This window comes from Passer montanus, unplaced genomic scaffold (genome assembly GCF_014805655.1).
Source record: "Passer montanus isolate IOZ18808 unplaced genomic scaffold, ASM1480565v1 scaffold19, whole genome shotgun sequence".
Lineage (NCBI taxonomy): Eukaryota > Metazoa > Chordata > Aves > Passeriformes > Passeridae > Passer > Passer montanus.
The window spans coordinates 4,298,646-4,370,480 of record NW_024366480.1 but is presented as its reverse complement, the minus strand read 5'-3'; the positions used below and the strand labels follow the sequence as shown (position 1 = coordinate 4,370,480).

The window sequence follows — 71,835 nt, the reverse complement described above, 5'->3', positions numbered from 1 at the left end:
ATACTACATGTGAAAATTCACATGTTGTTGGTGTTTCATTAAAACTTAATTTTCGTAATGGTTTTTAAGGGCTTTTCACATGTATTTGCTAGAGGTTGGTCAGGGTTTGGATAGGGTTTTCTCTCAGCTTGGGAGGCCACCTGTCCTGATGGGAGGGGTTGCGTGACAGGCGTGCTGCAGCCATGAGTGTGTCTGTCCCACAGGTACCAAACCTGGGGCAAGAGCCCAGGTTACCCAGAGGGGCAGTGGCCAGGCAGCTCAGCTCCCTCCTGGGAACACCAGGCTGCTAGTTGTCCTGAGAACTGCACTTGGAGAGCTTGGGCAGGGTTGTGATTCTGAGGGAGCCACACAACTGAACCGTGCGTGGGCCGGGAAGGGCTGGAGAGACACAACAGCAGAAATTGGGCTGCTGGGTTGTATAACCACATGTGGATCCTGTTCTGTTGGTGTGCCCAAATCCTGTCTGGTGTCTGCTCTGGGCATGGGGAAAAGAATGAATTGGGTGTCCTGGTGGCTGCGTGCAGGTGGAGTGCACTGCTGTGGAATGTGATGTCTGTGGAATTGATGCTCCCTGAATTGTGACACTCTTGTCTCGTTTTGTCTCCTGGTGGACCTTGTAATGGTACATGGCAATAGCATTTGCTTCCTTTGTGCTCCTGTGTTAGATGCAGTAATGGCTTCTGATGGGGGCAGTCTTTTTTTTTTTTTTCCCAAGAACTCATATGCACATAAATGTGGCTGAAAACAAAAACACAATAGCCACCAGTAAAAATCACTTTCCATAAAGAGGAGTGACCTATTGTTCTTGGTGTTCCCAACTTCAAAGTAGCTCACAGGCACCTAAAACAGAAGGCAATAATACATCTTGGGTAATACTTTGATTTGTCTTTCTTGAAACTTCTTTCAAGTTCCAGAGATAAAGATTGAATCTTAATCTTTAATTTAAAAAAATTGCAAGCAACAAAACTGAATTCTTCAATACCTTTTGAAAAAGTGAGTAAGTTTCTATTAACTGTAAAGGAAACTATTATTCTGACTATTGAAAACACTTTTCAGAAGTAGAGCTTGGATCTTAGTAGAGGAAGACACCTTAGAATGGCCTAGTAATTCTGGTGTTTATTTTAAGCATAGTATGGAACCCAGAGATTTTAAATAGCAAAGAGCTGGAACAGATGTCTGTTGTGTTTGAGTTATGGGAGTTGTAGGCCTTGTGGACCGAGCATACAACTGCATTGTGCTCGTGGTTACAGCTCCTCAGTCAGATAGCAGCAGTAGTTTCTCATGTTTGTAGACTAAATGTCTTCTTTTTGTTTGTAGATATGGCTCGTGGACAGCAGAAGATTCAGTCGCAGCAGAAAAATGCCAAAAAGCAAGCTGAGCAAAAAAAGAAACAAGGACATGATCAGAAGGCTGCAGCCAAGGCTGCCTTGATATATACCTGCACTGTCTGTAGGGTAAGAGGAACTGAAGTCAAAATGGTCTTGTAGGGAGAGGTCTGTCTTCCTGCCTAGAACAGGATTTTTAGAAGATTTTATAATGAAAATTAAAATACTTAAGTGGTTGTCTAGCTTGTTGCTGTCAGAAGAGTTTTCATCTGTTATGTGACTTGCTTACTGATTACTCAGCCATACTGGTAATTGAGATAGAAAATTTGAGAGGTCGTGTTCAGGTCTGGTTTGGGTAGTTATTTTGCCTTTTGTATTACAGTGATCTGCATATGCTCTTAGTATGAGATAGAACATGTAAAAAGTGTGCTGTCAGTTCTTGTTTAGTCTCTACATGGAAACATATTTTGTGATGGAATTGGCCTGGCTTGGAATCAGTGGTTATGGATGTTGCTGTAGAAAGGAGATGTGCCAGAAGCTTTAATGTAAGCTTAATACACAGTAACTTTTGCTAGAATAACTTGCTTGACAAGAAAAAAGAAATTTGAGTGCTGATCAGATTGTCCTTTTCCTCTTGGCTGGTTTTCCTAAATGCTTTTGGAGCTGAAGGAGGTACTTGCCATTTTCACTTCAATAGTCTCAGAATAGATCTGCCACTTCAAGTGTCTTAAATAGGATTCCAAATTGAGGGTTGCTTACTTAAGTACTTGTAACCAGCTCCTCTTGTTGTGAAATCAGGCTGTAGTATCAGTCACTTTGGGCAGTTGATGCCTGCAACTGTGTCGTAGCAAAGGTCTGAGATAGCTTGTGCCAAGTAGAGACTCAGTTCATGCCATATAACTTCTTGGCTTACTGGTAAAATAAAGAAATGGCTTTCATAAAGATTTGATTCTGTAAAGGATAAATGTTTATCTTTAAGGTGTTGAAAAAGAAAATTATGGGGAGGGAGGTTTTCCACCAAGCCAGCCTGTGAAGTGCAAAATGTGCAGGAAGATACCTAGCCAGAATAACACCATTGATGACCATGCCAAAGCAAGTGTGATAGCAGTGCTTAAAAGCACCTCTAAATAGGCAATTAAATACTCCATCTTACCCTGCAGCTAAATTAGTGGTGCTCTGTCACTATAGCAGTGTCATCAAGGAGGGAGTTGGCTTCTGGGGAAAGAAAATAAAATATACTGGGGATTAGGTTTTGTAGCATTACTTAACTCTTGTACTGTGCATAAAGTTTAATGTCTCTCTTTAATCAGACTCAAATGCCGGATCCCAAGACCTTCAAACAGCACTTTGAAAGCAAGCATCCTAAGACTCCACTTCCTCCAGAATTGGCTGATGTTCAGGCATAAAGTTGTCTACAGGTCATTACCTTAATTTTTAATTGATTGTCTGAGAAAGGTGTATTAAAATTGTTTTTTTTACCACCAACAACTGTGACTTAAGACTTGCTTCAGTTCTTTTAATATGAAAACTACTGTAAGTTATAGTTATACCCCTGAACTGTTAAAAATAGAAGAAAGAAGCAAGCTAGTTCTTACATGGGTGAAATGGCTGTGGCATTTCACTGTGCCCGGAGGTTGTTTGAAGAGGGATTAATGTTATTTCAAATGGTCATTCTTAGTGTTGTAGGAGTACTTCATTATTTAGTTCTTGCTTTGAAATGTTGGTTTTGCTTTGAACAAAATACATAAGTACAATCTGTCTGTTACTATAAAACATGGAATGTAAACAGTTGTTTAGTATATTTCCAACAATTGAGCCTTTTTGTTCCTGAAGCTATGCGAGTGAATGCAGAAAAATCTGAATTTCTGTGTTGACTGTAGAAGAGATTTCCCAGTAGGCAGTTGTTAGGCTGTAACTGAAGTGGTTACAATAAAAGGCTGAAATAAGGTAAAAAGCAGTACTATGGTATTTCATTCATCAGAGATAAGCAGCATTGTGTAATGGTTCAGCTTAACCAAGTTGTTCTTGTTTTTTATAGGTGAAGTCATGACACCTATTGACTCTTCTACTGTCAGACCTTACATAACAAACCTGCAGCTGCTTTTCTAAAACTGTTGATCAGCAAAAATGAAGGGGCTACAGAAACATTCATATTTTTATGCTGTTCCCTCTTGGGCTTCATGCAAAGACAATTCTGTGTAAATGTACAGTTGTGCCCTATTTGGAAATCCTAAAAAATCAGTCCATACTTGTTATAAAAAATTTTTTACAATTGTAATTATATTGATGTTCATATTGTGTAAAATAACTCACTTAATAAAGTAGTACTTTGATTTTACAATATCACAGATTAACTCCTTGTAGAAATTCTGTTTCACCTTTCTGCATTATCTGCCTTATAAAATAATAAAAAATACAAAAGTGGAATTTTCCCCATCCTGCCAAAACATGAGCAGTATCATTCCACTGCAAGTAATGTACATTACAGTAAATTAATCTTAAAGTGGAGAGGGAAGCTGCTCACATTTACTGTCCAGTGTGCTGCCTGCTTGAGCCCAGCCACTAGTGGTCAAGCTGATGGCTCAAGGTGCAACACACCCCTGAGCAGCTGCATGAGAATCATGAGACTTCCTTCTGCATTTTTGTCCTGTGTACTGGAGTCTTAAGTACTGCCAGCCATTTCAAATGGGATTCCTTTACTGTGAGGGATCATGTTCCTTGAAGTCATGCACTGGAGGAACTCTGGTTATGCTTGTTATCCTTTCTGTTTAGGTAGATGGCTGAGGAAGCTTGAGAGGTGGCAGGATTGAAATGCTGGCTTGAAAAATGCTTGCCAAATACTAGGTTAAAGCAACGCTGCTCTTAGTTGAAAACTGGATTTTAAAATATTTTTAATGATATTTTGAGCAGTCAACCACACATGTTCCCCCTCAAATGTGTCTGGTTATTTCTCTCTTGAAGGAATATGTAAAATAGCCAGCCATTAATAACCTTCCTTCACAAACAGCTTAAAATAAGCCTGTTGGAAAAGAGCCAAAGTAACTAAAATAATATGGCTACTTAAAGAAATCGGATGTGATTAAAGTTGCAATGACAAGAAAAAGCTGGATAATAACTCTGGCCAAGACCATTTGAGCAGATAAACATAATTACCCCTAAAGTGTTCTGGGCTGCATTCTAATCCCAGATGTACAGCACAAAAGTAGTGGAGAAATATCTGAATTGTGTTGGAAAGGTCTACTGTACAACATCCCATTTTAGGCGTTTTGGAGGGGGCTTAAGAGCTTTAGTTTTGACCCTGCAGTTAGAAGCAGTGATGTGCGGAGTTTACATGGATGTAAAAATTCCAGCAGTCCAAGCAACCCTTGCTATGCAGCAGGACTACACATCTGACCTTCAAATGGCTTCCTAAAATCTAGGACCATAGTCTCAAAGACTCATTCACTTAAAAGAATGCACTTGGTATTTTATTATATAAAGTCAAAACCTTTGTCTTTGTCCACTCATTTGCTCTTTATTGAACTACTTCTGTGAGACTAGCTTCCTGTCCTCTTTGCTGTGACAGTATCTCTGTAAATACTTACTTTGGCATAAAGTTTCTCTGTATTATAGTCACTCTGGGATAACCTGTATACCACTTAACTTTTATAGATAATGTTATTCTCCTCAGCGTAATCCACTACTGCACTTGTACACCTGACATCAGAATGTAACAAAATTCATTTACTTTCCTTTAATGTTATCAATACATACATCCTAACAGACTGGCTCCACAAGGCAAGAAATCTGCTTTCAACCTATGTGCTGTATGGGGGAGAGGTTCTTCAATGTTCTAATGCTGTAGTTTGTCTAAAAATATGCTGAGTAGAAATGGAAAAGATGTTTCTTGCACTGATTGGTATTTGATAATCTGGTTTTACTCTGGAAAATGTTTGGGGATGCATCCCTAAAGCTTGGGCCTGAGGTGAAGTAAATGTTCTATTCCTTCAATTCAGATTGTGTAGCATTAAATAAAAGACTTGTTTCATAAACAATCTTTGTTAATGAGCACTGAAGAGCTGGAAAGCTGCATCATTAGTGGGATGGTTACCTTCAGTTAGAATGGTATTTTCAAAATTCTTAGGATGTTCAAGTTGAAAATGCCCTCTGAAATTATGGGATTTACATGTTGGAAGCAAGGATGATCCTCAGTTCAGTAAGATCCCCAGCTACAATAACTGTCATCTTAATTACAGAAGTAAATGAAAGCTGTGACTGAATTGTTACAAAGGCTGTACTAAATGTGGCAATAACCCTCAGTCAGAATACCTGCAGTACCTGTACCTGAAAGATCAGAGGAAGGACTAGATCTCCATCATCTCTTCCTGATCTAAAAGACAGCACACCCTAGTACCTGGCTGAAGACACAGTTGTGCATTGTAATGTGTCTGATTAAAGAGAATTAAAAATATAAACCATAAAATGTCATATTTCCTGCCTGCTTTTGCTGTACCTAGAAAATTAATTTCCTGGCTGTGGACAGTCATGTAACTTTAAGCTATCTAACTGCAAGAAAGAAAAATAGACATGGAACGTTTCCTGTATTCCCTTGAGAAAGATTAATTTCTGTGCAGGGTCAGTTGAATGGTGAAGGGCTCTTACTGTGTCAGGGTGGACATCAGCTGTCGTGGATGCTTGTGGAGCAACTTTAAGAGGTGTTTTGGATTTTCAGAAGCCTTCATCTTCTGGGAATCTCTTTAAGCAGCATCTGAAATTGCATTTTCAATGAGGCTTAAAATGTTCTGAAAAAAGTCTCACCTTCGAGAGTAAAAAGTTAGCAGGTATGGTTATGGTGAAGCCATCATCATGGAGACTACTGAGTAATCAAGAACAGTTTTGCAGTTTTTGTTACTCAGGTTTATTTCTGTGCCTCTGCTTTACCTATCTCAGGGCTTCTAGTTTCTTACTGTCAAAAAGCTGTGTGAAAAAGCCAAGATAGAAGTTGAAGACAGTTGCCGTGTAGCCTTAAGAAAGCAGTTTATGCAGTGCTCTTGAAACATCCCTGGACACCATCCCCTGTGGTTATTTGCTGAAAACACTTCTGCTCAAGTAAGTGAAGTTAATGACCACGGGCTGTTTGCAATCCACATAGCAATGAAGGAATTCGTGGCATTTCTATAAACTATACTGATTTATTTTCCCATCTTGGTAAGAAGAGCTAATAGGTGGGATGTCTTTTATCATCAGGTACTGATAGGCTTTCCCACTTTCACAGAAACAAGTTTGGAATTGGTGGGCTTTACTAGGAGCATGATTTTCCAGGGTCTGACAAGTAAATTTGATTAGTCCTATAGGAGCCACAAGCAAAGTAAAGGTCAGTTTGTGTTTCTGTCTACCCAGTCACCTGCTGCTCTGTGTAATTTGGGGGCCTTTGATTTGCCTGTTTAGAACCTCATAGATTTTGGAATGGCCTTTGAATTCAGCTCCAAATCTCACTTTGTGCTGGTGTTCAGTGTGTGCTTTTGCTCTAGTCCAGACAGTGGGAGGGTGTCAAGTGCTGTCTGGAATTTTTCTGTATGTTTTTAAAATTATTTTGAAATCTTTTAATACATTTTCTATTGTGTTATAGGTGTTGTATAGATAAGGCACAACAGAGGCTCACTGAGGGAGTTATCTTGGGAGTTTTTAAAGTAGATTAGGTTATATGTGTGTTTTATAATTCTCTTACGTAGTGTTTCACGCTGGGGTTCCTGGGAAAGGAGGAATCTATAGTTGTCCCAACATAGTTATCTAACTGTTCAAGCTGTGTCTCAGCTTTTTTAGGAAATATGGCACAGCTTTCCCCTGAGAACTACTGTCCATTAAATATATAAAGCCAAGGTCCATGCAGCACTTTGATGCTATGGCACGCATATTTTTGTGTTCCTTCTTTGTAGCTGTGACAGTCAGCGTGCAGAGCATAACTGAAAGCTGGAGCTCCTTCAGAGGACTACAGATTAAGGGAAATCTCAGGAATATATCTAGTCCATCTCCCTACTCTGAGATTGGATAAAATCTGCCCAGACAAACTACCAAGTGCTCCTCTAACCCGTGAAAGCTTCCCATGAAAGGGATCCCACAATCCCAGACCTTGTAAGCAGCATGTGTCACTGCTGTAACCACTGCTGAAGTGGACAGTTACCACAGCAATTTATCCCTGCCAGTTAAGTCAATTGCTTACTGTTCTTATTGGCAGTAGATGTGATGAATAGTGCCTTTATTTGAACATTGCTACTGTGTTCTCCTAGTCTTCAGAGTAAACCCAGTTAATTGAATCACTCTTCATAGGTCACATTTTCTAAGTCTGGCAATTGTTGATGCTCTGGATCCTCTGCAGTTTGTGCTCTTGAATCATATGGTCCAAGATATGACCCAAAGTGCTGGCTGAGGCTAGTGCAAAGTAGCTGGAACAACTAAGGTCGGCACTTGCATACCCTGGAATTATTTTAGGCTTTCTGCAACAACATCACAGATTCATTTTGGTACACTAATAATTTCCACTTTGTACCTCTGTTTAGTGTCCACATACCTGCCTCGCAGGGATCTCAGACCAAATTGTTTACCAAGTTCATCCAGGTGTGGTATCATGGAGGATATTGCAGATGTCCTCTTTTACTCTTTAGTCTGTATTGTTCATGAACACACTGATGGATACATTGCAGGCAAAGCCTTGCAGGACCTCGCTTGAGTATCTTGCTAGACTCCAGTAAGCCTTTGGTAATTCTTGAGAGCACTTTGTACTGCTGTGATTCTCTTTGTGGTCAGTATGGACTGGAGCCCCTTACCTGTGAGGATTTTGCAAACTGACTGTGTTAAAGGCATTTACAAGAACAGGGAGATTTGGATCTTGTGTGCCTGTGGCCACCAGGCCAGTTTTCACAAAGAAATGAAAGATACTGAGGTATGCCATAGTTTGTTCCTGAAAAATCCGTATTGTCTGGCTGTTGCTTGGTTACTTCTTCATATGCATTTACAAAGGGAATTCTATAAAAATTATCCTAGCCCTTTCCCAGGTTTAGATTGACTGACAAGAGTCCCTTTATTTTTAAATTACTTGTGCTTGTCTCACTACTTTCTTGAGCTCTTTCCTGTGCGCTGTGAGTTCTCAGAGAGCAACACTCGTGGTCCCTAGTGACATGGCTGATTGCTGGAGCATCCTAGGATAAGAGTTATTAGCTGTTGTCAACTTGAATTCCATCAAAGTCCTCTGACTACTTTAGCTTACTCTTTCAACTTCTTCACATGGTTTGTTACTTTTGAGTGAAGTCAAAGATGGTCTTGATTACTTATTTGTAAATCTTGTCTTTCATTTTCTTTCCTTCTTCATCAGGTAATGGACCTATACTTAACTTTATCCCTTCTTAGATACTTGTTGTCTTTGTTTCTGCCTTTAGAACCTCAGCTGTACTTTGGATTTTGCTAATGAAGGTGTTACTGTGTTGACTTCAGAGTCTTCTAAATCCCAGTCATTTGTCTGTCTCTCAGGATCCACTCTCTTATATTTGCAACCACTGTGGTGAACTCTCTGGAATGATTTTTTTTATGGTTTGCCCACTGTTGAACTGTCAGAAGCTTTATATACTCCATCCTGATCTGTTCATGGCCCCAACCATGCAAGAGCATTCTCATTAAAGTTTGAGTTCTGCCTCATTAAAGTTTGAGTTCTGCTTGAGTGTTTACTTATCTACAGGCTAGCAATGAGAAGGATCAGGCTGGCCTGATAAATCTGAATGTGCCATAGTAGTTAATGCTGGATATAAAACTGCAGAGCACTAATTAGACTAAATGCTTGAGTGGCTTTTCATTAGACATTATTCTGGCCATTTCTTCCTCTGGTTTTCAAGACCGTCCCTGTACTTTAATTATTTCTGCCTATCTTTTCCATATGGATGCCAATGTAATCCAACCCCTCACAAGAGGACATCATATCTGTCTCCTTATCCTTAGTTTACCAAGAGAAGAGTAATACCCAAGCTGCCTCTGTGCCTTTTTCAATGCTTTGCAAAATTAAATTATGCCTGGACAACAAATCCATGTTAATTGTCCAGCATACTTGTAGACTGTCAGGATAGGCCTTAATTTTTAATTTCTTATTCCTGATATGCCTTCAAATTTCAGTGGCCATCACCTACTGATAGTTTTTACTTTCTTTTGGTACATTTTTTTTTTCTGTTGATAATCACTGCATATTTTTCTATAAATGATTGCTTTATTTATTTCCTGTGAACATTTGTAGATCCTTTGAAGAGGGAAAACTTAAGTATTTCCAACTAGAAGAATAATAAAATAATAACGTTTTCTTAAAAAAACCACAAAAATCTAAAATGTTTGATTGTGTCCTCATGGAATTCAGAATTATTTTTATGTCATTACTCACTTTTTGTTACAGTAATGCCTAATGCAGTTGTATTTTCTGTTGTTGGCGGCACAACTCAGATTTTATATCACTATGGGCTGTGTGCAGTAAGAGAACTGATCAGGATGTCAATGAAGCTCTTTTTTCTTTCCACACAAACGGAGGGAAAAAGAATTTTTATTTCTGACGGGTTTTCTCTTGCTGCATTTTTTATTTAGAAAGTAAATTTAGATTCGTTATGACTTTACAAAAAATTGCTTAACCCTAAGAGATTTTCTAAGGGACATCTGCTGCTGTGAGCTCTTACCAGATCAGTGCTAGAAGAGAATATTCTTCTTATTGAGGTCTAATAAATAGTGTTTATTGAAGACCATGTTAAGTAAGGTTAAGAAATAGTAAACAGCTGCTTTTTGCTGCTGCAGTAAATCATTCAAAGAATTTGCTGTTATGCATCTGAAAACAAGAGCTGTTAGCAGCTGAAAGAATGTGACACTGTCTGCACCATAACCACCAATAGAAGGGGGACAACTTCTCAGCTTCTGGGCTGACTTCTAAATGGACAAAGCCTGTCTGTTTTTTCTCAAACAATAATTGAATTCTACATCACTGAAGTCAGTAGGAACTTAATTTTCTCATGTGCTAAATACTTGCATGTGCAGAAAGCCGCTAGCTTGAACGCCTTTGTAAAAACTATGTCACATGTTACTAAAATCAGTGTAACTGATGTCTGTATATCAGAAGACAATTTATATGTGGCTGGAAAATGCAGTAGTCTGTCTAGAAAACATATACAGTGTTGTACCAAGACACACTACAAATTCTAATTTATAAAGTCAAAATATGTTTTTGGGCCATAATCACTGTCAGTCCTCACAATTTCTCCTTTTATCATAAACCTTTTGACTGGAAACTGTGTGGGTAATATGACTCTGGACCTGAGAGGTTAGTACCCTATGGACAGAGATTTGGATACCACTCTCTTTGACACTTCGGAAATTATTTACCTCTCTTGCTTGCTCTGTGACTTCAGCCATTTTTTCAGGACCCAGCTCTCTGTGTTGTGCCCCGTTTCCTCACTTTTGGTGGGTGAATGAGTAGGAACACAATAATATAACAGTAAAATTGTCCAGTGCTGATACTGCCTTGACTGTGCTATTTTTTGTCAGTGGTCAGGCTTCACCTTTCACTCCCTACAAAGGGACAGAAGCAACCTGGCATCTGCAGAGGTGCTTGCTGAGACTGCACTCCTGACCTGCCACTGTCTGGAGATGAGGCTCATGGAGCCACACAAGCAGTGAAACTGGTCATGTCTAACTGGCCCTAGGCCTTACTGTTATAACCCTTGGCTAAGGACAGCCAGATTTGTAGAAAGGGAGGTATCTTAAAGACAATTCTGTTGTTCCTCTTTGTGAAAATGGCTGGGTAGAGGAAAGGCTTTCTGTCATTATGAGGAATGGTGGGGGATTAGGGCTGCAAAATACCTTCCTGTGGTGCTGGACGTAGAGAATTACTTGGAAAATGCCCAAACTACAAGACAAATTTTCTTTGGTGCTTGCATTTTTTTAGTCAGGTGAACTCACGCTGAAGCACCTGGTATGGAATCCCTTTCCCAAGTTCAGGCAAGTGAGCAGTCAGCCCATGCAAGAGTCTGCCAAACTGGGGTGCCTGTGTGGGGAAGCTTGTGCTTGGGAGCAGGGAAACAGCAGGGAGTCTGCATTTCTGGGGGAGCTCAGCAAAGACAAACACCTTTCCTTCACAGCTGCCCTGCATGAGGAAAGGAGAGGCAGTGGAAGGATCCCAATTAGACTGTAAGAGAGTTCACTCTGCTTTGCTTACTGAAAGGGTTGCTTTTGAGCACTTGAGGCTGGCTCAGGATTGATTGATTGCTAATGATGGTTAGGGTCCATTTAAAGGCAATAAACTAACAATGTCTTGATGAAAATGTGCTTTATATGGCACCCATGACAGGTACATTGCAAGTATTGACACACCATCCCTCTAACTAATGTGGTAATGACTGTGCTAAGTGCTTGAGTGTTTGGGGATTTTTTCTCCTCCATCCTTCCTTGTTGTGGGTATGTCTATATCAGACCTCCTTGTGCTGCACTCCTTGCCCAGATATTCATCTCTTCAAGTACAATTGAATGGGCTTGTATATAATTGGTGTCTCAGGAAGAGAAAATCTGTATGGGAACTTTAACAAAACTGATGCTGACTTCATTGTCAGCAGTGAAGTTTATGAGCTGCTTTTGACCAGAATTTGACTCCCACAGATAACGTGCTGTAGAGCTGGCAGGGAGAGAACAGAAGTCCTTCCATTTCCAGGAAGTTCTGTGGGAGAAAATGAACAGGAAACCCCAATGAAAGCAGTCTCCATTCAGGAGAAGACTAGAACAGAAAAATGGGAACATTGAAAAGTTCCACCAAAAAAACAGTGTTGTCACCTATGAACTTCACAGCCAAAAAGTGCTGCTTTCTAGAGTTTTCTTTGCAAGAGGTCCTGGCTCTTGGACAGATGTAAGCTCTACAAAGAGCTTGTTGCCATTGTTGCTAAAACTGATTATAAGAGAAAGTGTTGAAATGTTATTCCTCCTGAAGGTTAGTTGTCCAGTTTCTTAAAACAAGTAAAGCTGTCACTATCCCCTTGGAAAGTGAATGGAAGCAGATTATAATGAAACAGATGGTGCAGATTTTAATTTAAAATCAAGATTCTTTGAGATGATTGAGACTGGTCTGTCTCAAGCCACTCTTCGGGCAAATTGATATGCAGAGACATTAAACAAATAATCTCAGTGGTCACCCTTGGGTCAGTTTCTTAGTTAAAGATTTCAGAGTGCATGACACATTGTTTATTTTTTGAGGAAGGCATCTCTTGTTTTTCTTAAGCTATAGTAAATACCACCTATTTTTAAAGGTGGATCCTAATCTCTGGATTCATATTGTGTAGAAACAGTCCTTCTTTTAATTTAGCAAGACCTATCAAAACCAACATTACTTGTAAACATTTTTTGTCTTCTGACCACTGCCATTTTCTAGTTTCTCTGTTCTTACAGCAGTCTTTTCTTTATCCCCATTTCCAGCCAGCTTTCTATGAGAGCTGTTTAAGTCTTTCCTCTACAAAAACATAAACGAGCTACCATTTAGACTCCCAACAACTTCTCAGTCTTCTTCTTTACTGTGGAATGAATCACCTCTACAAAAACATAAACGAGCTACCATTTAGACTCCCAACAACTTCTCAGTCTTCTTTACTGTGAAATGAATCATAGCCACTCTCTCTGACATTTCCAAATGGATGTCTAACCAAAAGCTGTAGCTCTGTACTCCTGAAAGAAAACTCTTAACCTCTTGCCCACAATGCTTGTACCCCTTAATCTTTTTTGCATTGCTGCAACTATCATGTCCCTTTGGAGTGCCCATGAGCCCTTGGTTTGGTTTGGGTCTCCATCTAGATCTCTCTGTATGAGTTAGACATATTGCCAGTTCTTCTGCCTTCCTTAGTCAGTGGTTTTTTCCAGGTCCTTGACATGTCCTCTGTGCAGCACCCCTCCCTCTAACATCCAGCCTTCACATACTGGCCCTGCTCATTTCCACACTCTTGGAGAGTGTCAGTGCAAAGAGCTGCCCAAAGGATCATTGTCCTCACCTGCTGTTTCCTGTATTCTCCTCTCCTCACTCTCAACCTCACTTCTTTCCTTCAAAACTCTGCTTTGCCAGGAAGCACCCCAGAAGCTGGTAGCAGCTGTCAGGCTGTTCCTGTTATCCTCCCCATCTCTCTCCTATTTCCCAGCACTTCCCAGCTGTCTTTGCAGCATCCACCAGTGGGGTGTCAAATAGCACCCACCACAGTTGCTTCCAGCTCCATGGCCAGACTTCCCAAATGCATGGTGGTCACAGACACACTGTCCCGTTTCTCAGGTCACATTGACAAGTCTTTCCCCTTCAGAACAGGTACAGAAGTTGTTGCAGCTGATAGATGCTGAAACAACTCTCTCCTTCTCTCTGTGTTCTTCATTGTTTGTGAGCAGCAGAGAGGCTCCCTTGCTCCATCTTCACTGAGTTAATTGTTTACTCCACAAGGTCTTTGCTCTGCAGACCATATATTTTTTAATTCTGATTTGGCCCTTAGCATTCAAGTTCATCTATCTTTTTTGAAGACCACATTTCCTCTGCCATGTTGCCCTCTCCTTTTCAGCCCTTCATCACACATGTGGCCTTATTTAGTGACAAGAGAACTGGCAAGTCAGAGACACAAGGGCAAGACTTGGGTCCAAATGGGGCAGAGAGCAGAGCTGCACATCCAGAGCCACCCCCACACGATGCCCTCTATTCACTGCTTGCTGTGCAGTTGACAGTATAGCAGTCAACAGGTTTTTACTGCCAGGTAGGTTTTTTACTGCTATATGCATCTGGTAAAGAGTTAACCCAGAGAGGAGCAGCCCAAACCCTGCTCTCCCTACATTTAAAACCACTGTGAACATAAGCAGCCCTTGTTCTGAAGTGAGCAACCAGACAGCTCCTTAAAAACCTTGGGTGTGTTTCACACTATGTATTTAATGTAATTAGTTCCCAGGTCAAGGCTTGCCACTCTGGTTTTACCCTCAGTGAACCCTGAACTGACAACACCTTGCAGATGGGCTTTGCTGAATTTCCAGCATCTCCTGCCCAACCTGCTTACTTCTTCCTCTTTCTTGTGCTTCATCATCTCATTTATTTTTCATTTAGCGTCCTTCTATCTAGAGGCACCTGCCTTGTGTGAGAGGAAATGAATCCCCAGCCCACCTGCCCTTCTCTTCAGCACAGTGTACAAGTGAGAGTGGGCAGTGTAAATTCCACGTGAGGGATCCCACCTGTGCAGCTCAAGTGCTGAAAAAATCTTAGGATCAGGACTTGCTGAGTCCAGCCCTTACATTTGGGACACTGGGGCAAGAGCTGGTCTTTGTTTTGCAGCCATTAATTTTCCCTTTAGCATCCCCTTAGGATCATTAATATGCCTTAGTCCTCTCCGTTATCCAAAGTGCAGTTTTCATGTGTGTTCTACTGTATCCTGTATTTTCCAAAGCATTATTACTTTCTGGGCACAAGCAGTCAGGTGCTAGATATGCTCAGCTTGACTGTGGCTCTGCATAAATATAATTAATGTATGTCTTGATATGGGCCTATCAATTGACAAAAACATGCTTTGGATGCTGATTCAACTTCAGATGTAGGATTAGCTCAAAATTTGTAATTGAATTTGTAGGTGCCATCTCTTCCTGCATGTACATTTTCCCTTAAAAAAAATCCCAGCTGTTTATAATCACAATTTAATAAGCTATATTTTGAGCCTTAATCTCTTGCCATTTCAGACAGATCTGCAGGAGTAATTCTTCAAGCAGCTACCTGGGTATTCCCTTCCATGGTGGTTTAAATTAGCCAAACAATAACCCCTTCAGTGATTAAAACACCCAAGAAAAATCAGAACAAAAATCTTTCAGTTTAAGTCTGTGTTAAACCAATTCATTAGAGTGACATGATTAAAATCTTGGGGCCAAATCCTGCTTGTCTTCTTCATGTAAATGCTGCTTTTGAGAGCACAGGGATGAGTGAGAACAGCATTTAGTCCATACATTAATAATGTATGTCCTTTGACTGACAGGGAATGGGCTGGTAGAACAAATGAAAGCACCCTGGGGTAATAGGAAGAAAGCTTCAGTTTGTTGCTGCAAACTGCTCAGGAATAAAAGTACATTTTGTTCCACTATTAAGTAAGGAGATTGGGGATATAATACTGACTCTTCTGCAGCACTTCCATTTTCTGCTCTTGGCAGAGAGGGTAAAACTGTCCACAGCTCTAATTGTTGCATCCAGCACTCACATGCCTGGGAGCATTAATCGTGATCTGCAGGATCTGCTCCTCGTGGCTGTGAGCAGCACGCCCGGCACAGCCAACACCCGCTGGCCTGGCAGGGGCTGTGTGCTCCCTGTCCCTGCTGTCCCCTGCCAGCTGCTGGGGCAGCTCCTGCTGGACATCCAGAGCCTCCTTTTCCCACCTAGCTGTGTCCTGGTCAGAAGGCCATTGCTGTCCTTCTTTTCATGCAGCTGCTTGGAAATGGAGACAAGAGCTCATCCTACGTGAGCAGCCCCTAACCTTGTGGCGGCAGGATGCATTGGGGGCTGCCTCCAGCTGGTGGCACAGGGCTCCTGCTGCCACCAGCAGCCAGAGCCAGCCTTCCTGGCTTCCTCTGTCTCAGGGGGTGTCATGTTGTTTTGAGTTGGAGTCATTGATTACCTTTGTTTGCAGGTTGGGTTTTTTGTTGTTGTTGTTGTTTTGTTGTTGTTGTTTTCATGGGGGTTTTTTTTTTTGGTTGGGGTTTTTTTTTTGTTTGTTTTTTTGTTGTTGTTGGTTTTTGGGTTTTTTTTGCAAGAGGAATTCTAGACAGACATTAGTACTACGAGAAACAAAGCAAATTCCAGGAACAAATTACCTCAAGTTTTGCAGAGTGTAATAATGCTGCACTTCTACTATCTTTCCAGACATTCAATAGTGATTGTTATAGTTTGAATTATTTCCTAATGTTCTTGTCTAGCTTTTGCCAAAGCAATGCTTCCCTATTTGTTACTGGGCTGTTTCTCTGGGTGATTTTTGTATTCATATTGTACCTGGTATTTTTCATGCCTCCAGAGCAAAGCCAGAAAACTCCTGCATCAGTGCTGAAGGTAGCCAGGGAGGATGAGTCAGCTTTTCATTTCCAGTCATAAAATTTAGACACAGTAACCAATGAAACCTGCTAATCAGGGTAAGCACCTTGCCATTTCCTTAGTTTTCAGCACGTAATTTCTACTGAGATACAATTATTACAAAAAAACATACTAAAAGAAGCATCTTTGGATGCTTCACCACCCAAAAGCAGGATGATGACCTTGCACCTGAGCATCCCTTCAGCAGAGCAGCTGGGCAGACCCCTGTGCAGTTACATTTCTTTACCAGCTTGCCACCACACATGGTCATTGCTGGGACACATGTCCAAGGCCAGCTCAAGGGAATATCTGCAGCTGTCGAGCCTTGTGGATGGATTGGGGTTTCCACAACCAGGCAAGCCTGGTGTTGAGACCCAAGAGCACGAGGGAGGACAACAAGTATTCAAGACAGGGGTGTTGACTGCCCCACATGACGTGGGATATCCTTGGAGTGAGGTGGGCACTGTGAGGGTTGTGCAAAATAATAGCCCTGCTGGTTGGGCATGAATATGTAACATCATAAATTCTTTATAACACATAAAAACTACTAGGAAACAAAAAATGTGTAATAATCATGTGCATTAGTTTCCAATGTACCATTTGAAATCTTTCTTCTTCAGTGGCTGAAAAGCAAAGTGCCTGGATTGAAATCTTCCTTTGGTCAGCGGGAGAGGACACATCCCTGAAAGGCACAGCTTCATACCCAAGGTAGGGCTCAGGATAAGGGAAGATGTCTTCTCAAGGGACTTCACTCCTGTGTGGATTTTGACAACTAGTTTAGAAGAGGCTGGACTTCTAGAAAATCAATGTGCATGAGAGCAGTCCTGCTCCTGAAGTTTAAATGGCTTCAGAGCATGACCCAGGCTCCTGGGTTTTATGGATAAGCAGATACACTATATTTTAGAAATACAGGTAATTTTTTAAAAGTATTTTTCTTGCTGAAGTTTTTTTTTTTTTTTAAGACTTTTAAAAATCCTACTCAGCTGTCTGTCTGAAGCTTCTCCAGAGCCAGCCAAGCTCTTGTTGAGCAGAAGCAGGGGATATTGCAGCTCTGCAGTCCCAGTGGCAGGCTGAAACCCAGGGCAGGTGGCACGAACCAGCCACTGATGACCAAAGCATGCTCAGGCCAGGGCTACCTGGTGCTGGGTGTGTGAAATGGTGTCAGGCCACTCAGCCCTGAGGTTTGGGGAGCCTGAGGCTGACTGGCAGGAGATGGGAAATGGCAAAGAAAGCAGAGAGGGAACAAACCAGCAGCAAAAACTGGGACAGTAGGTGAGGATAGGGGGTGATTGATCTGAAGGAGAGCAAGGAAATGGGGACAGGTTGAATGACCAGAGACTGACATCACTGGGGAGTTGAAGGAAGTGGAGTGCTGCTGAGCTAGGAGCAGGTCTTGGCACCCCCTGGGGATGTTCCCTCTCAAGCACAAGATGGAGCCCAGGAGTCCTCTGCTGTGAGCAAGCCCTGGTGGAACTGGGTGCCCATGGCAGGGCAGGGTGCCAGGACCATGGGCTGGGCACTCTGTGCAGTGGCCCTGACCAGCCCTGCAGGGCTTTCTGACTTCGGTGTTTGGTGGTGGAGGGGTTAATTCCACATATGAAACCCTGTGGGAAGGTAGCAACTCCAGACACCCACAGCTGGGAAATACCACCTACACAAACCTAAATTCAGTCTCTGGAAAGCAGTTCCTGTGATACTGTCTCTAACGCAGCCCCACAGGCATCGGCACTGCAGCGCAGGGCCAGGCACACTCCCTGTGCTCCCATGGCAAAAGGAGATGCAGTCTCCCCCCAAGGACACATGTCATCTAGCTCAAGGAGAGAGAAAACCCCATTCTTCCATCACTGCTTTGTTAGAACCTGATGTAAATTTGAAGTGATGAAACCATCAGGGGCTGACAATCATTCAAGCTGGATTTACTGCTTTCCTGTGTTTTCCCCAGGACACCCTCAGCTGCTGGTCCATCAACAGGGGAAGGCACAGCCCTCCATAGACACTGGTGCTCATCCCTGCCTGGTCCCTGGCTCAGCAACAAAGCTCCTTCCAGTTTAGGTGATGGATGGTACCTAAGCTAGGTTTATGCCCAGGGGAGTTCCTGAGCTTAAGACCCCATTTATTAGTACCCATGTTATTATATAAAAATCAGGAAGGGCATGACCAGCAGGTCACCAGTTTCTTCTCCAGCAGGCCTTTAGCAGTTGACCACTAGCAGCTGATCCTCAGGAGCTGTGTGTAAAACATTTTTTCTCAGCAAAGGGCTGGTGTTAGTTTGTGATGAGCTCCTTCCATTTTACTCCAAGGCAGAAAAAGCAGACTTGGCCATAAGGTGTGACAAACTGCTGGAGCATTTGAAAAATCAAACAAGAAGCTCCTAGAGAGTTGTCAGATGCTGGAAAATGAAACTTGCTGGCAGGGTTGGATATCTGAAGTTACAACTTGGTTCATAATTTCCATGTAAGCAGTCCCACTGCCTTGGGCTTGCAAAGTTAAGGTGCTCTGTCTGACAGAGGAGTTAGAGGCAGCAAATAATGGATCTTGTGTCCTGGTCACTGGCAGACCAATGCCAAAATGCTAATGGTGGGACCGAGGCTGGTGCCTGCTTCTACACTTCAGGATCTAGCTGGGTGCTGCCAGGTTTTCTGAGCCCAAGGATCAGAGGTGTAAATCTGATTGACCATTCCAGGGGCTGTAAACAAGGTCTGGCCTGTGTGACACGGTGCTTTTGGGGTGAGCCAGGGCCAGCACAGCCTGGCCAGGCACAGCTCTGAAATCAGGTATCCTGTGACACCATCATCCACCCAGCACCAACCACTGCTCGTGCTCCAGGTTCAGAGAGCTTGAACCTGGAGCTGGTGGATGTCTCCAGACTAAGGACATGCTCCTCTCACTGGGTGCTCAGGCCTGGGCAGGAGAGGTGGATAGATCAGCTGGAGAACCAAAAGGAGAGTTTGGGCATCCTCTGGGAGATAGTAACAGTCCAAAAATTGTGGCTTGACACCCCTTACATTATAACTCTGCTCTTTTACCTAGCCAAAGACACAGGGAAGGCAACACTCTCTCCAAGGGCTCCTGTGGGCTGCACTGCTCCCATCTACCTGAGATCTCCTGTAGGAGCTGCCTCAGAAGCGTGGAGGCTGTGCTCTGTACACAGTGAAGGGGAACAGAGGGATGCTGTACTCGTGGCTGATTCACAAGCTGGCTCAGCTGAGTTAGTTTGTTCCTCATTTAATGTTAGATTTTAGGAATGCTGGATGTGTTAGATTCTCAGAAAATTAATTGTCTCGGTGATGCAAGACCTTTGTGCTCTTTACTACTAATCAAAGCTAAATATATAGAGAATTTCTTTCTTGAACATTACAACTTTAAGATTTGCCCACGTTCCCTGAATGTTGCCATGATGCAGTCAGTGGCACTGCTCTTGCTGGTGCATTGATGTCCTTTTCTCCTCCTTTCTTCTTCCCAGCTCACTCATCTGCTGGGACCCTCATGGCCCCACTCCCTTGAGAAAACTTGTCTTTATGCCCATAACCTGGGGGTTTTTTTCTGCTTTTCTCTCCCTCCTCTTTTCCTCACACAGTTCCTGGACCAGGGATCCTTTTCAAGCTGCCCCAGGCCTCTCTAGTACTATACTACCTTTCTTCCTTTCCCTCAGTGCTTTGGGTGCCCAGGAAATTCCCTTAATTAGGGCATGCCCAAATCCCTCCTTCCTTCTGGAAACCATGAAAGACCTCACCTACAGAGGTAAAGCACAGAGCCAAATCCACAGGGCATACCAACCACCCAGCCAGTGTGCTGCCAACCAGAGTCTGCAGTAAGGCAGGGCTTTCCCTCCTGCCCTGCCCTCCTTTCACACCCTCCTTTTGCCTCAGAGCTCATTTCAGATGGCCCCAAGATGGGCTGCACAACAACACAGCTCTGGGAGCCAGCACAGTGGCACCTGCCAGCATCTCAAGAACATGCACGTTCTGGCTGGTGTCCCTCAGTACTCCAGTATTTGCATGGAGCTGGGGCTCCTGCACTGTGTGGTGTGCTGGAAGGCAGTGGGGGTCCAGGGCATCAGCATCAAATAGGGTTATTAAAACATTCCTGTTTTATGGCAGAAGCTTTGCTGAATGCTACAATTTGCATCATGATGGACATGGACCAGATGCTGTAAATAGGGCTTAAACTACATCCATATTTCAGACTCAAGGCAGCGAAGCAGAGGAGGCTGAAAGTATCCCTTTATCCTTTGCCTTCATTGGAGAGCTTTCACATGGTGGCATGCTCTGGAGCTTGTGGAGTGCTTCTGTTGGAGCCTCAGGTCAGGACCCCAGGGTGCCAGCCTCCCTGCCCTGATGAAGAAACCTCACTACAGATGCTTCATGCAGAAAGAACAAAACCCCACTGAAATCCGCCTTCCTTTGGTATTCCTGGGTCATGGTGAGCCTGGTGTGGCACTGGCAGAGCAACCAGTAACAGATAGTGCTGTATAAATAGCTACAGAAAAAAAACCAAGAAAAAGCCAAGTTGGCTAGATTTGTCCAAAATGACACAGCCAGTGTCAATCCTGCCTTGCAGCAGCCTGATAAGCAGTAAGGTATTCCAAGACACTGCCAGCTCTGTTTTCTGTGGATTCCATTTGTCATTTCCTCCTGTAATTGTCCTATCTTCAATTTGGGGCTCTGCCCCTGGCTGGGGCTCATCCTCCTGCATGACCAGTTCCTCAGAGAACAGCTCCTCTGGCTGTTCTGGGGCCAGGAGGTGCTGGCAGGTGGTCCCATCCTGCTGGCAGCTCCTAAGGATGGTCTTGGATCTGTTGCTGGCCTTCTGGAACACAAAGCCAAGCTCAGGGGAATGTGCAGTGCATCTTTCCTTGGTAAACATGTTCCTGGGGAAAGTGAGCGGCAGCAGTTTAGCACACAGTCCCTTAACCTGGGGAAGGAAATGCAGCTTCGGGCAAAAGGGCAGCATCGGCTCCTCGCAGTCACAGGCCCTGACAGCAGGAGAGGAGAATGGCAGCTGTGTGAGCAGGGGCTGAGCCAGAGGCAGAGCATCTCCCACCTCTGCAGCGAGGCAATGGGCTGTGCTCCAGCCATTCCCTGCCAGCTTGGAGCACAGTGGCCCCAGCCCCAAAGCCCCTGGATGGCTGTGGAGAGGGAGCATGAGCCCACATTTGCAGCAGGCAGTGACCAGCAGCAAGCTGCAGAAAGACAGCTCTCTTCTCTTTGCATCCTGCCCTCAGAGAAGCTGAAAACAATTCTGCACCATGTTGACAGCTCGGGCATCACTTCTGAAGGCTGCCAAGCTGATAACAGCAGCAGAACCCAAATAACCCACGTTTGCTGGAGCTGAGCTCCCACCCTGTGTGCTGCAGAGATGCTCACGGTTCTGACTCATGTAGTTTATCACAGTCTCCCCTCAGTCACTGTATTTCTGCAGAGCAAATACCTGCTCCCTGCATTCTCCTGTCTCTTTTACCTACTATCTCTTTACCTACAATATCTAATACATATTATTCTAACAAGATTATTTTTGTGTTGCCAGAGGTCTCTGGTTTAAGAAGGCCAGTATATCTAGCCTTGGTCTACGGTAGCAGTTCTTCCTAACCTCACTCACTGGAACTGTTTGTACAGCAGAGCCAGGGTTCAGCAATATCAAGGCCTGTACAAATTTGTTTTGCCATTGAGTTCTTGTAGCAAGTAAAGAAACCAAGGGGTTATGAAGTGATCCCATGAGAGCAGAGGTAACTTGGCTTAAGCTATTGCCATGACCTCTTGCAAACAGCTCCCCTGAATATCTCTGCCAGCAAAGCACAAGGCTAGGAAACAGGGACTCCTCCAGAGTCCCTGGCTTACCTGTCAGGGGTCACCACCCCCTTGCTGGCCATGGCAACATCTCTGATCAGAAGATGCTTCTTCCCACAAGACAGCTGAGGGATATGAAGGCTATGGTGCTGGGGCAGCTGTGTCCCTTGGAAACCAATAAGCCATGTTTTATAACCTGTATTCAGTAAGTGCCTTTACGTAAGAAGGTGAGGTTGGTCACTCGGGGCTAGGCCAGCTGGGTGTGGGAGCTGCCTGCAGCACAGCCCATGTGCTGACAGGAGCAGGGCACACCCAGGAGGCACTTGTCCCAGCACTCCTCCAATTTCCAGCCATTTTCAGGTGAATAAAACAAGCCACAGTTGGCTGACATAGTCTTTTTTTTTTAACCTAGTGAAAATTTCCCCTGAGCTGCGCTGTTGTTATTGTGCAAAAAATAGAGCAAGAGATGTATTAACTCTCAAAGGAAGGGAACTAGAAAAGCAAGCAGGAGCAGGGCACCCTCATTAACTCCTCTGGATGAAAGTGGGGCACTTACCTGCAGCAGCAGCAGCAGCCTCTGCCTGGGCTGGGGGGGAACATGGGGGGGCCATTCACCCATCAGCCATGGGCAGTGGGAAGGTGAGAGGGGCTGAGTGTCATACTGAGCTATCAACCCATAACCCTGCTGCAGTCCCAGAACAGGAGGGACCCTAAGGGGCTGTGGCCTGGCTGACAATCCCAGCAGGTCCCACAGAGGGCAAGTCCTGGTCTTAGGCAGGGATAGGCAGGGATGGGTGTCTAAAACCATGCTGTCACCCTGGTTCTGGAGCACGTGGTGTTTCCATCAAGTGCTCAAATAACCTTTTCTTACAGCTGAGCAGGAATAAGGGGGTTTCAATGTGACATGGCCTCTGTTCTGTGCAGCCCCTCTGTGTGAGTGCCAGTGGGGAGGCAGCAGCGAGGGTCCCTCAGCCACGGGCAGGCTGAGCTGCAGCAGCCATAACCAGCAACAGAGCTGCTGGCAAAGCAGGCTCTGGTCTGTACAGCACGGGGCATGGCTGCTGTTTCCTGGGACACCTCAGCACCTGCCTGTTCCCTTGTGCCTCCATAAAGCCCGGGCTGAAACAAGGCCAGTGACTCAGCTGACCCCCCTGTCTCCAATATCCTAAGGTGTTACCAATATCCTCAGGGCCTCTTCTAGCTCTGTTTCACACTGAGATTCAAGGGTGTGGTACTGCTGGAGAGCTGCAGCCAGCACCTCAGCCAGCTCAGCTCACAATCTGGAAATCAATATGGGTCAAATTTTGTTCAGATCCATTAGCAATTGCTCTGTTGGATGCCGTGATGAAAATAAGGATGTGCACTCAGCTGGTGAATCCCTGCTTTGTTTTGTGCTGGTCTTCTGGGATTAAAGTTACTGGTGTCTTTTTTACTCTTTAGCCTAATAATGGCAAAAATAGCATTTACTCTTTAGCCTAATAATGGCAAAATGTTTAGCATATTTTATATATTCTGGCCTCAGCTTTAGATTGGGTGACAGACAGTACTTCCCAGAGAGACAGCAGCCTTTGAGCAGCCCAGCATGATGCATTGCTGCAGTCTGAGAGGGGACATAGAGCAGAGTTGGAGCAGCAAGAGAAGCCTTAACAGGAAAAATAATGAAGCTATAGCACAGTTTCTGGTTATTACACAAACAATATTTGGCTGAGGTACTCAAGCTCTCATATTTCTCAGTGAGAAAAATTCACAGACATTTTATTCTTAGATAAACTGCCCATCTAGAATAAACCAGGAAAACTCTGCTGGGCATCATAAGGAAGTGGAAAAATAACTGTAAATCCAGCAGAAGGTAACTGAGCATCATCTCCTTATGTTCTGCTTTGCTCAGCCATCTCAGGAAGAAGTGATTCAAAGACTCACAGGAGGGGCTTTAATTCCCCCTGGACCTGGGGATTGGAGCTCAAGGATGCTCAGCACTGTCAGGTGGGGTGCAGGTATCCAGCCATGGGCACTGCAGCGTGGGGAGATGCAGGAGCAGGGTACAGGGCCTGGAGACACCCTGGGAAGAGGCATGGAACCACTGCTCTGTTTCTGCTTAGGACTTTATGGCTCTCCCTGGCTATATGTACACAAATATTAAATGGGAGTTTTGTTTGCTCTGCCAGGAGAGCATGATACCATGCTGGGACCCCTCAAAATTCATCCCCTAGCTAAAATACTGGGAATTATTGCTACTACCTGCCATCCTCCAAGGTGAAAAGACAGCACTGCTGGCAGCAGGGCCATGGGCTGGCAGGGGGCACAGGCTGGGGGGGGTTCATAGGTATTAGCCCCTGCCAAAAAATACAGCCCAAGAGCTTGCAGGGCTGGAGCTGCAGTGCCTGCTCATGCTGGGGAAGCCATACATTTGTTTACTGCAAATGTCTCCATAGAAACTCCTTCTCCAGGGCTGAAGATGTGGATCCTGGAGCTGTGTGGAGTGAGCTTTCTGCCCTCAGCACACCTCGAGCAGCCTTGGCAGTCTTCATGGCAGGATTGTTTGGCAGGAAATAATTCAGACTAATGTATCCCCCTGTGCTCCTAAAATTGTATGGAATTTAAAATGCTAAATGAACTAAATCATTCGAAGTGTGCAAGCAGTGTAACTGTGAAGAGAGGCAAAGTAGGCAAAGTATGCCTGCCTGTTCCAATGCTTTCCAGCTATAATTCTTGAAACCATCTAGCTTCAAAACAGAGTGAGGTGAGAAGCAGAGAAACTGCACCAACAAAGAACTGCTCCAGGCTCTAAAAAGGGACAGCAAACTTAGGACTTTCAAAGGACAGAAAGAGCTGGAATGTTTGAATTCCTACCCTTCCTCAAACAAACACAGTGTCCCATGCTATCAGGAAGGTTCCAGTTGCTGACATAGGCATGATAAAAATGCCATACCACTTCTTGGCCTGTGACTGACCCAACCAACAAGCAAGAGAGCACACAAAGCAAAGGAAAACAGATGAAAATGAACATGGTATCTAGAGAAGCAAAGGTGGCAAATGAGAAGTAACGTTTTGAGAGGCTGCACTGGGAAAGGGGAGATGAAATGTATGAGAAAAGGAAATTTGGTGAGCAAGGCACAGCCTTGGGTGTCAGAGGGTGTTAGAGGCTGCAGTGCCACAATGAGATCATGAGAGAGAAGAAAGCAGAAGCCGAGGGCAGGGGAGGGAGGCAGCTGGCATCCCAGGTGATTAACAAGCAGCAGGAGAAGGCACAGTCCAGTTCTCCTTTGGACTAACTCCTTTAAAGAGAAAAGAAAACAGTTATGGCCTGTTCCATGGCTTCTTCCTCCCAGGAGAAGCCCTGAGGACAGGCAGGGTCCCTGAGGCAAAGTCCAGGGAGCACATAACCCTCTTCCCTGGGTTACACAGCTGCTGCAGCTCTGTGACTTCACCCTCGCCCTTCACAGGGCCCTCATTGGGAAAACTGCTTTCCTGTTTTAAAACCTTTGTATTTCACTGTCTGGAGAAAGAAAATGAGGGAGCTTGTAATGCAATAACCCATATAATAGGGCTGTGCTCTTACACCAGGCTGCACTGCATGATAGCTTTAAAGATGGTACCATGTGGCAGCCCCGAAATGACCTTTTAATTCTGCCTCCCTCTGCTTAATTACTTTTTATATATATATAGATCTGGATTGTATCTGCTCTGAAGTCTCAGTTGCCATCATCTCCCCCTCCAATCCTCCTGACCCCACCCACTACCCAGTGTTGTCTCCCCCCGAGCTGGGATTTCACTGTGCCATGCCTGCTTGTGGAGCTCCCTGAGGAGCCAGAGCTGCCCAGCAGGAGAGATCACACAAACAGAAATGCTCAGCTGAAAAGAAAGCAATAAAAAATAATGATGTTAACAACAAGTTTTGGCCTCACACAAGTGCCCACTGTAGATCACAAGCTTGTCTTTGCCACATTTGGGAGCAGGAGCTGGCCCTGGCTGCAGGCCTTTCCCACCAAGCCTGACAGTCCTGTCATGGCAGCTGGCAGTGCCCAAGCCCTGTCCTTCCACCTGCAAGGGACAAATCCTGCCTCCAAGTCCCTGGGCTGGCTGCTGGCAGGCTGTAAGCAGGAGGGAAGGGAGGTGAGAGCCAGGGAGAGGAGAGCCTGGCTCTCACCTGGAGCAGCCCCCAGAGCAGCTCCACCATCCCTGTTGCCACCACCCCCCACCCACCCAGAGTGGCACCTGGGCCCCAAATGCCCCATGCCCAAGGGGACCCCCACCACTGTGTCCCCATGGAGATGCCAGGCACAGGGAGCTGAGGGGGAAGACAGCTAAAGTGACACACCCTCTGTCAATGTCCAGTCACCCTTTGCCCCCTCCTGGGGCTGGAAGCATCACTGGCACAGCAGGTGCTGGGCACCAGAGACAAAGGTGAATTTGGCAGGACCTGTTGGGGCTGGGGCAGGTGCCTCTGTGAGCAGCTCAGTGGGTGCAGTACAGTCAGTGGCACTCAGGCTTGGCCCCATGTCCCTAGCAGCTGCCAGCCTGGGGCAGGGGAGATGAAGGTGGCCGCTTTTCTTTTGGTTCCTCATGGTTCCACTGCTTTTGGCCTTCACGCTGACCAACAGGAGCCTATGGGATAGAAACTAAGCCTGTCTAGGCGTTGTCTTCCCCTGCTGTAGGTTATGCACCACCAGGTTTTCCCAGGCTGGCTCCTGGCAATGTCCAGGTGTGAATCTCTGCACCCCCTGGAGGTGCCACACCTGCCCTGTGGTTCCCCTGCAGGTCTTGCAAGCTGCTGCTGGCAACAAATTTCCCCTTTTCACGAGCCACATGGATGTTGCCAGCATCACACACACCCTGTATTGCAAATAGATGATTTGTGGGCCCAGCCTCCCTCTCATCAGGTACTAATGAGGTTTTTGTATACAGCCGCAGTGCCTCGTGCGGCAGATGGTGCTGGGTTGGATTTGGATTATTCCTGTTCTGCTGGTTTGTCTCTCCAATATGCTAACTCATGGATAGCTTGGCTGTACTTATTGCAGGAGCTGCACCAAGGATCTTTTCAAAACATACCTGCCCAGGTGTTTGCTGGGAGCTGCAGCTTTGTCTAAAATGGAGAACCAGGCCTTCTGGTAGTGCTGAAAATAACTATTCAGCTCAACTGCTGCCTGGCTGTTGAGGCACTTGGAAAATATTGATTTTCACTTCTGCTAAAATAAACAGGTTTTATTGCTCCTTGTGATTTCCTTGTCTGGAAATCAGAATCACAGGTGGGCCACCAGCACTGTGCCCAGCTCTGGGGCTGAGTCAATCACCACATGTCCATTCCCACTGCTGGCAAACAGTGCATGGGCAGAGCACAGAACTGTAGGTCCCACAGAAACACACCATGACCTCTTGCTTTGGAGTTCAATACACATGCTAGGGAATTCTGACTCTTCTGTCTTTAAAAAGAAAAGAAAACAATCCTGTAGCAGCCTGCTTGAAGTATGGCTGAACAATCCTTCAACACAAACTTGCTTTGCTGCCCAACAGAAAACACCCAGAACACCCCAGGAAGCTGAGCTGTGGCTAGTCCTCAGCTGGCTTTGTCTTCAAACGCCGTGACACGAAAGCCTGGCACTGGGAAAGGTGGGCAGGAGGCCCTGGGCTGTGGCCAAGCCAGGGGCAGTGGGCAGCATCCCCCAGGCACCAGGCTGCAGGCTGCCCTGCAAGGGACAGGCTCCTGAGCAATGGGAAACTGCTGACATCTCAGGTGATGCCAGCAGGCACTGTGCTGTCCCCTCGCCTTCCCAGTGGCACCAGCCCCACCTCACTTTGGCTGCTTGCTCATTTCTCAGCAGATTGACTATGCTGCTTGATGAATTCATCAAATGCTTCTGTCAGAGTCCTTATTTTTTTCTGTCTGCTACTGACATGGAGAAGGGCTTTATCAGTCTCACAGACTTCACCTGGCCCATAGCTCCTGCACCTTACAATGAATTAACACTCAAATTGTGGTAACTCTCATAGGCATCAATCTTGTAAATAACACGTAAACAGTATTTCCCCAATCTTGCAAACAATTAGGATATTTGAACTATACACAATTTTTTCAGGGCCAATTAAAACTGTGCTGTAAACTGCTGGGTTCCCTCCAGGACCTGGGAGCTCCTGTGGATGGCCCATACCTATCCTGCCATGAGGCTATACTTTGCTTTTTAATTTGCCTCCAGGTTGAATAGTGATGGTTAATACACAAGGGGTTTGGCTCCTGATGGGTGCTATTCAAACAAACAGTGTGATGTGCAGGACACAGGTGCACATTCTCAGGAATCCTAAGTCTGTGCAAAAATGCTTTGAACAGGTCATCCCTTGCTGTCCTGTTTCCCTGCCCATCCCTCCAACAATGATTGTACAAACACCAGCCTGGCTCTCCAGGCTCCTGCTCTGTGTCTCTCTGCTGAGCTGGCAAAAACAAAGGGCAGGACTTGTGCATGTTGGTGGGAAGCTGGAGCTCCTGTTCCTTGACAACCACACCACCACAAATTCATTACTCAGAGCTGCTGATGCCTGTGCCTGCTCAGTGTGGGGACCCAACCACCCAAGGCCTCAGGATCATGGTGATCTGCCAAGTCTATCCCCTCTCCTCTCCTCTCCTCCTTCCACCTCTGATCTGAAATTCCCATTCTGGCTCCTGCCACTGCAGCTCACAGTCATTTCAGGATAAGCATCTCTTCGTTATCATTCATTCCAGGTTGCTCACTCTGAGAGGGAGGACAAACAACTTCTGCATCAAGATAGCTTGCTGCTGGGGTCACATGCTTTACAAGGCAACTTTTCTTCTGTAAAAGTAACCAGAAATTCATCTGAGACTTCTTGACCTTGATTGCATAAGTCACCTCCACTTCAAAATCAAGAAAATATGCCCATTTAAAATGAAAAGTTTCCTAAAGACAGTCATAAAGCAGCCTGTAGCTGGAATAAAGCAAGGTACCCATGCTCCCAGGGCCCTCTGGGTCACTCTACTTGTGTTATAACCAGTCCACTGAAGTATAAGTTTTGCAGGCAGAGTAGCAAAATAAGAGGTGCTCCTGATTGTATGTGGAGGTGAACTTCAGTTACATGCCAAGCACTATCTCCATGGGAATTCTGCAGGCTGCACAGCAACAGCCTCTGCCTCCTGCATGAGAGTGCTTCCCCCAGCGCCTGCTGCTCCAGCACAGCCCCAGGGAGCAGGCAGGAGAGCACTGAACAGCCTGGGGCTGCCCATGCTGGCCAATACCCCGTGCCCTGAGACAGCCCTAATGTGCAGAGCTATGAGGTGCTATTGTGAAAAGAATCTGTGGGCCCCAAACATGTGCTAGAACTTAATCAAAGCCAAACCCGATTCAAAGGGCTGCATTATCCAGCCTGTTCAGATTAAATATATCCCATCATACTGTAGGCTCCACAGGAAAAAAGTTAAGCAGCAATTTTCTCTACTCCTACACAGGCAAAGTCAGAGGGACCTGCAATAAAAGCAGCTGATTTGCTCCAGTATAAGTAAAACCAGCTTGGTACAGTCCCACAGCTTGAGCACTAGGTGATATTTCAGTGTCCAGAGGTTTCTTCTGTTCCTGAGAGAAAGCAAGGTGCAGGCTGGGCAGCTGCTGGCCCTGCCACATCCCTGGCACTGAAGGGGCCCAGAGGACAGAGCTGCTTCCCTCAGCAGCACCGAGCAAGGCCCCTGTCCCCCAGCTCCCCCAGCTCCTACAGACCACTGCTCCTGCCTGTGTGTTCACCTCCTGTGCCTTGCTTCTCCAGTAGCCGTGTCTCGTGCTCCTCCAGTGGCATCCAACACCCTCCCCAATGGAAAGAAACCCCATTACTCCATTTCTCCACATTAGTCTGCATGTTGAAAAAGGCCTTGATTATCACAGAATCATAAAATAGAGTAGTTTGGGTTGGAAAGTCATCTAGTCTGAGCCCCTGCAATGAGCAGGGACATCTTGCTATATGATATTTTATTTCATTGTTGCCCGCCTTAGCTGAAGTCCTGCACAGCTGCTGGCAAGGATGTCTGTAATGCAAACATAGGCCTGAGGCTGAAGTCTTCATCCAGGTATAGCCAGGGCTTTGATCCCAGCAGGAATTTTGCCCAAGCATCTATCAGGGTTTTCACTGTTCATTCCTGGTGAAGCTCTACTGGTATTTCACATCAGAATAAACCTAAATTGAAACCACATGTAAAACTCAAGAGTTGAGACTGAAGAGCAAATGGAACTGGGAAGGGAAGTGCAAGAGAGAGCAGACAGTAATGAGTGCAGGCAGCTGCTGTCATGATGCATCCCACATGCTGTAATGAGATGGTCATTGTCTACTCATGCTTTAGTAAAACATTGGACACAAGACAAGGCTGAACTTGAGGAAATCTGGAGGAGGCTCATTTTTTACTCCTGATCTACCTGGGAACAAATTATGACAAATAACTTCACCCAGTGTGGTTATGGAAAACTGTATCTCATCCTGTGGCAAGGCCAGGCTAGCAGAGTGTGCTACACAGCCTCTGGCTACTGAGCCAGACACCCCAGGATCCTGGAAAGCCACACTGTGGGAAGCTCACACCCAGTCTGGGGAGACATCTGTCAGACTCTGGGATGGAGCTTCCACAGTTTCACTTCTGACAAGACTTGCTGCAAGTAGATTACTTGTGCTTGTGACTGACCACCATCCAGCAGCTCTGGGGCACTGGGAATGGGGACACAGGGCCATTAACGTGAGGTTGCTAATTACAGCTGGTGGTTAATGACATGGCCTCTTGAGTTACTTATTTTAAACAACCACTGAGTGCAAAAATTACAGCTCTGGCTATAGGGTAGCCATGGGTATCTCCTGTGAGAATCAGCTGTGTAACTCAGAAAAGGTGATTTTAAAGCAGCACAGTCAATCCAGGAGACGTAGAGCTCTCTGTCATTTTAGGAACACCTTCTGAGATAGACCAGGCCATTCTGGGTGAGCCTGTGTCCTTTTCAAGACCTTCCACTTTCTCTTGAGGCTTATTTAAACTAACAAAAAAAGTATGGGAAAACACCTTATGGTTGCAAAGATACACATTGTACATATTATTCAAAAACAGTGTGAACAAACACAGGGGTGCCCACATGGAGAATATTGGCTTGCATACCAGTAACCTGCCCAGTTCCCCTCATGCTGGTCAGCACTCTGCCCCTGGTTAATTATTTTCCCACCCTATTAGCAGGTAAGGACAAGTGCTTTGACCTTGCTGTAGGTGGTGTTTTGTTTCTCTCTTACAGCTTGATAGAGCTTGGGTGGATGTGTTTGGAGTGTTGCCATCAGGTGTGACCGTGGTGCTGGGGAGCAGGATGCTGGCTGGCAGGGGCAGGAGCTGGTGCCCCAAAGCACAGCCCGAGCTGGGGCTGCCCCGTGGCCTGACAGGAGCAGTGACCTGTGTGTGTGAACAGCCACACTTCAGACTCTGGATGGCAGCTCCGAGGAATAAAATCACTGGATTTTGCAGTGAAAGCTCCTTTGCTGGTGCTCTCAGGAGCTGGGTTAGCAGTGCTGCACACACACATGCATCCACATACATGTGCTTAGTACCAGCCATCTCTTTTACAGTGTTGCCCCACCTGTACAACCAGGAAGAACTGCATGGAACGTTCATAGCTGACCTCCAGGCAAGCTAACCTGAGCCTCCAAGGTGTTAATTGTAGCTTGACAACTATTTTGAGTTCAATTCCCTCCATGATTTCTCTATTGTCCCAATGGGTTTTTTTGTTTTATAAAAAATTAATGTTTTTCTTGTTAAACTGCAGATCTTGGATGCAGTAACTCCGTGCTGATTTTCTTCTGCCTGTAACACTTCTGCAACTTAATGTTTCCAGCTTTCATTCTCCCTTTGTGTTCCCCAGTGACTCATCTAGGCAGGTATTTTCTTACCATCCTATGCAGCCTCTTAAGAGAGATGTTCTTTCCAGGTATGAGCTGAAAAATGCAACTGCTCAGAATAGAGCAGAAATGGGAAGGCAATCTGTCAGTCTGGAATGAGTAATTCAGTTCTTTGCAAAGCAGAGGTTGTTTTTGTTAAAAGCAAAAAAGGGTGAAAAGATCTTAAAGGCAAGATACTTTCACAGCAAGTTTCACATTAATGCATTCAATTCAGTCCTCAGGTGGAGTCACAAGCAGCTCTTACTCTCCAGTACTCTGCAGTGGCAAAACAATAAGTATCCATAACTCCTGTGTCATTCTGCCTGCCTTAACATCCCAGGAATGCAATTTTCAAAGAGATAGGTTCTTCCTGGAAATTAAATAAATAAGTTTCTTATAAAAATTTGAAATGCCATTTCCATGTAGTTAAGACCACATATAAAGTCATCTCGTTAAGGAAGTGTGCAGATGAAGAGTACAACATTCTCCTTTCACACATCGTATCAAAAGAGGATCTCAAATGCTGTCTTCTGGTGTCCAGGTCCCAGCATGAGTACTGCCAGCCACAGCACCAGCCACAGGAGGTCTCATGCAGACTTCATCCTGGTTTTGAAGGACTTTTTCTGTAAGATGACATCATCCAAACTAATTGAATCCCAATTATTTCATAGTGCATGCTAACATAGAACAGGAAGACCAGACCAGCCTTGAGCCCAGATTTGCTTGTCTCTGATCAAATTATAAATAAAAATTACTACTAAGCCATGAGGTTTTCTTGCTTGGGCAAATTCTCATGATGAACAACCACCAGTGCTGAGGTCCCAGCCAAAGACTTGAGCTCCCACATTTGATTTAGGGCCCATAAATCAAGATGGCTTATGTGATGAAAGCACTGGTATTATCTATCCATGCAGAGCTGCCTTGCTTTTTTAGTTCTTTATTATGGACAAAGATCATAAAGGCTCCCCAAGTGGAGAAAATGACATCTCTTATTCCCTGATGGCATTCAGAATGAAGATTTTCTCATAGTTTTTAAATTACAGTATCCAAACCCTAAATTAAGACTATCCATGGATGTTCCATGAAAGTGTGGTGTAGGAAGGCTCTGCAAAGGAGGTAATCCTACCTCACCTGACTGTCCTGGAGGAGTTCAGCCTGTTTCCTCTGGAGGCGCCTGACAGCTGCATCCAGTCCATCCAGTTGGTCTTAAATACCTGGCAAGTTTCCTGCCTCATTCACCATCCTAATGAACATCACACTTTCTGGGAAAAATTACTTCAGCTCTCTGAAGATGCAGGGGAGCCGTGAAAAACTTGAGTAAGACTCTTACATTCTTCAGAGCTCTGAAGAGAGGGACGATTTCCAGCTCCCTGACTAGCAGCTCCCTCGCTGAGATGATATTTGGCACTTTCTCCTCTTCTTTCTGAGGGGAGGCAGCCAAGGAAGAACCAGCCTGCCTCTGCTCATGCCCCAGAGATGTGTTCATACACTCACACACACACAGATATGCACACTTGCACACTCTGCCGTGGCTCCCCTTCCCCCAGCTCCTCCTGGCACTTTCCCTGTATGTGGCAAGTGAATAAAATTAACAACTGTGGCTGCTGCAGCCAAAATAAGGCAAAACCATGGAGAGGGAAGGAGCAACAAGAACAGAGGCAACAAAGGCACAGTAAATCTACAAAATCAGACCAGGTAAAGGGAAGGAATGGGGCTAAGCTGGCCAGATTAATTCCTTTGACTCCCAGCAAGACAGCATGGCCTTACTGGAGGCTCAGCAATCAGGCCAGAGGAAGATAAAAACCTTGCTCTGGAATGGCCTAATTCTGACAGGGATGTCAGGTTTCCCATGTCCACAACCACCACACATCCCATTTTTGTCCATGTTACCCCAAAGCCACCCCCCCAGGGATGCCTCCTGTGCAGCTCCTTGTTGTCCAGCCCTGTGTCACCTCCGTGCCACGGCCATGCTCTGCTGGGTGGCTGAGGCCCTGCTGGGTCAGTGTGGCTTCCATGTTTCTCATGGCTAGCACCCATCAGCCTGTCCTGTATCTGCCTGCTCCCAGCCAGACGGAGAAACCATGGAGCACATCCCCAGCCAGCCCCAGGCTTTCTGCAGGAATATGCTACACCTGACCATGGGTTGTGGCAGCTATTTGGGGTCAGAAGGCAACCCACCTCTTTTCTGTCATAAGCTTGTCTAATCAAAAGAACACAAAAGACAAAAGTTGGAAGGGACTTCAAGAAGTCTTTTGTCCAGTCACCTGTTCAAGCAGAACTGCCAGTAAGTCTAGGTCTTTACAGTCCCTTCCAATCCAAACCATGCTATCACTGAGAAGCTCCTTGTTTAGACAAGCAGTTCTTCCCCTGAAACCTTTGGTCTGACTACCCAACAGGAAGTTATGTTTCTCAGCTCTTGCTGTTTTCTTTTAAAGTTGGCCAGACTCTTGGCACCTTTTCCACACAGGTTTCCAAGTTTATTCTGCCTAACAATTCCCTTAACAAGCCCAAATCTGCTCTCCTGAAGTAGAGACTCCTAAATCTGCAGCTTGCCTGCTGTGAGTCTCCCTCCAGAGCCTGCACCATTCAGCTCAGGATGAGGAGATGGCCCCATGGTCTCAGCTGTCAGCTCGCTCACAAGGGGCTGTGTCATGCTTTACCTCATCCATGTAGCAAATAGAGGCTGAGCAACCAGAGCTACAACACCAGCAACTCTGACAGAATGTTAAAAAATGGGCAAGAAAACAAAGCATGGTTTGAGAAAAGGTGCTTCAACACTCCTCACCAGGGTGCCTGGTGGGATCAAGGCCTGGGGACAAGAGCAGCTCTGCCCTCCCCATAGTTTGAAAGGTAAAAAAAAAGTCCCAGCATATTTTTCTCACTGGACTTCTCTGCCCCAGGAAGAAGAAGCATTGAAGTTACAGTAATCCCACATTACAGTGCTGCCAGCTTTGCACCTTTCCTTTTGCTCCGTGGTTGTCACACCCAGTCCTCAGAGACGTTACTCCTCTGGCTTCTGCTGTGAGAGGGCTCCTGCTGCCAGAAGCTGCCAAGGGTTAGTCTGACTCAGAACCCAGGCCCTGCATAGACTCCTCAGGCTTCTCTTTGAATCAGCAAACTTGTCCTTTCTCAGCCTTCTCCTTGCAAAGCAGGACATGCAGTAACTGTGTGTACAAGTCAGCACCCTCCCATGGGGCTGCAGCATCTTTGCCGTCTCCTCTTCCAGGGATCACTCCTGATGTAACTGCTTCCATCTGCTTTTATGCCAGGGTAAATCTGGGCCATAATTAACCTATTTTCTGTTATGTAACTAGCTACACCCATGAACAAGAAATAAGACAAGTTTTATCCAGACCTCCTGCCTAGGAGCTTGGCCTCAAACTGCTCTCCCAGGTCTCCAGGGAGAGTTTTTGGTGGTGCTATGTTCTAGGAGGCAGTTCCTGTCCCTGGTTCTGAAGCAGCTGCTGTTGGAGACCCAGCCCCCAGAAACCCAACTCTGCAAGCCTGTGCAATCAATTTATCTAAATGTCTACTGGTATTTGGTAAGGCAGGTGACTAAACCAAGGGGCTGCAGCTGACAACCTTTCACCCTGAAGACCAATAGCTGGGGACAGTGTGTGGATGTCCTTGAGATCCCCCACAGGCACCCACTGCAGCATAAACAGAAAGGGAGATGAGCAGTGTCAGAAAGACAGGCAGCCTTCTCCCTCCGTGGGAAAAGGTATCTCCTGGGAGGTTGGCAAGGAGAGGCAGCTTCTTCTGAGAAGCCTTCTAAATAGTGGCAGGCAGGCCGGCCCAGGAACCTGCCTTGAGGCACAGAGGTATGTGCCTGAGCACCAGGCACAGCTGTGTCCATTTTTCTTCTCCTGTTTATTAGTCCAGTGGGTGCTTGATTTCACTATGCAAAACAGGAGTTTGGGAGCACTAACTCGGCCTCTAATGGTAAGAGCTGATAGCCCAGTTGGCAAAGGGTTCTTGGGGGTTCAAATTCCCTCCAAGAAGGACTTGCACTCCATTGGAAAAGGATTGGTGAGGCATGCCTTCCATTCTGAATGGCCTGGTACTTCCCCTTGTCTAGGTTTGGAATAAAGGTTTTGGGATGTAACTTCAAGGGGAAGAGGGAGATAAGGGCAGCAAATTCTGAGTGCAGGATTCATATCTCCCTCAGGTCTTGACAATGGGCAGAATCCAGCCCCAAGAGCTGTCCCACATGTTTCCTGCAGGCCACCATTGTGGGTCCCTGCTTGACACACTGTTCTGTGGATCCTGCTTGGTGGACCCTTCTTCCCTGCCTCCAGTCTGTATTGCATATGTTAGAGAGTCCTGTGAGGGCACAGTGCCCAGCCTTGGAGCATCACGGCCTGGCACCAGGAGTTTCCAAGTTTCCAAGCCAAAGGCATGAATGGAGGAAAGCTGTTGCTGGTACCTTCACCCAAGGGAGCACAGCAAGGCCAAGTGATGCTGTTCCACTCAGCCTGCTGGGGTTTGTCCCCTGTGCCCCACACAACACATGCCCACTCGGAGGGTTGGTGCTCCATGCTGGGCCCTGCAGGGACAACCATTGCTGCAGAGGCTGCCAGCATGAAAGAAAGTCAAGAGGAAAAGCAGAATTGTACAGCAGCATGCTGACTTCAGGATGTGGGCATTCAATTTTTCCAGACTGGGAGCAGGGTGCTCATGGCATTAAGTGCCTCATACACATTTCCTCTGGGTTTTTGACAGTGAAATGTGAGCATCATGTTTATCATTAATACGTACTCACTATGCTGGAGTTAGGTGAGCATGTTCAGTGCATAGCTCTGGGGAGTCCCTGTTTTCCATGTAGGACACCCCTGTGCAGCTGAGCCTGCACTTACACCTTGGAGTTCTGCATTGCTGCCAGGCCTGCAGGGAACCTGTTTTCTCCTCCTTCTGAGGCAGCCTTTTCAAGCCCACCGACCACCTGGGGACTGAAATGTCACCATTTTTCCTCATGCTAATCCTGATGTTTGTACTGAATTTCAGCTGGATGATCACCAGTCCTTCTGGAGTCAAGCTGAGCTGTAGTACTGCTGGGATGCAAGGGGGGACTTGTGTCCCTTGGCTGCCAGTTAGGTTTCTGGAGATGTAGTTTTCATTCCTGTCTCTGCTGTACAATATTAAGCAAATTGTCTGCAGTCAGGTTTTTCAAACATCCAGCATTCACCAGCAAAGCTCGGTCTTCAAAGCATGCGAGTCTTGCTAATGCATCATGAGGGAGGGACAGATTTTAGTAGGAGATTTTAGACATAGATTTTTAAAAATTTTTTAATTTTTTTTTGCCAATCAGGGTATTGCTTTATTAGAGTAGTCTGGGTCTCTGCATTCTGTTTTCTCTCTGGTTAGTCCTATAGATAAAGATACACAACACTCAGCATATGAAATAATACCGAGTCAAAAATACAAGTTCAGGCTTCGTTGGTTTGAATGGTACTCTCAGGCTTTCCTGAATGTAATTGTTATTTGTAAGTGTTCTCAAACACTTGAGAAAAAAAAAATATGCTGTGGGTTGTCTGCAAATGTTCATTTTGACAAGTTGCTGTCTGTTACTGGTATTGGACTAGTCACACAGTGTATCTTATGTTCCCTAACTGGATGACAAGCTTGGAAAACAGAAGAATAGCAAGTGACAGATACTAGCATGATTTCTGGTTATTTTTTATAGTTCCTGATTTCATGGGCACTGGAAGCTCTACAAATTTCATGAACAAGATATTAGGAATGAGGAACTTATTGGGAAATATGGCAGCCATGGCAACTTTGTCAGAAAATGAAAGGCTCAATGATGAATCAGGCATCTTCCCTTCACACAATGGCATTCAGTTACTGAGATGTACAAAGAAAGGCTTGTAGGAAATAATCAATAAGATACAGTAAGGTTTGATATGTGAAAGATTTATCTAAGTACTCCTGGCACATCAGAAGAAGTGTTTCATAGGTGTTTCATACTTACTTAAACACAAGGGAGGAAAAAAGGAAACTTCCTTAGAGCTCAAAACAACAGCCTAGCAGCCCAGACACTAATAACCTTTTTGCCCTCTTAAGATGTTCTTCATACCACTCTCTTTCCACTCTAATAACTTCAACATAGTTTCAAGCTAGAACAACAATCTTACAGAGGCACCTTGTTCTCAGAGAGTTCTACCTAATGTGTACGCAGCGAGCACCTGGTTTCCCAATCAATTCTTGTATAGAACTGCAGTAATTAACCATCAGATTCCTGGGTTACAGTTCAGTGCAGTTTGCTGGTCTGACAAACATATGCCATCCATCAATCAAACAAGCTATTTAAATTACCTGTAAGAGTTATAGGTAATAGAATTTTAACTGATTTTTAAAAATGCATTTCAGAATAAAACTCATGCTTAAAATATTAATGTTTAGCTAAAGGGATTGTAATTTGTTCCAAAGAGAAACTGCAATATGGGATACGTGGCTTTGGTGGCATTCCTTAATCACAAGAAATTTGGCTTGGTAGGATGTTCTCCCAGAGCTTCTGTTGCAGTTATTCCCCAGACTCATTTCTTCTCTGCTCAGTGCTTCATATTCCAACCTGTCAGAATCATGGAAAGGGATTTTGAAGCTGAAACATGACCTCTAAGTCAACACAAGAATGTGTCCAAACTGAGAGGTGGGTAGTAAAGCAAAATGTTCACTTCAGGCCCCTTTTCCTTAAAGCTCCTTATAAAGAAAACAGGCCTCCTTCAGAGGCTTTGGACCACGGCACCAGCACAGAGTGATGGGAACCTCTGGTTGGCATCAGCTGGTCCAAAAGGTCTAGTGTTGTACCACAACCTATATGGTAGTAACAGATTTGGCCTGAGTTAGGGTATCAGAGTAAGATCATTATTACCACAGTGGAAAGACCATGTCCATATTATCCACACTGGATAAGAAGCATTCTTTCTATTATCCATGCAACTGAATTTTCTGGAACTCAGACCTTATGACTTTTTGGTGATTTGTGGAAGATGAAGATCAGGTGAGAATATCCACAGATGTAAAAAAAAAAAAAATCAAAAAAATCAAATTAGTAAATTTGTGACCATAGTGATGAAAAGCTTTGAAGAACCTAAAATAATCTAGCTGAAAGGAAACTCAAGGCACAGGAAATGCAATGCAGATAAATGCAAGCAAGCACCTGCTAAAAGGAAAAAAACCTCTACACATTACAGAGTCCTAAATGAATTGATTGACTGTGTAAAGACATGTGGATGCAATGCTGTGTTTAAGCAGGGGCCATATAAGTAGCACATAAATGAAATGGGAAAGTCTGCATAAAACCAGAACATGATTCATATAGCACATGGCCCCTGCCAGCTCACTGAATGTGATGGGAACCAGGATGAGGAAACACCAAGGGCCCAGCAACAAGGCCTCTCTGCCTCTGCTTGGCAGACATCAGCAATTTGGAATGGACTTAGAAGGCTCCAGTAAAGAGCAGATCTCTCCTATAAATGCTTTCTGCTTGACTAACACTTCTATAGGCAGCTCTCGAAGATGAACAGCATAGGCTTAGAGAAGTGAAGCAATCCAAATTTGTATATGAATGGTGAACAGAAGTCAAATGAAAAAAGAGGTTCCCCAAGGAACCATTTCAGCCTCTGTACTGTTTAATTCAAATCTCATTAATTGCTGTGCCAACCATATAGGTTTAAAGGCAGAACTACCCATTGCTGATGGGGGATAGTAACTGAGGGACTGCAAGTGTCATGGCCCTCTCTGTAAACGACAGAAAGGCCTGGAAAGTACAAAATTTACCTAAGTTGAGGTGGTTCTGGACGTCATTCCAGAAATGGCTTCCAGCAACTAGTGCTACCTTTTCACCACATATTTAACAGGGAAGGACAGAGCTGTTATTCTTGGCTCTGCACCACCCCAGACAAGGTGCAGTCACCCGAGAGCAGGGGCAGAACTCACCTAACTCGGAGCAGGGAGAAGCTGGAGGCTGCTGTGTCGGCTGCTCCCAGCTCCCTGCACTCAGTGAGACAGAGGGGCACTGTCACAGTGACTCACACTCTGAGAGGTGTCTGAAGGAGGTGGTGACTCATCCTTGGGGTGGTCCTCTCCACAGATGTTCTCAGGATCCTAGATCACAGCACAAGTTACATGCCTGCCTTTCTGTCCTGTCTTGCATGACAAAACATTTCTTTCTCTGTTACCTAGCACATACTTAGGACTTCTGGAAGAATGCACAGCCTTGTCTGGGACTTGGTGCACTCAGTTAAGGCCTTATGTATGCAGGAGGCTAGAACTATTAAATGGTTTTCACAACTTTAGACAATTTGTGCTTCAGTTATGTTACATCTCGGGCCTTTCCTTTCATGCGATGGCAGTATCAGCAAGGTCAGGGTAGGGGTAAAGCCCAGACTCTGGCAGATGACCAGAGCAGGCAGCAGGACACTGGTCATCATGTTCTAGCCAGCAGTGCAGAACATTCTATCACTAAGGTGGTAAAACATGGGGCACTGAACACAGAACATTTTGACATCCTATCCTGTTTTCCATCTTCCCATGAATCCACATCATCGTTAGCAGACATGCTGAAGAGTGGATTGTCAGCAAGTCTGTAGTCTTATATTTATAAGAGCTTGTTATGTAAAGACTAAAACTGAATAAATTAGAAAAGCTTAATAAATAGACATTTAGCAATATTAGAACCAAGGAAAAAGTTCTTAAGTCAGATGCAGAGAGAAAACCAGTAATTATCTGGAAACTGCACCAACTCAATAGGCCTGGGCACCTGTGGCCAGATGTCTCCTCTCCACTTAGAGGCTGGCAGAAAAGCCTGCACAAGATACAGAAAACAAAAAGCGGGACTCAGAAACTGTACAAGGATTTCCTTTTGGGGAAATCTAGAGATGTGCCAGTGGGACATGTGAGATGTCACCTCTACTCTCTGATCTTTTTCTGCTAACACATATCTGAATATAAACCATAAAGTCCTCCTAAAGGCAAAAAAAAAAAAAAAAAAGTTTTCAACATTTATGGAGTCAGGCCACAAGGAAGGGATCCAGAAGCTTTGCTTTGCATCCAGATGTGCTTTTTGTTGATATCTTCCCTAAGGGGATAAACATTTTTCTGTCTGTCAGACTGTGGTTATGTTAAATGCTTTAAACCCATGTCTCATAATGAGCACCACTGAGAGCACTGGCTCTGTACAGCAGATGGCTGCAGAACATGATCGCCCTGAGAAATCCAGGGGAAGGTCTTGAGCTGTGTTTTTATGTTATCTGCCTTCAGCTGGCACTGGAAAACCCAATCCATCACTTTGACACTGAGGGTGCTAAGCCTCCAGCAGCAGAGGTGCTGCCTTCCTGCAGTGCACACTTTGGAAATGTGATTTCACTGCCTGTACACGCAGCAGTCGTTCTCACCTGTAAGGACAGGTCACTTCTGTGCCTCTTAGGACTATCTGTTTTTTACTTGGCACATTTCACAATGACACCTTTCTGGGCATCTTGGAAATGAAGTGAATAAAGAAGTGGATCAAATTTCCTGTCTTTGAGTAGAGGGACACAAAATAAGCACTGTATTTCAAAACTGGTTAATAATGTTCATGGAGGGCTTGATTCCACCAAAGTTAGTCATGCTGAGTAGTTGCTTTTTCAACAAGTAGCCTATTCATCTCAATTAGATTAGTCACAGCATAAGGAGAACAGAATTGGACTTTGAATAATTTCAATTAATTTTCTGCTGTAAAAAACCACTATTAATTAATATTTCCCATTTCCTCAGCATTTGGCAAATATGTTTTAAGTATGCATAAATATTACTAATTTTCTACATTTTCTTCTCATAAAATATTTTTGATAGTTTGTCAAGTTCCACTTAGCTTTTTAATACAGTTTTTTGTCTAAGCATAATTCACTGCATAATCTAAAGTGCCAATCCAAAATGGGCATTGCTTTATTCTGCTAGAGTACTTGAAGTGAGGGCCAAAATTTTTGTGTACAGAATTAGGAGAATTATTTGACTGATCTAATGAAATTACTAACATTTAATGTTAACTTTTTTATGTCTTTAATATTATCTTACTCATGTAGAGAAGCGTTGAGTTCTGCATTCAATCCTCATGGTCTAACACAATGCAGTTTTGAATTAAAATTCTCTTCCACTCTTACTGGAATAAGTCTGGGTCTTCTACCACACAGGATAAGATGTGCTCCCCTGAAAACCACAGTGGGGTAAATAAATTGCAGAGTATCAGTGTGCAGGTATCTCTAAATATAGGAGAAGGATATCTTGTGGAGTATCTAGAGCATACATGTGGCATCAGGATCAGAGGTGGTGACTTTGCTCCAAAAACATAACTGAGGGAAGGAGCTGTGCTTCCAGAAAGAGGTGCTGCAGCTGGACGAAATTCCTACATCAGAGGGCAGTGCTTCCCACACTCAGGCAGGAAGGGAGGGGTACTGACCTCCAAAAGCAGGGGTGAGATGTTGTTCCTGAGTTTAGCCCTGCTGCTCCCACATGCTAAAGGGCTCAGTTTCTCAGTCTCTGCTCCTGGTCATAAGCAAGGCATAAACAGCTTAATGGAAGGTTCAGGATATGTTTCCAGAGGGAAAAGCAGGGAGATTCATCTGCCATCAACAGCACCAGTGGGATACTGAGGAGGGCAGGGCAGTCAGGTGAACTTTGGGATTGGGGTTCTGAAAAAGATGTTCCTGGACCACTTCTGCAGACAGAGATGCTCCATGACTGTGGGGAAGGGGTGGGGTGCACTGGTTGTTTGCCTGATCTGCTGCCAGAAAAATGCCAGTACTTAGTGGCACCTACACAGTTCCCTTCAGAATTATCTTTAGCTGATGAAAATATCTGGCCAGTTCTGCTCAGGGGAGTCTTCTGTGAGAGCCTCTGGAAACATCTGAACAACAAATTCCACTCCTGCCCACATATCCACAGAGATTTTAGGAGGCATTTGATGGAGTCCAAATCTGTGCTCATGCCTAAGAGCTTGTCTTTGACATGCAACAAATGACTTATAAAGGTTAGGGGGAAATCTGAAAAAGGGAGAAACTGGTTTCACTTGTTGCTTAGACATCTCTCTTTTTAACTTCTGTGAAACTGATACCTGCCAGCAGTTTCATGCTGCTTTCTTACATAACTATACCAATTCTCTCCCCTGAATCACTGCTTCTGACTGACACAAAACCATCCCCTCCCAAACAAGCAACTGATCTCCATGAGGCTAACCAGAAACTTAAGGAACCAGATTGAGAACCACAAAGCAGACAAAGAGGTTCCTCACTTCCATTAATTTCTACAATGTTAGGCTGTGTTATAGATCAGGACCTCAGTTCTTCTCAACACAGAGCGTAAGCAAAAGAAAAACGCGGGTTGTGAATACAAAAGAGGTACATTCGTTTCACAATGCTGCACTTGGGTTATACACATGACATTACAGAGGAGTAGCTTCAGGGAAAACAATGTTTGTAGCATCCTTGAATACTGAAAATTTAAAATCCATGAGCAGAGAAACTAAAGAGATGATCAGACCTCTTCAACCAGTCATCCAGAATGCAGTATTAATTTGCTGCTCTACCAAACCCTGAAGTGCCATTCTTAATAGATGGGGAGTGATTTGCTAAGATCCATGTTATTTGCCTCTGGGATTTATAGAGATAACAGCAAGATCAGATAGAATTAACACCTTAACCTATAATACCTCATTTCTCTGAGAACATCCGAAAACCCTTTACAAGCAGCAGTGATCCTTCACTGATGCATGGTACACTGAGGAGTCTGTCAACTCAGAAAAATGGACAAAGGACCATTGTTGCTCTCCTCCTTAGCGAATATAATCATTGGCAAGAAACAAGTACAACTTTTCTTCACTGCTTTGCTTCATGGACATTTCTTTTAGAGTATTCCTTGTAAAATAGTTAAAAATAAGTGGTGCATATAGGTACTATTTTTCCTTACCATAGAAAAGGTTTTCCCATAGGACCAGTAATGGTATACTACAGCAGTGATACTGGCCTCCTTTATCTCAGAAGCATTTTCTAGTTCCTGACACTGAACTGGTCTGATTTGTTTCATATAACAAAGACTGTATAAATTAAGTTGGCATGTGAACCAAGAATTAATCCCCCCCACAAAAAGATATGCAATACCTGTCATTTAGCTTTGCACACTAGAAGTGTTCATGATACTGAAACCTGCCATCCTGCAGTGAGGGAAAGATACATATTGGGCCATTTCTTTGAACACCAAAGACATTTCATCAGGCTTTAAGAGTAGGTGAATCCATATAAAGGATGGATTTTTATCTTTACAGCTTTAAAGAAATTTCTGCTGTGTAGCTGTGTTTTTCTACAATAATGTAGGTTTTCCTCCTATTTGTCATTCACACAAACACACTCATATATGGAGGTTAATGAATATCCAGTTTGCTGATGGTACCCCAGGGAGTGTGTTTTTGTTGTAAGGATGCTCCTTCAACAGATATCTCACTTACCCATCAACTTGGAGGTGTAAGACTAAGGATTTCTGTATTTTCATTTCACTTATACAACTACTGCTTTTAAAAGAAATTGTTTCTGGCAGCAGTCCACTGGAGTTTCTGAATGACCTCGTTCCCTCCTGAGGCATGACTCCTAAAACCACTTAATTCAAAGGCAGTTATCCTTAATTCTTTAAAAACATTTTGAAAAAAAAAAAAATCCCAAATTGGGTGTTGTGTTTATCTGGCCAGCACTTTTGTGCTGGCTCAGAAGTACCTTCAAGACAAAGTTCATTTTGGCACATCCAATCAAGTAAGGGATTAATGCCTCTCATGTGGGAAAATAACAAATAGGCAGCTTCAAAGAGTCATCACACTGCCTTGCTCTTCAACCATTCCTGCTTTTAGAATATTGGCTTTTGTCTGCCCTTCCAGCTGCCAGCAAGGGAGGCAACTGGAACCTCACAAAGAGAAGAAATTCAGCCTAGCTGGACCACCATCTCCTTTCTCTTTTTGAGCAAAAACCTCTCTGAACCCATCAGAGGGACAGGCCCTTTCTCTCAGATATTTGAGCACATATCTACATAATTTCCTCTTGTGGAACAGTGCCATCACATTTCCCTTCTTGGAAGCATTTTCCCAGTGTGCGAAGGCCCTCACTGCCGTGCAGCCCGCAGTGAGGGATGTGCTGATGGCTGTACAGTCTGAGGAACAGCACGACTGCCGTCCTGCCTGCAGCCAGAACCTGCTGCACGGGTGCCCCCAGATCCCTTGGGATCACAGGGAGCTTTGTGGAGGGAAAATGCTCTCTAAATCCTGCTTATCTGGCAAGAAGATTTGCAAAGAAGGAGCCCTCTGCCCCCTCATCTTGCACAGACGGTCTGACTCACTGGACTCAGGATTCCCATCTGGATGTCTCTTTGAAAGATGGGTGCAAGCCAAGGAGTTTGTCTATTCTTAGCCTTATCTGTTATAAAGATAGTTTTCCCCATAAAAATCTACTGTCATTCAGCCATCTCAGAGAACACCTGTCTCTAAGCAAAACCAGCAGCAGTGTGAATCCTATTCCCTGCTCATTTTAATGCGGTGTTAATATCAGAGCCTGATGGAGATTATATAAGTGCTGACATAGCTGAGGAAAACCGTGAAAGAAACAAAAATAAATGGAAGTCAAATAATTTGAACCCTGTCACCATGCAGTGCCAGCTATAGGAATGTGAATGGCACTTGGAGGCAGAAAAATCTTCTTACACCTCCTGTGCTCCAGAAATGACAGCACTTTCTTGCCAGCTTCTCCGACCAGCATCTTCCCACTTTCTCCTGTGCTGCCTGAGGACATGGCGGGTCCCAGCTGACTGATCCATGAGCTGTGCCTCATGTGGCTCCCCTTGCCAGGCTCGGGATGGCTGCGGGAGCTCGGCCCTGGCAGCCAGGCAGCAGCGGGCAGGGATGCCAGAGGGGGCAGTGTATATTAAAAAACAACGCGCAGCCTCTCACGCCGCCTGCAACAAAATTGTGCAATAATTGGCTTGTGCAACCATGTGATCTTATCACTGTGAGCCAGGGTTTTCAGAGGAAACTGAAAGGAGTGAAACACCCACTAGATCCTGCCTCAGATCATCTGAAAGCTCGGCTGTTTCTCATCCTCCTCCCTTGGTGTTTTACATTTGCTCGCGGTGGTATTTCTCCCTGAGCTCTGGGAGGCCAGGCTGGTTGCCAGATCTGTTTGTACACACTCCCAGGGTGGGTTTGGGTTGTTGGCCACTTTCCCTGTGTCCTGGCTTTCCCCGTGGCTGGGAGCTGAGGCAGCCCTGGTGATGTTCCAGCAGAGGCTGGTATGGCCTGGCAGGGCCAGCCATGCCCGGGCTGGGATCGGCCCTGTCCCTAAAGGGCTCTGCAGGCTGCCACCCCAACAGGGCCAGGGGCACGGGGACACCACAACAGTGATGTCCGAGACAGACAAGGTATGGAGACTTGAAAGGCCTGAAGAGAATGAGGAAAGAGAAATCTTCCTCACTGCACAGTTGAGACAGAAAAATAAGAGTCTGTAAAAACAGGAAGAAATTACAGCAGAGGATGGTGGTGCGCTGTGTGGTTCTTGTGCTGGGTTTATCGAGAGCATTCAGGACCATTGTGTTTCTAGTCTCCTGGCTGTCCATGACAAATACCCCTCCCTTTCCCACAGATGTGTGTTGCAGCTTGCCCCACCTTCAGAAAGGATCTGTGGTGGCAACACTGTGTGTTTCTGCCGGGTTACACGCTGTGGCTGGCTCTGCTTCCTGCCCACATGTGTTTCCTGAGGAAGCTGCGATCAGTCAGGGATGCAGGGAGACATGGGTGGCAGGGGGAGCAGGAGGAGTGGGTGCTGGGATGGAAGCTCCAAAACAAAACTCTCGACTCCTCTGATAGTCATGGGAGAGAAATCAACATATCCAGAACCTGATTCCTCTAGTCCTTGTGCACATGCAAAAAGAAGATCTGGCAAAACACCTTTTGAGTGCTTGTTTCTCTCTTAACTACAAAGGGAGCCCAGTTGCCTGACTGAGAGAAGAGATGTGAAACACCCTGAAATCAGGTGGTATCAATCCCACCACATCTTTAGAAATCAAGGCAATTTCACATAAGGACTTGATATATGGCACTTTTGTGTGGACATACTTATGTGAGGAGACACTTGCATGTGTAACATTATACCAGTGTGCATGAGAAACTGTCATCCTCAAGATGGTACAAACATACCCTTAATAGCTTTACCATCATATGGCCACTTAGTACTTAAAACTCTATAAAACACCAGAATGTCTTTAAAGAGTCATCAGGATAATGCCCAGAAGTGCTCTGGGATCACAGTGACCCCCAGAGCTGCCCAGCCCCAAATTAGAAGAGTGTGAGGCACGAGGCCTCATCTAGAAGTCATGCATGTGCCACATTTTTTTTTTCTTTTTTAGTTCAAACTGCCTTTTATTAGTCATTGACCTGGTTTAGAAGTTGCAGTGCTACCACTCAAGCTGTGAGTGGAGTACATATTTAAATATAATAGACTCTGTGATCATTTTAAAACTGGCCTAGATCTAGGCCTACAGGGAGCTATAACTAATTTGATAGACGCTGTAGCTTCTAAATAGAATCACCTAAGACCTCTCCAGAATTCAGCTATGGGGTTCACTGTTCCAGCACAAACCCTCAGCTCAGCTCCCCTGACTTCTTCACAGCCCTTCTCAACAAACTGAGGCCGATTTGAGGAGCAGCAAAAATCAGTTTCCTCATGGGTATCCTTCCCAGTGGGAATTATGAACCAGGGAGGAGGGGAAATATGATTTCAACTCCCCAAACCACTGAAGGGCTGCATTTTTGCACAGTTTTGAGTCAAAGCCATATGCAGCTCCACAGTTTTGGCTGTGGTTTGCCTTAGGTTTTTTTGAGCTAACTGCAATAGTGACTGATTCAAAAGGTAGGAGGAAGTAAAGTCACCGTATGTTTTAAATCTTCTATACTGGAATGGTTTTTGCAGTGTGCAAGTCCCGTTTTTAATGTCAGAAGCACTTCCCACCTCAGATTTTCACTTCTTCAGCACTGACTAAGCACCTCTGAAAACTCAGGACTAAATATCTGCCTTTTTTCTGCAAGTACAACACTGTCAAGCAATTAGGTTTGTGTATCTGTAGTGATTTTGGCTGAATTATTTGCAATAGCTGGTACTGCTGTACCTTCCAGACCAGAACATCACAGGGTCTGGCTCTACAGGGTGAACAAAACTTCAGCTGATGGTGGGTGGCACTTCAATGCTACTGAAGCAAAAGCATCAGCCTTCAGACAGCACCATAGCTGAGATTGCCTTACCCATCTCTGATGTCTACTGAAGTGGAAATCAGCCATCGCCCCAGGCTCTTTATTCAAATTTAATTTCTTTCAAATTTCATCTGTTCCCTCTCCAAAAAAAATGTTTAATGGAAGCTTTGTGTGAGAGTGCTGCTGTGTTTTCCTCTCTTTCCCACTCCTGTACCATAGTCTTAATACCACAAATCCATGAAAAAAAAAAAGAGACAGTAAAGCAAGTGTTAGTGATACTGAGTTCTACGATAATTTTTATGCACAGAATCACAGAATGGTTGGAATGGATCTCTGGAGATCATTTAGTCCAGCACCCCTGCTAAAGCAGGTTCATCTAAAACAGGTTGCATGGGATCATGTCCAGGCAGGTTTGAATATTTCCAGAGAAGGAGACTCCACAACCTCTCTGGGCAGCCTGTTCCCCAGGTTTTCTATCACCCTTGCAGTAAAGAAGTTTTTCCTCATATTCAGATGGACCTTCCTGTGTTTCAGGTTGTGCCCGTTGCCCTTATCCTGTCACTGGGCAGCACTAGAAAGAATCATGCCCCATTCTCTTGACACCTTCCCTTAAGATACCTGGATGCAATGGTAAGATCCCCCCCCAGCCATCCCTTCTCCAGGATGAACAGGCCCAGCTCCCTCAGCCTTTCCTCATAAGAGAGCTCTTTTATCATCTTCACAGCCCTGCACTGGGCCTGGGCCAGTAGCTCCTTGTATTTCTTGAACTGGAGAGCTCAGAACTGGACCCAGCACTCCAGATGGGGCCTCACCAGGGGCAGTAGAGGGGCAGGATCACCTCCCTTGACCTGCTGGCCACACTCCTCCTGCCACCCCAGGGTGGCCACAAGGCACACACACTTCTGGCTCATGGACACTTCCTTGTCCACCAGGAGCCTCTGGTCCTTCTCCCCAGAGCTGTTTGCAGCAGCTCAGCCCCAGTCTGTGCTGGTGCATGGAGTTATTCCTTCCTGTTCATCCCTGCCCAGGTGCAGGACTCTGCACTGGCCTTTCCTGACCTTCTCTCCAGCCTGTCCGGGTGCCATGAACGGCAGCACAAGGCTCTGGGATGTCAGCCACTCCTCCCACCATGGAACCACCAGCAAACTCGCTGAGGGGACACTCTGTGCTCTGCCCAGGTCACGGTGAATGAGGTGAAGAGGCTGGGCCCAGCACTGACCCCAGGAACACCCTGTGTGTGAGCACAGCCCTGGGAGCTCTGCTCTCCAGGCAGGGCCAGCACCTCCCTCTCTGCTCACCCAGCTCACGCTCCCTGAGCTTGCCTTGCTCCTTGAGGATGCTGTGGCAGGCAGTGCCAAAGGCCCTGATGAAGGTGAGGAAGACAACACCCACTGCTCTCCCCTCATCTGCCCAGCCAGTCTTGACATCTCAGCAGTCGGGTTGGTCAAGCATGATTTGCCCTTGGCGAGTCCATGCTGGGTACTCCTGATCACCTTCTTTTCCTCCACATGCTGAGAGATGACATCCAGAATGAGCTGTTCCATCACCTTTCCAGGGACTGAGGTGAGGCTGGCTGGCTGTAGTTCCCTGGGCCCTCCTTCTAGCCCATCTTGAATACTAAAGTGACACTTGCTTTCCTCCACTCCTCAGGCACCTTTGTGTTCTCCACAACTTTTCAAAGATGATGGAGAGCAATAACATTTGCCAGCTTCCTCAGCACTCGTGGGCACATCCCATTTGGCTCCACAGATGTGTAGGGACATATTTGCCTAAGTGAACTCTAACCTGAGCCTCCTCAAACAGTGGGAAGTTCTCATTTCTCCAGGCTTTCACTCTTGCTGCCAGCATCTGGGATTCCTGACAGCCACCTCTTGCAGTAAGGACTGAGGCAAAGAAGGATTTCAGCAGCTCCACCTTCTCTGTATCCTCTGGCATCAGGGTGCCCACCTCATGCAGAAGCAAGCCCACATCTTCCTGTTTTCTTTTTGCTGCTTATTCATTGCAGATGATGCTACAACACACGTTCTGAATCCAGTGTTATACAGATGACCAAATATTCCAGTGTAGGTAAGGTTCACCCATAAAAACATAAGTATCAAGTGCAATTTATTTGCTAACTTTTTGCATCAAATGTAAGCAGACATTCCTGAAATGTTGATTATGTTATGCACAATCAGTGTTGCAAAGTCTGCAATATTCATAACTCCACATCCCTTAGACCCTTGTCATTAGAACTGTATCATGCCCTTTCTTGCCTGGGGCACAGGAATTATGCAAAAGGGAGACTTTCCCCCTGGATTTGAATGAAGGATGGATGTGGCTCACTTTACATGCAGACAGGGTTAATTTCTTCTTCTTCCTGCATTCTTTCGAACAGCCATCCCGAGGAGAAGTGTCATATTACCTTACCTCTCACTCCTAGGCTTCTAAGTTGGACCTGGATTTGAATTTCCCTGGCATTAGAGAGGAGTCTCAGTGTTCTGGTTTGGGTCCATTGCACAATGGTAGGTGGGAGCTTCACATGAAGGGAGTTTGATTTGCTTATTCCCCTTCCAGCCTCTGGTTTTACACAGATCCTCTGTCTAGTCTTCCCCCTTTTGTGCAGCTGTGGCAGATACAGGGACGAATCACTTCTTTAAAGAGGAAATGAAGCATTGCCTTCCCACGGGAGAATTCCTGAAGACAGAAAGACAGGGTGGTTAGCACTGCAGCCTTGTCCTGGCTTGCCTGCACATGAAAGTTATTTCAGAATAAGCCAGGGGTTGAATGTAAAGCAGCATAGGCATTCCACAACTGCTGTGTGCATTGCTGAAATCTCAGCAGAAGCACTGGGCTGAAGTAGCTGCATGCTGATTCATTGGGACTCCCCTGTGTCTTTGTTAGCTGTGTCCAACAGAAAGACACAGTTGGAAGATTTTTGGAACTTTGTGTGGGTGAAATAGATACAAAAGCAGAAGTATGCTGCTGCTATATACTCAGGATTAAATGAAGAATTCTTATTTTCTTAACTTTATAATACTGAAGCAATGAGACATCTCTAGGACTTCTTTTCAGAGTAGAATGAGAAATCAAGATGAAGACACATGGAAAGGTGCCTTCAAACCATTTTGTTCCTTCTGGGTCCCATACCAAAGATATTCCAGTCCTGCCTGTGTCCCCTTCAGCTGCACCATGCCTGGCTCAAGCACAGCCAGTGGGAAGCTCAAAGGTGCTCTTCACCACTCGAAAGGCACCCTGTGGTGCAGGATTGCTCAAAGGGGCCAGATCCCACTCCAGAAACATCTACTCCATTTCCCACACTGACACAGATGCAATCCAAGCACAAACACTGCCTGGCATCAGTTTAGCCAGATTTCACCCAAGTATTCTATGTTAACCTGAAGCACCAAAAGGTTTACAGAGATGGCTTTTAACAGAAACTTCATGTCCACCATGTCCTGAGCAGTCTGGCACAGCACCTTTGAATCCACCTCCATCCCTCCCAGCTGCTCGCTGCAGGACAGAAGGAGGGCAGTCAAACCAACATAAACCCCACCTTGAGAGCAGCGAGGCACTGGCACAGCTTGGCCAGAAAAGCTGTGGCTGCCCCATTCCTGGAAGTGTCCAGGCCAGGCTGGGTGGGGCCCTGGGCAACCTGGTCAGGTGGAAGGTGTCCCTGCCCATGGCAGGAGGTTGGAACTGGATGATCTTTAAGGTCCCTTCCAACCCAAACCATTGTGTGGTTCTATGGTAATATGTTGGAATAAATTGTTTTCAGAAGGGTGACTGCTGAAATGAAAACCATTCAGTGTGTTCAGCATAAAATTAACATGTATTTTTAACATACTTTCGTCCCCCGAATATGGTAGACTCCAAACTTCCCAGCTGGCTGAAACAGAAGCATTTTATGCCCCCCAAATTTAGGAAATATTTCCCCTGGATTTATAAGTATGCACATTTTTGTCTTCCCGAGAATGTGATCAGAGACTAATGAACAAAATTTAATGTAATGCTTAAAGACTTGTTTGGGTTTTTTCCCCAAGAAATCCTAGGCTATGTCTTTACTTGGAATAAAAAAATGTATTTTAATGTACTTATAAAGTACAAATTGAAATAGGTTTTCCCACTGTTCTGCCTGACAGCTAGAGCAGGGGTTAGGTTCAATTTTCAGAGGGTCTATCAAAAAAAATAAGAACACTTAGGCATTTTTTGAGCTTTCATGGAGACATCTGGGGAAACTGCATTATATTACCTGTGCCTCATTGTGTGAAACACCTCCAACTGTGAGCAATAAAGTAAAAAATGTATTTGAACAGACATAACATTTTTGGAGGGGGATGAAAGAAAAGCTCAATAAATCACACAAATTTGGATAATCTGAAGACCACTCTCCAACACCTTTCACTTGGCACGTTGGCAGTAGTCACGGGTATTTTCTCCTCTAGCTGGACCTGCTCTGCAGTGAGCAGCTCCTGCCCTCTCCCTTCCCTGCTCTCCATAATACTTTTTCTCCAGCTCAGAGAAATGCAGTCACAGAGCATGCTGATGTCTTGCTCCTGTTTTCTGCAGCAAAGATATAATTCTTTAGTCAAACACATCAATTCTATAGAGGTAAAGCTTCAAAAACAGACATACGCACACTGCTCCAGAGAAGATGTACCATCTGCCTTCCCCTCTCCTCCTCCTCCTCAAAGGAAGGAAGAAATGTAGCAGAGGCTTAGCTCTTCATTACCTGCTTGCACTGACATTCATGAGATTCCCTGCAGGATTTTTCTTGCTAACCAGGCAGCATGAACACCCACAAAAATTGGCAAGGAGATGACTTTTAACTCATTTTCACAAACTGGCTCTATTTCAAGTAGACAGTGTCTCTCTGGTATCAAACCAGGAAAAAATTGGTATTGCTTTCCTCTAAAAAAATAGAAAAGGCAAGTAGCCATCTTACTCTTTGCCTTGAATACTAACAGTGAAACGTGATGTTTCAAGGATTAAAAGGAATCCAATTTCACCTCTCAAAGCCTGAGGATGAAGTTCCATGTTGGCCTGATAATATATTTTAGCTGAGCATTGTAAAAACCTGAAGTAGAGTTTGCTTTCTGCACTGTCTGCCCCCTTGCCACTACTCTAGAGGAGCAGGCACTATTGCTGGCAGCAGGGAACACTCAGATGTCGAATTCAGAGCTTGGACATTGCACCAGGAGAGAGCTGTCACTGCTACACCAGTGTCAGAGTGCAACAATATGCATCCACATGATATTTGTATCCTGGGATTATCAGACTCTGTGCAGAAGCAAAAACTTAACTTTGTTGTGATAGGTTTTTTGGATTGAGAAAAGTTAAACCATCTCCTTCAGGAAAAAAAAAAAGAGAAACTCAGAAAAGAAGACAAAATAAAACCAACCAAACTTCTTTTATCCAATGTACCCTGAGTAAGGAAATTTACTCTCTTGGCAGAACTATACACGGCTTGACAAGGCTTGAGATAGACTTGACAGATGACTCAGATCAGAAACACAAAGAAGCAGTGGGTAAGAAAGTACTGTTGTACAAGTGTGGCTGCAGAGTTACTCAGTACAGGAAAGCATGCACATTCTCAGATAATATTAATCTTAATTAGCTTTAATTTAAGTCAATTTGTTGTCTGGGTGCTACCAAGAAGTGTTATGCCAAACAGGTTATCCAAGATACTTCCCTGTTGTGGAATGGTTACTTCTGGCCTTTGAGTTACAACTTGGCTGATTTGAGTCTCTTGGGGCAGAGAGGTTCTGTGGCTGCATGTAGGAAGTGGCATGTTTGAGAGACAGCAACCAAGCTGTGCTTGGAAATGACCACATTTGCTGTGTGCTGTCTCTTTTGTATGGCCCCTATTGCGAGATCAGCTAGCAAGGCTCTGGGAGGAAGCAGCACCCAACAGAATTACATGATTGAGGCTTTTATGAGTTACTGGAAGTCTTCCACAGCCTGAAGAAACAGTTGCAGTTTATTGCATCAATAAGAGTACAGTTTACATTAGAAAGTAAAACCAGCTTGTTTGTTCCAGGAAATTATTGCCATAGCTTGACACCACGTACTACCTTGAAGGTGAAGAGCAATATCACTGCCTTGTAGTCATTAGCAATGATTCTGAACAGCTCATCAGCCTTAATGCCTCCTGTGGCAGACAGGGAAACTTTGACTGCAATTGCTACCATTTACAGGTACAGATAGCAAGTGAACTCCTGAATACTGGCAACTGCAGGATGGATGACAAATTTTGTGTTGCTACAAATACATGCAGCACTGGAATCAGTCACCTTCCACCACTTTGTCTTGATCAAGCATGAGATTTTAACTTACCACAGGAATTTATATGGTTCCCTTTTACCTATACTTGTCCAAAATATTATAAGAAATACTGATGTTTTCTGTTTAAATACCCTCTATTTCCTGGCTTCTTTTATGTTTCTCCAATGCCATGTTAGGTAGGGAGTCTGGCTCCAGGTAAACACCAGTTGAATCAGCTTGTCTTGAGTGTGCTTAGCTAGCTCCAGGTGGTCCTGCCACTGCATCTGGCTGCTCTTTGCTTCAGATTCAAGATGAATTCAAGATAAATTCGTTGTTCAGATTTACCACCACTTCTGGCCTGGACATGGTCTAGAATCAAGAAGAGATTCCTTCTATTTAATTCATCTGTGATGAAGGTTTGAACCCGAGCTCCAAATCCACATCCTCCAGTCACTGCAGATATTTGCATTTTGATCCTACACTGCAAAGGTTTTGCTAATAACTACACACACAACTTCTCTGAAGGATGGAGAAACATTTTACATTAGCAATTTACCTGTTGCTGCTGACAGAGTTAAACCATCTCCCCAAAAAATTCAAGCTATCTAGCTTTTTTCACCTTTATGTGTTGTGTCTGATTTGGCTTTGAGCTCCAGGAGAGGTGCCAACAAATCTTAGTGAGAATATTGGTTTTTTCTACTCCTGAGCCAGTGGGGCTGTGCTGGGAAAACCTGGCATCCAGGAGCTGCCCTGCATGACTCCAGTCCACTTTCACCTCCCTCTGGGCAGACTTTTCAACAAAGGATGTGCAATATCTCACTGCAGGCAACTCACCACGTCTCCCTCCCCAGATCACTGCAGCTGCTAGGAAAACCAGTATCCCTCAAATTAGACACCTACTTTAAAGAAGAACAGTGTGCTTCACAGCAACAGACATGATAAATGCTGTGAGTAATGACAGATCCGTGTGTTAACAGCACTATCAGCCACCTACTGGCTCCTTTCTTCTTTTCATAAAGGCTTTTCTCCCCTGGTTTTGCATGAAGCACATACTTCTCGTGTCAAGGTGGATCTCTCTGCAGAAGTTCTGAAGTCCTGACTGCAGCAGTGAAACAGGCTCAGTGCTGATCAAACAGCTGGGGCTCTTTGCCCCAGTTTCCCCACTTGTAATAGGAATAATGTCTGCATTGCAATCCTACTGCAAGGTGCAGTTAATATTTGCACAGTGGAATTTGGGAGATACCAAACATCAGATATTCCCCGGATACACCAGTAAATCAATTGTATCTGCACAGTGAACAAAAGCAGGCACAGATGCTAGCATAATGTTATGTATTTTGGTACAAAGTGAAATAAAAACCTTGCCTTCTGTCCTCAGATTTCTTGTCAAACATCCATTGCTTCAGATGCTGAAGCAGTTAGTAATACAAAACATATTTCTATCCTACTTTATTTTACACTAAAAGTGAAGAAGTATGATTGAATCTTAATACAAAAAAAAAAGGGCTTAAGTTACATTCTCCTGGGATCATCTGTAGCAAGCATAATAAGTTTCTCAATATCTGACCTAATTATATCTGTCCTTCTAAGTTTTGTTTCCCATAAGAGCTAAATGTCTGGTTAAAAATAACATTTGAAATTCCTCCAAGTTCCAACAGAACTTTTTCAGCCTCTCTCAAATTTTATACCTATTTTTGCTTTAATTTTCACCCAACTTTAAAAGTTATGGTTTGAAGGCCAGCATTCTGCTCTGTTATCCAGTTCCTAAATATGTTTGCATCAGATAAACTTGAAAAATAGGGGGGAAAATCATATTATGTGTGTCTATTTCATGTTAGAAAAATATGGCAGCTATCAAAACAAGTGACAGATACACATGGGGAAGGAAGGATGTCTTTGTGGTTGGAAAGGAATTGGCTGTGTTAGAAATGTACCTTCTGATTCTCATCAAGGTCTCTGACAGAAAACACCAGGCAATGCTGCAGTGGTTGTTTGTGTCATCAGTGCTAGCCAAGCACCCAGTGTGAGCCACTGCACCAGAGCAAAGGTGGTGGAGGGTGACACAGGCCCCAGACCCTGTGACCCATCAGTCCTGATCAGAGCTCCCCAGCCAAGAGCTGGCAAACTGTACTACTGTTGGGATGGCAGAATTCTTCATACTCACCTCTTCCTGCTGGTCCTGGTACGAGAGGGCTGGCACAGACCTGGAGCTTTGCATCTAAATCCACTTCACACAGCAGCCAGGGATGCCAGTGGCCATTTAAGACCTTTGTGCCTCAGTTTCCCAATTGTAAGCCATGGATAAGAGCACTGAGCTCCCTGAAGAGACATCGCAAGGCTGAGGTGCTAACATTTGCCAAGAGCTAGGAAATCAGGTCTAAAGTGTTAAAGAAATACAAAGTATTATCATAAACAGTCCCACTCCATTCCTAGGGAGATTGATAATGAATAATCTTTATACAGCACCCTCCACTGTGAATAGGCCAAGAAACGAGAGTCTGCAAACAGAGATACAAACGGGATTTTTGGATGGGAAATTCAGATTAGCCCTTTCCTACTGAGAAGCTTTTTAGGCCTTGTGGAAGGAAGAATCTGGAGATCAGACTGACTATTTGAACATCCAGCTTTGTGCACCAGCAGGAGTTCTGCATCCATCACTGTGGACGAGCCATAAAGCCCATCCTGGAGGTTTATAAATGGTGCTGCCTGCTCACAAGAGCAGAGCTGGTGTGAGCTCTGCTTCCACGGTTCAGCTCACGGGAGGGGGGCGCAAGCAGAACAACAAATGCAGGTTATAATTGCCCAGTCATTCTGCTTCAAGGGTCTGGGACACTTAAATGTCACAGTATATAAATGGGAATTGTTGGAAGAAATAGAGCAAAGTGATTTCAAAGGCATCCGAGTCCAGAGCTTTTGCTGGTTCATAGTACAGGTTCAAGGCTGGAGCAGATTGCCTGAATTCCCTCAGAAAGAGGCAGTGAAGGGCTGGAGGGTGAGGCAGCAGCTCCTCTGTGGGTCCTGTGGTGGAAAGGTCTGGTTTTGCTGGATGGGCAGTTTGGTGGTTACAATATTCCCAATGGATGTGTGTGTGTTCAGATCCCTGCAGGCTGACAGGCCAAGCTCTCCAGTTTCACTGGCCTTGCCTTAGCCATGAGATTATTCTGCTGGTGCAAAACCTGACTGCAAGCTCTGAATCCTAATATAACTTAAGTATTTGGCTTTTCCTTAAGAATTCTGTGAGGGACACATTCATACCTTTCCTGTGGGCTGCCTTAGGAGCAGAGGCTGCTGTGAGTGCCCAGCTGTAACTGCAGCACTCTGCTGTGGGGAGTTCAAGGCAGAATCAACCAAAGGCTCCTCAGAAGTGCGGCTGGCACTGAGAATTGCTGTCCTGAGAACAAGGGCCAGGGCTGAGTCGCTCCTGCCACAGGAAAGGGGAAGGAAGGGCAGCACTGTGATGGAAAACCAGGCTTGCTACTGCCACCCCTACTGCAGAGATAGGAAGGGTGAAGGCAGAAATGCTATTGCAGGATGGGGCCCTTCCTTTACCCCCAACAGCAAACACTGCCCTGGCTCCCTGTGCTCCTGTGCCAGCCACTGCAGCAGTGAGCACCAAGCAGCAAGGCTGGCAGAGCTCAGGAGGAGTTTGAACAATGCTCTCACACCCCCAATGTGACCCTTGGGGATGGTGCTGAGCAGGGCCAGGAGAGGGACTCGATGATCCTTGTGGGTCCATCCCTTCCAACTCAGCTTATTCTGTGATTCCCTGAGCCTTGCTTCCCGGGGCTGGGGCCTTTGTTGCTGTGACAGTCTGAAGTCCTGAGCCTGTGCTGTGCCAGCACTCACCCCGTGTGGGGAGCATGTGGCAGAGTACACTTCTCTGGGAGTGGGGACTGCATCTGCAGCATGTCTGCACTTGTGACAAAGCACTGTCTGTCCCTGCAGAAGGCTTTGCTGATATCTAATATCTGCTTGGACTAGATGATCTCTCTAGGTCCATTCCAACAGAACTATTCTAGTCCAGTCTAGTCTAGTCTAGTCCAGTCTAGTCTATCCCATGTCACAGAGCCACCCTACTCTTCCCAGGGATGGGGTCCCATACAGCAGGCACTTTGCAAAGTGTCTGGGATCAAGGCCTCCCCTCCTGAGACAGAAACCATCATGGGCCTGGGGCTGGCAGGGAGCAGAGCATCCCATGTTCATCCCCAGAACAACAAAACCACCAGGCAAAAAGAGAAGGAGACAAGACAGCAGAGCTGGGCTTTGCTTACATGGCATTCCAGCTAGCTGAGGGATGGAATACAACAGTGGTAACCTGGCTCACTCCTAATGCAAAGGGGATGTTGCTTGTGAATTAAATACAATGTGCTTTTGTTCTCAATTTTCTAGCTATTCTCCCCTGTATAAGGTGTTGATGTGACTTTATTTCTTTTGTCCATCTCCTTTTTTTTTTTTTTTAAGAGTAAAGCATAGTAGCAATTAGGGATCCTAGACACTTCTGTAGGTTTAAGTAGCCCAAATTTTGGAAATTGAGTGGGGAGGGGGTTTCACTAAGATGTTTTCTAATTAAAAATGGTTTGCAAGCACCAAGCCTATGATGAGGACTTCTTTGATGATCTCTCACAGCTCTACCACTACCACTTTGAGAAGCAGTACACAGGGAAATGGCTGTTATAGAAAAGCCAATGAGATAAATCTTGAAATAATTTTACCAACATTAGGCATCCTATTTGAGGAAGAAACTGAAGATAGAAATTTTTTTTTCACATAAAATATTGATATTTCCAAAAGCAAGATATTCATAGGTGATGAGACTGATTTACAGCAATAGTGCACACAACATTCACTTGCTCCTAGATTGTGAGCAGGAATGTCAGACTCATTTCTAAATTGGGCAATTGCACCTGTATGTGTAACATTCCAAACATAGTAGGTGCTTCTTACTCTTTCCCTGTGTCTGATTTTGAAAAATCTGTTCCTTGCTAGATTGAACTCCTTGCTTCTCAAGTATCTTCTCTAAATACGAGTTTGCATGTGACGTTCATCCAGAAGTTCTCTGCAGATCCAGTTCTGATGCTGTTCTTTCACATGTTATTTGTTTTAATTCTTCCATAACATTTTTCAGTCCTCCCTTTCATTTCTCTCAAGCTCTCAATAAACCTTTATAATCCTGATACGCTGTTTTCATAGTTTCTCCAATAGTCTCTTTGAAGAGGCTGGACAAGCTAGACCATCTCTCAAATGATACAAAACATTTTCCTAATGTGGATATTATGTGTGCCAGGAAATTCCTGAATCACTTTGAGTACTCCCATACTGCATTCATGAATGTCAGCAGCAGTGACAGGAGCTGTCTGTCCTTGCTGGAGACTCCTTATTCCCAGGAAGGATATTCTGCACCTCTAGGTTACCACATCTGCCACTGCCAGTTCTAAGAAAGAGTTTCCCATCCCTCAGCAGGAAATATTAATCACCCACCCAAAGCCCATCAGGACTAATTCTATCCAGTATCTAAGCAACAATTCAGATAGCAAATGTTGGGGGGGAGGGGTGGGGGGGAGGAATTTATGGCCAAATACTGTCCCAATGTCTCTTTTTTAAGCAATGACCTTTTTTTTCTGCCTCTTGCCTAGACCAAGTTCTGATCACCCAGGAAAGGCCGAAGCAAAGCCACTTTAGGCGGAGACATAAAACCAAGATTGTGTCCCATGGTAATTCTGGATTTCCAGCAGAGCTGCTCTTCAGCTGTTGCAAGAGCCTTTACAGAACCACTGTTCCTCTGCTCCTCTCCCTGCCCTGTCGGGAGGTTTCCTGCCCTGCCTCCCTCAGCACCCAGGCTGTCCCAGCTGGCAGGGCTGCTTGTGGCTGAGGTGTTTGTGGCTGTTTGTGGCTGTGCTGTGCCCTGGCTGGGGGCAGAGCCCTGCCCAGAGCAGGACCCTGTGCAGGCAGGGCTCCTGCTGCTCCAACTGCTGCAGGCCTGCTAAAGGCAACGAGGGCTTGTTCTGCTGTCTCTATTTGTGAGAACGTTCAAATACCAACGTTAAATCCAGGCTTATCCTCTCTTTTCTTTACATAAAAGCTTCCACTCAAAGCAGATGTTCTCAAATCTATTATCCTCTATATTGTTCATATTGGTTCTAATTTTTCCCACGTTGCTCAAAGCTCTATCCTCAGGTGACTGTTCTCTGAGCTTTCCCAGCTCAGCTTTAACTTTCAAATAAGATTTATCCATTAAAAAACAATTCTACTGCTTTTTGCAGCTATCATTTTGTCACATATGGATTTATTCAATAAATGCTTTTAATAGCAACATTTCTAGGCTTTGTTTGTCAAGAGCTGCCAAGGCTTTTACAAGCTGGGGTTGGCACAGACGCTGAATTGCCTCTCTGTACCCAGGGGAGAGCTTCCTGCTGGTCATGACAGAGGTCCTGCACACACAAGTAAATGAAAGGAAATTAAAAATATGGGTAGCTACATAATTCACAGCAAGTAAATGGTAAAGAGTATCAGGCTTCCAGCAACTTCTGGACCTCAGCAAAGCTTCTAGTAAAAGCAGGAATATGTTATTTTAATTTGCAGTTCCAAGATCTACTGAAAAACCTAAAAGCCCAGTTTCAACACAAGCACCATGATAGGGAACTATATAAAGGCCATCAGCAAGAGCAAATTCAGCCAGCCCAAGGGCACTGGGAAGTGACAGCTGACAGGACAGAGGAGAGGTCAAGATCAGTATGCCAAGAATCTCCCATTCATGGGTCAGCCTGAACTTAAACAGCATTGCTGCTGCCTGCCTGCTGCGTGCTGTGGGGCAGCGGGTGTCCAGTATTTGTGTCTTGGTGCACCCTGCATCCACCCATGCAGGCCTTCACAGGTGTCTCTTGAGCAGCTGTGGAAGGTGGTGGTTAAAAAAAAAGAGGGAGTCTTTCCCTCTCTTCTGTTCCTCAGTCCTTTCTGAGGTGTTCAGATGTCTATTGCTAAAGTGTTCTCCTTGAAAGTGGCATAATACTAAGTTTGTCTAAAGCAAAATCAAAAGAGAAAAGAAAATACATTGCCTAATATTGTTTTTTAGGTTTTTCAAGAACTCTAAACTTGTTTTGGTGCATCTTTTGCTTTCTTTCAATGAAATACTTAATAGAGTCAGACATTAATAGGATTTCTTTCTGCTCCATTCTTTCCATACTTACCCATTCAGTCCCACAAGGACTTATTAATTAAATTCTCTCAGAACAGTGTTATCTCTCTTTGACTATCTCTATTTTCTGTACTGCAGCTTGTGTACATTGTAGAGAGGAACCAGAGAGAGAGTGAAGAACCAAATAAAAAGATCCCTCCAGGAATACAGTATTGGATTACACAAAGAAAACCAGCAGTTCTGATTGCTCATCCTTATTTCCCAGAGGAGGCCTCAAATGTCTTTGTTCTTTGGCTCTTTAAAAAGAATTTCCTTTTCTGGTAAAATCATTTTACCTGCGAAGTGCAGGCCAGGCTTTTGGTCACATTCACCTGCTTTTCCATTAGCAGCTGTTACAAATTGTCCTTCATGTTTGGGCTCCAACAAACAGCTTTGGGGTATTTTGCAGCTCCCCATGGCTTTGTGCCTGGGCTCCAGGACCTTCCACCAGACCTGGGTTTCCAGGGAGAATATGGCCTCATGTAAGCCACACAGTGGGCTCTTCTCACAACATCAGAGTGTCATAAATGTATTATTGCTGACAAGAGTCATGATGAGATCCCGGATAAACCAAAAAAAGGATGAGCATGGGGCCCCAAGCCCCCTCTCATCTCCTGAAGGGCTGTACCTGTTTTACAGAGAACAACTTCTGCTCCCAGAGTTGTCCAAGTCAGGTCCCCCAGTGCTAAAGTGACCACAAATAACAGAATAACTCTTACAAACTTAAATGGGAAGTACAGTAGTATATATAATTAACCAAGTGTTTCAAGCTGTGAACTCCCTGTCTCCTTGAAGTCCACAAGTTGTATGAGCCACAGCCATCACACCTAGGGTATATGTGCACACATATACACGTCCTGATATGTTCAGTATCTTGTTCTTGTCTAAAAATAAGGTTGCAAAATAGAATGGGAAAATCCATATGCTTCCTTACACTGGGAACCTGACATTCCCTCCAGTTTACCATTTCCCAGCTAGCTAGATATTGTATCATTTATGCTGGATCTCCCCCAAGATTAATGGCATCATCTGTACACTGTTAACAGCCTAATCTTGCTAAATCTCTTTGTTTTGAATGTGACTGTGCCTGATCTTCATTATTTTAATTGTTTAATATATTATAATTAATTAGATCTAACAGATTCCAGTTCAGCCTGACACAGTCACATCTGTCTGCGAGCTGTGGGCAGCACAAGACAAACCAGGCTGAATCCAGCTTTTCAGTCCAGAGACCAGGTACTATTTTTGCCACTATCTTGTTTATCTGCAGGCAAGTTATCTATCTTTCTGTGTCTCCCAGGGATTCCAGCTTGCAGTGTTGATAGCCTAGCTGGATCTCAGCACAGGTTGATATTTTGACACGATTGTTGTGGAAGCAGGAATAACAATGCTCAGCCCATCCCATCCCCAGCTGCCTTCCAAGCAGGACTGGCTCCTGGGTAAACCAAGCACAGCAATAAAGATTGTGAACATGGACGCTTGTGAGTATGGATGGTGTTTCAGCATAAAACATGGAAACCTCCCTTTCCTCCACACCCACCTCATGTCAAGTTCTGGCAAGACTTTGGGACTTCCCACAGGACAGACTTTCTGCCTACACCTTTTACTTGCTGTGCGTGGCAGAGCCCCATCAATCATGTCAGTTTTTTCCTGAAAATGCTGCTGCTGTTGCTGCTGCATGCACAGGCATCCAGACCCTTTGCACCATCTCTCCAATGGTGCATCTTCATTCTGCTCACATCCAGCTTGAAGCAAATAAAAATTTTTTGCCGGCGATTAAGAGCTATTTGTTTCTTCCAAAGGTAGAGCTGTGAGAAGAGCAAGCTTTCCTTTCCAAAAGTGAATGAAGCTGCTTACTTTCTCTTCCCCATCACCTTAACACAGCACTTCAGTGGGAAGAGCACTCACCCAGGACATGGAGGACTCAAATTCAATTCACTTCTCCACCTCAGAGAAGGCAAATCCATTTCTTCAGGGCACACTCTTGCTACGAGTCTCCACAAGGGGATCTTTAGCTCCTGCTAAATGTTTGTTATGTTTGTCCAAAAATTAATAACAGAGCATTGATCCTAAGAGCAACAGCAGCCTGCTGGTCTGCTGTTTGTGAGCCAGAGCTCACAAACAAGGGTGAAAAGATTTGGCTCTGCTCTGTGCCCTAAGGACTACTTTTGCATCTTATCTGGTGATCACTGTGTGAAATAAATTCAGGATATCTCTTCCAGGAGTATCAGGGTTCCCTAGCACCCTCCTTGCAGCAGTAAGCAGTACAGTGAAAGACCAAACTCTCCTTCTATATAAACAATCAGACCTTGACTGAATTCATCACAAAAAAGAAGACAGGAATAAACAAACATATGCAGAAGCCTGGTGCTGTCATCTCCACAAGAAAACCACATGTTAATGCCCCCCAACCTGATAAAAGACATTCCCTTTGGCATTGTGGACAGCCAGCTGCCCGGGGTCCCCTGACAGTAATGAACAGATGCTCCAGGGAAAACACAACTGGTGTGGCGTGAGAAGCATGCACTTGGTCCAGCAAAGATGAACCCCCAAGGTTACAGAACAAGTGCCCACCAGTACCACACCTCAGAAACACTGCCTCTGCAGTACCCATGGTTTTGTGGCAGCCAGCCTTCTCTAGAAATGTCTAATCAAGACCCTCCCCCCAAAACTCCAGGAAAAACATTATCTTACTTGGGGACCTTGGTACAAAAGGAGCAGAGAAAAGGGTCTCTAGCAAACATGGAGACTGATTTCAAAACACTAGGGGAAAAGAATGTACCTCCTGTATTTTTGAATCCCTTTAATAATTGTCAGATCTGTAAAAATATTCAGTTACAACAACTGTAATCAAAATAATATACTATGTGTTTTTGTCATCTTGTTTAGGGATTCTTTTCCACTCCCAAAACAACACAGGCTTGTTTTTAGATAGAGACACTTTTCTTCTTGCAATTTATTTTTCCTCCAAAGAAAATGTGCTTTCAAATTATATGCAGGGTGGATTAATGAATTTGAAGCAGTTTCCAGGCTGTTAGGGGTGCAAAGGGAGAGTTTGTGGTGTTGGGGCCAGGTATGCTCACATCCACCCCAGCAGCCATGACCACAGACTGGGAGGAACCTGGCAGGAGCTATTGTAGCCAAGGGAGAATTTGTCAGAGCAAGAAGCTTGCTGGGGAAGGGAGGAGCAAGACAAAATCACCAGGAAGGCTGGTCTGTGGGAGGAAGATCACAGCAGGAGGGAGAGCGGGAATTTTTGGTTGGTGGCAGAGCACCAAGGCACAGGAAAAGAGCACTTTAGTTCTGCATATATCCAAATGAATGTACTGAGCAGTCCTCAACCACCCTCCGAGCTGCTATGCCATATTTACTTGGAGAAGTGATCTGCTGGGGATATAAATTGTTATAGGAACATCAGAGTGATGCTAGGGAATGTGTGAGCCACGGGCAGGACATGGCAACAAACTCCCAAATCTTCCTGGGAATGGCACACTGTACAAGTGCCAGGAGAGGATTCATTTACAACTGAGGTGAAGGTACCTCAGCCTAGCTTGTTACCCAAAAACCTGCAGGAAAAATCTTCCCTGAGTTGTGTCCAGATGCTGAGGAGTAGCTTTGGTGTCACAGACCAAGTCCTCATGCACTGAGAACTCAAAAGCTTCATCAGAAAGAGAATTCCTGACTGTGCTTTCCTCATCACCAGCTACCAGTAGGAGATGGAGAAAACAAAAAATTCAGAGAGTCAGTGTTTCTTCATCAGTGGTGAGCAGCTGTAGCAGAGACTGCACTGACAGACGGATATAAGCCTGGAATTCAGGACATTTTGAGAACTTCCTGCCTGGACATCAACCATAGCTCTAGCTGGACACCTCCAAATCTCCACTTTGTCTTGTAAACTGCTTCTTAAAGAAACCTCTACCCCATGTGCTTTCTGATAGCTGCAGGATACAGTACAGATCTTTCCACATCCCATGTGATTATCTATGGATCTCATCTCTAGTAGTAATTTTTACTACTTTTTCTTCAGCCAAATTTTGAAACTAGATAGGCTTCATTATTTTACTACCCTCCTTTTCTGTTTTCACAGAAAGTGGAACATTTTCTTCAGCAGATTTTTTTCCCCAAATCTTGTCCCTCCACCTATTCTCCTTAGAAAGGCACCTAATCTCTGCTTTTGAGTTCTGAGTTTTCCTTGTGCACACCATCTTCTCTGAATAATTGGGTTAATCCATAGCCTAGCAAGTCTTCCTGTGCACTGTTGTCTCCATACAACTTTTTGCATTTGCAGGCGTGAGCTGTAACCAGCTCTGGTGACAGTTTTTCTGTAAAGGAAGAAAAATGACATTGTAAAATCTGGAGCTGATCAACAAATCTGTTGATGAAGCTCAGAGCAACTCGCAGCATTCTGAAGTTAGTCTACTGCTATTATTGCTGCTCACATGCTGCTTATTGTATCATAGAGATCATCTGGTTACAGCCTAGTTGTACTCTTAATTAGCCAACCTAGAAGTCTGCCAAGTTTGAAAAAAAACCAAAAGAATTTAACTGAGAAGTGAGACATTAACTATTTGAGAGATAATATAATGTATAAACTTGGTGGTCTTATTCAGGAGTTTAACCTTTTTCTCACTGAAACATCCTTTTCAAATTAAGTGTTACAAAAAAGAGAACCCAAAAGTTGGGAGAAAAAAAAGAGTGCCTGCCCTGTGAGACCTTAGGCCTGGATTTTCTTCTTCAAAAATCTTTCTTTGGGGCTTAGGTTTCAAAGTCTGCTCCAGATAAATGACAAGAAAGATTGGCTTGGTAACTCTGGCACTAGCTTGCAAATAGGATCTCAGCCCCTTTTTCAGCCTCAGGTTTTTCCATATGGCCACAGGGAAATCATGTGGACATTTACCTGAGAGCTCTGTCCCTACAGAGCCCTTCCCTGCAGGACTGAGTGTAGATTTCAATTTGCTGCTGACCTCTAAACGACTGTAAAACTGTAACTTGGCCACATTGCAAGTACTCCCACTAATTTTATACTTCCTGGGGCTTATCTATTATGCAAAACCAGTCAGGTCTCACAAGCTGGAAGCTGTGTAGAAGAGCAGCTTTTATCACAGCCCGGTACTATACATGTTGTAGCCTTTGTTTTGACATCAGCTCAATTGTGTCCTGTTTAGATAATTGACCAGAGAAGAACTACAAACATTTCCAGGCTAGATAAGTTATCCATCTTATGGAAGAATCTGACAGAAAAGACCAAGGAGGGAGGGCATTTTGCTTTGTTTGTCCAGATAAGCTGATTTGTAAAATATGCAACTCTCACACGTTTTTTAGAGTAACACACAGCTGTGGGACAGTTGTAAAACTCCATATAACATTATAAAACCATTACAATGTACTATTTGAAATGTGCGTATAGATTTAAAAAGTAATAATTTGCTTCATTCTAGTTAGCCTCTATTAAACTAGATTCATTAGCTCCCACACACAACAGCTGGGTCTTCAAAATGTCAGGTAGCTGACAAGGGGGCATGATAAGAATCCACAAGTGTTTCAGGAGTATAAATATCAAAGCAGGAGATTCTCCAGTCAGGATGGAAAAGGGTAAGTACCAATTAGTTTTGTTCCAACTATTGACAGGAGCACATCCTAACAGCCTGGTTGAACTTCTTGGAGGAAGAAACAGCCAGCCATTAAGTGGCTCACACCAGGGTATATTTGAGACCTCATTTCTAAATCAGACAGGATTCTTAGAGCGGATAAGTTACAGAAATTGATGCTGAGCCAGGAGAGCAAAGGGAATACAAAGATAGTAACAGACTCCAGAGATCCTGGGAGGAAAAAAGGTGTTCAGGGCCAAAAGGAGGAAGAAGAGCAGGGCAGGAGAATCGAGTGCTCTAGGAACTTTAACAAACAAGGTGGGATTTGATTGATTGCTTTCATAGACTTAAGTTCCTTGTCTCCTAAAATCTCTCCTGCCATTACAACCTCAGGTTCTCTTCCAAGGCCCACTGTTTATAGGGCACATGCTCTGCTCAATCAAAAATCTTTGAGCCCACTCCATGGGGCTGGGGGCTCGCAGTGCTGTGGAAGGGCTGCACCCACCTGCCTCTGCCTCAGCACAGGCATTTCATTACATGCTTTGTCCTCTGTACAGCTGCACTTTTTCACAGACCTTATTTATCTGGAGATTTCAGCTCATCTTTCAAATCTGCTTGAAACCCAGTCCCAAAGTTTTTCGGGGGCATTGCTGAATGTACAGAGAGATAAACAACACAATCTCACAAAGCTAACTTCAAAGGCAACAAGGCTAAAAAACACTAGGTTTTAATTTCTGACCCTGCTCATGCTAAATGTTGTCTAACACTTTGGCAGCAATATGTGGCCCTGAGGTCTTCCTTCAATATCCTACCAAGAATATAAAATAAATCCTGATAAATGTAGTCAGTATAAAATAAAGTGAGTTGAAATTGGTTGCTGGGATGCAAAACTGAAGCTGACAGGCAGTTGTGAGGAAACTTGCAAGAAAATGCTTATTTTATGTATTTTTTTGGGGCTTAGCAGCTTGGAGCTGTCAAGATGGTTTTGCACATGCTCGGCAGCGAAAACAAGGGAACTGAGTGATTTTACCAGTAGAAAATGTAAATTCCTACTGCATTAAGCAAAGCTTCAAGATTAGAAGTGCTATTAATGCCTATAACTTGAATAAAGTTACTTTAGTATGTATTTAGGGGCCTAAGTTTTCCTTGTAAAACTACATTTGAATTTCTTTAGTATCCTGTTGTGATAATTTTGCCAAGAGCTTGTGGAAATCTCTATAAAATAAACTATAAAAATATAATATTAATATAATATATAACAACCATATAAATATATAATATAAAAATATAATATAAAATCTATATAAAGTAAAATATATTAGTAAATTTACCTCCATCCACAGCTCTATCAAACTGTTCAGATACCAGTAAGTGATTCATGAGATTTTTTAACTCTAGAAATTAAAATGGACCACCTCATGAAACTATCTTTGAAGTGCTGTCTCATTTTATTTTTAACTTCAAATTATTATCTGATAAATAATTCTCTGTATTAATAATTCCTTGTATTACCTTATAGACATATAGGATCAATATGTTACCCATTGATTCTTTTAATGGCAAATGCTTAGAGTGAGAGTCTAGAAGCTGGTGTGCATCCTAGAGGAGCTATGCTGTTTCATTTTTAGGTCCTCCAGAAATCCTCAGAACATACCTTATGAGACTTGCACCTTAGTATTTTTTTCTGATCCCTTCAACTCCAACAACTATGTTCTAATTCTAAAGAATGCTAAGAAAATAAATAATTTATCTTTAAAAAATACGAGACAAACTCAGGATAAATGCATGCAAGATGAGAAGCTCTGATATTAAGTGGCACAACTGATTTGAACCAAGACATTATGGAGCCTTTCTCCTTACAACCAACATTAAAATAACATTAGCTAGTAAGAACAAATACATTAAAAAAAAAAGTCAAAAAATAAATCAAAGTAGGTATAATAGGATGATGTTAGTCTCAAGTTTGCTTCAAGACATCCTGTCTCTTCTGGCTACACTTTTTAAGTGTTACCCTGCTCACTCAAGAGCAGTCACACATAGTGGAAATGAATACAAGCTAAAGAGTTCTGAGTTCCCAAATCCCAATGGCCATTTTTTGCAAAAAGTAAAGAATTGTATGATAAATGAACAGGATTCCTCTGGATTCAGTAACTCAGCCCTGTGTGAAGGATTGGGATAAGCCTGATGCACGGTTAATTCATCAATGCCATGCTAAGTTCACTCAAACTGATACTTGCAGCCCCAGAGGACTCAGGCTCAGTCAGTGCTCCCAAAGGAGCAGGTGCCCAACCACCTTCGTGCATCATCACCTTGGCACCATCCCTCTTGCTTCCTGGAAGGAGAAATGGTGCAGAAAATAGATGTGATGGGCTCTGATCTTTGGAAGACACACAAATAGCTCAGCATTAGGCAATCAGATAGCAATGAGAATATAATAAAATCATAACACATAAACCATGGATATTCTACTTGCAGGCCTCTATCTAGGCAAGTATTTTCAAACATTCATGTTAAATCTCCTTCTTGTTGCTGATGGTGGGGATATTTCATTAGGCTTCTTCAAAATTCTGATGATTGCAGCAGCATCCCTAAAACACTTGCTCCCTAGCTGCATCTCAAAATAGTCTGATTAATCAACCTTACTCATGAGTGATGAAGTTTGTTATTACATGCAACTTTTGAGTTCATATCTAATTTTAATAATTGTAAGATCAGGGCAAGTACAGAACAAACTGGATTTTCCCTGAGAAAACAGATACACCCAATGCAATGGCATGATGCCTTTTTCAAAATGAGCTCTCAACAACTCAAGAATTTGCACACTTTTACAATGTCCCTAACGTACTTGAATGCTACAATGAAAGGAAATAAATGAGATTCAGGACCTATGCATAGATAGAAACTTGCATATATGTGTGTGACAGCCTCACCACCCAGAGCTCTCAAACCTTCTTTCAGCTATTGGGGTATTGGAAGATATTGCAGCCAATTCCTGATGTTTTCCCCCATCTCATACACTGAGGGTCAGAAATAAAGTTCTGTAGAGTAAATCCAGCTCTTAGTGGCCTCTCTGCCAACTCACAGTCTTTCACAAGTTTCAGGAGCTTTTTCTAAACAAGGAAGACTAGCATGTAGCTTCCTTTCTCAGAAAGGTCAGTAGGAAGCAAAGAGCAGTGCTGATTTATCTTCATCACTTGGTGACAGGTTCTGTGAAGGCAGTTGTTATTTTACACTATTTTTTTTTTTTCAGAATCAGGGAATGTGGTAACCTACAATTTATCATTTCTATGCCATTTATTTGTTGGGTATCCTGTCCTCCTTGGGTACTTACCACTATTGAAAAGATGTTTGCAAACATTTTAAAATAATTTTGGTGGAAAGTATCTTCACATTGTACTGACAGGTGAATTGGAGGAATGACCTTCAGGGACACTTCCAACCATGCACTAACTCTCTAATATATATACACCTAAATCCATCCATATACAAAATCATTTAAGGATTTGAATCCAAGGTAAAGTATTACTTATTCAGGACTCATTGGACTGTTGATTCTTTGGCTAGATTTGTAATTTCTATAAAAAACTAGACTACAAACAGATGAGGAGACTGCAGAATGTTTGATGAGGCAGAGAGAAAGGCCTTGGGAGATCCAGCAGCTCCCACTACTTTCCACTCAGTGATGGAAAATAGTAGCCTTATCCACAATTCATGTTTTATCACTGGCACCAGACAGAGAGTCAGAATCTGACTCATTTTAGAACACTGGGGATGGGGGAGGGAACAAATAATAACAGAATACTCTAAATGCATGCTTCCTTCACTTAAGTCTTTCAGGTGGGTCAACCTACAAGAGTGTCCTGAGGACGAAGAGTATCCATTGATCCAAAAGCACAATCAGACTACAAAGGAGGTGAACAAAAGATCTTATTCCCTTCTGCAAAGCTTGAAGTTTGGCTTGCAAATCACAGGCAGTGACTGAGGAAAAAAATAAAAATATGTAAAATATATACCTAAAAATGTCAATAAATATTTTATTCCAGAAAGGCTGTAATAACTGAAGGATCTTACTTTTGCTAAGTGGGAGAAAGAAACTCAAAACCCAACAGAAGCACACAAAGGCTACATAAAAATACACCCATATGCATATGATCATGTAGCCTGAGAATCAGCCCAGAAAGGTATATAACAAAATCACAACAGTCAGGATTTTAAGCAAGCAGCTTTTGGAAATGTAGCCCTTAACAGTAGGAGAGCACACAACAGAGCTGCCAGCTCTTCTTTTCTTCCCTCTGCAGGCCATAAATCTGCAGAATCATCTCCTGGTCTCTGGGGAAATGCCCTTTGCCTGGCTGCCTTTGCTCATTATCCTGTTCCCAGGAAAAAAAAAAAAAAAACCAACAAACCCAAAACCAACACAAACACCAACCAACAGTAACTCAGAACATCTCCATATTCTAGCAGCAGCCTGTTAGCACCAAGAGGCACCAC

At 44.4% G+C, this 71,835-nt stretch overlaps 1 protein-coding gene and 1 long non-coding RNA gene across 2 annotated transcripts; both read left to right on the top strand.

Annotated features, from left to right (window-relative positions):
* Positions 1-1,263: 1,263 nt before the first annotated feature.
* On the top strand, positions 1,264-5,359 carry ZNF706 (zinc finger protein 706). The gene is made up of 3 exons (XM_039706087.1): positions 1,264-1,454; positions 2,636-2,743; positions 3,364-5,359. The coding sequence occupies exons 1-2, from the start codon at positions 1,320-1,322 to the stop codon at positions 2,729-2,731; spliced, it is 231 nt and encodes a 76-aa protein (XP_039562021.1). The 5' UTR covers positions 1,264-1,319; the 3' UTR covers positions 2,732-2,743; positions 3,364-5,359.
* Positions 5,360-16,654: 11,295 nt separating this feature from the next.
* LOC120500813 lies at positions 16,655-71,393 on the top strand. Its single transcript, XR_005627177.1, has 2 exons — positions 16,655-17,127; positions 71,174-71,393. It is a non-coding gene; the product is annotated as an uncharacterized LOC120500813 (long non-coding RNA).
* Positions 71,394-71,835: the final 442 nt, after the last annotated feature.

Coding starts and splice junctions, on each gene's coding strand:
- ZNF706 (XM_039706087.1), top strand. CDS start 1,320: ATGGCTCGTGGACAGCAGAAGATTCAGTCGCAGCAGAAAAATGCCAAA. Junction 1,455..2,635: donor ATACCTGCACTGTCTGTAGG/GTAAGAGGAACT, acceptor CTCTTTAATCAG/ACTCAAATGCCGGATCCCAA.